The sequence below is a fragment of the Bos taurus genome, chromosome 19 (genome assembly GCF_002263795.3).
Source record: "Bos taurus isolate L1 Dominette 01449 registration number 42190680 breed Hereford chromosome 19, ARS-UCD2.0, whole genome shotgun sequence".
Taxonomy (NCBI): Eukaryota; Metazoa; Chordata; class Mammalia; order Artiodactyla; family Bovidae; genus Bos; species Bos taurus.
The window spans coordinates 41,620,551-41,690,140 of record NC_037346.1 but is presented as its reverse complement, the minus strand read 5'-3'; the positions used below and the strand labels follow the sequence as shown (position 1 = coordinate 41,690,140).

At 47.4% G+C, this 69,590-nt stretch overlaps 4 protein-coding genes across 4 annotated transcripts; all 4 read left to right on the top strand.

The window, feature by feature from the left end:
* Positions 1-7,366: 7,366 nt before the first annotated feature.
* KRT35 (keratin 35) lies at positions 7,367-11,663 on the top strand. The gene is made up of 7 exons (NM_001076073.1): positions 7,367-7,865; positions 8,669-8,751; positions 8,947-9,103; positions 9,371-9,532; positions 9,821-9,946; positions 10,364-10,584; positions 11,162-11,663. The coding sequence occupies exons 1-7, from the start codon at positions 7,395-7,397 to the stop codon at positions 11,307-11,309; spliced, it is 1,368 nt and encodes a 455-aa protein (NP_001069541.1). The 5' UTR covers positions 7,367-7,394; the 3' UTR covers positions 11,310-11,663.
* Positions 11,664-15,456: 3,793 nt separating this feature from the next.
* Positions 15,457-23,667, top strand: KRT32 (keratin 32). Its single transcript, NM_001101302.1, has 7 exons — positions 15,457-15,887; positions 16,449-16,531; positions 16,716-16,872; positions 18,391-18,552; positions 18,633-18,758; positions 20,343-20,563; positions 23,211-23,667. Exons 1-7 carry the CDS (start codon positions 15,549-15,551, stop codon positions 23,338-23,340), a joined length of 1,218 nt encoding a protein of 405 aa, NP_001094772.1. The 5' UTR covers positions 15,457-15,548; the 3' UTR covers positions 23,341-23,667.
* Positions 23,668-39,009: 15,342 nt separating this feature from the next.
* On the top strand, positions 39,010-43,420 carry KRT38 (keratin 38). The gene is given in 8 exon segments (XM_015458849.3): positions 39,010-39,509; positions 39,511-39,846; positions 40,044-40,126; positions 41,157-41,313; positions 41,678-41,839; positions 41,928-42,053; positions 42,522-42,721; positions 43,327-43,420. Coding segments are annotated over 8 exon segments (1,410 nt in total). The 5' UTR covers positions 39,010-39,257.
* An 11,845-nt stretch (positions 43,421-55,265) lies between these two features.
* Positions 55,266-62,557, top strand: KRT37 (keratin 37). The gene is made up of 7 exons (XM_002696020.5): positions 55,266-55,737; positions 57,929-58,011; positions 58,986-59,142; positions 59,456-59,617; positions 59,706-59,831; positions 60,518-60,738; positions 62,319-62,557. The coding sequence occupies exons 1-7, from the start codon at positions 55,309-55,311 to the stop codon at positions 62,437-62,439; spliced, it is 1,299 nt and encodes a 432-aa protein (XP_002696066.2). The 5' UTR covers positions 55,266-55,308; the 3' UTR covers positions 62,440-62,557.
* Positions 62,558-69,590: the final 7,033 nt, after the last annotated feature.

Genomic DNA, 69,590 nt, shown 5'->3' with positions numbered 1-69,590 from the left:
TGTCCCTGTGACTCCTTCTTCCTTTGAGAACATAAGCCCAGAGAAGGCAGTGACTTGCCCCAGGTCACACAGCAGTGAGTGGCAGGGACCAGGCCATTGCTTAGCTATTCTGAGTCTAATCAGGTGCTCCTCCCAGCCCACCAGTTGTCCGTCTCTGTCTCCTCCCTTCCTCACCCCCCACCTGACCTCCTTCCCTCTCTTCTCTGCCTCTGGGCTCTTGCTTGAACCCAAGATCCACAGGAAAAAACTGGTCCTGCTCTCTGTCACCAGGTGTGCGTAGCCTCTTAGTCGTGTCCGACTCTTTGTGACCGCATGGACTGTAGCCAACCAATCTCCCCTGTCCACGGGGATTCTCCACGCAAGAATACTGGAGTGGGTTGCCATGCCCTCCTCCAGGGGATCTTCCCCACCCAGATCAAACCCAGGTCTCCCTTGCAGGCAGATTCTTCACCATCTGAGCCACCAGGGAAGCCCATGTCGCCAGGCATTAGTTGCTAAACATCCATCTTTGACCTGCTGGACAAGCCACAGGTGCTTCAATTATCTCCTGGACTTTGGGTGAAGATGTTCTCAGGAGAACTGGAGCAGCTGGCACGGAGCCTGGTTGTGAGCCCTAGCCATGTCACGTGACCTCTCTGGTCCCGCATCTTTGTAAAGGAGCTGTGGGAGACTCCAATGTGTGGACAGCGCCTGGGAAGTGGTAGCTCCAAGTGCTGGTGTTAAACGAAGAGAGTTTCCCAGGCTGAGAGTTGGGGCTGGGAAACCCTACGGTGTGGGCTCAGGCTCTTTGCTTGATTACACGGTGGGACGTCGATGGGGCCAACACTGCCGGCCAGCAGCACCCTCAGAGCTGGACAGCGAACCCAATGGGCTCAGCTTCAGACCCCAACTCTGCCCAGGGCTCAGGTGATGAGAGGTGGGTAGCCGGGCATGCTCAGAGAGTGCACCACACCCTTGTGTGCTGCTTCATAGAAATAGCAGGAGATGGGAGTGGGCTGAACCTCCATTCCTGCCAGGGCTCCAGCTGCCTGGCTCCTGCATGGAAGCAGTAGACAGACTGTGCAGGCTTGTGACCTGATGAATAATCATGCTGTCAACTCCTCGAACCACACAGTGTGTGCCCTGTTTATGCAAACTCTGCAGTTTGTATTTTCACAGCCTCATCACATGCATTCAGATGGCCTGCATGTCAGGGGTGCTTTACTTATGTAGCTTTGTCTAACATTTTATCAAATTGTTCAGAGCATCTGTGTTGGTTAAGGAACCCCTGCTCTCAACCTCACATGCACACCCATTACTGAGTCCGGTGTACCTCTCCAGCCGTTCACACTAAAGTTCCATGCTGTTTGGAGTGGGTATTCACACAGCAAGTGGCAGACTCAGGATCCCTTCTCAAGTGTTTTCCATCAATGGAGAGATGACAGAAAGTCTTACATTTGACCAAATTTCTCAAGAGTGAATATAAAACTTCATTTCAAGGCATCTGATCTTGTTTGCACTTTCTAGCTATGACATCTGGCTGGCTTTCTCATTCACATGTACTCAGATCAATTAATCTATCGACAGATAAGTACTGAGCACCCTGTTCATGGAAGATGCTACTACAGGAGTTTATGTCAGGTAAGCTGGCGTGGGAGAAGCAGCTGGATCAAACAGTGGTTAATGGGCACTGTTTGCTAGTTACTAATGTTCTTGCTGTGAAGATACCACCCATGCACTGCCACACAGCTTCAGAGATGGCAGGTGTGGCTGAGGGGCTGGTTTTCAGGTTCTTAGGAGCAGAGAGGTCATTAAGAGCTGGGGAGTCCAGGGAAGTCTTTAGAAGAGATTCAGAATTGATAAGGAACCTTGAAGGATGGGCAGCAGTAGCAGGAAGGAGGGAAAAGGGCATTTGAGGACATGGCCAAATGTCTTCGTGGTATGTGCTGGGGACAGCACGGACTCCAGCTGAGCAGGGTGCAAAAGTCCTGTAGAGAAAGTTATTAGGGTACTTGCTAAAGAATCATTAGCTCTTGCTAATGAGGTTCTAAGTAATTATTTTGTTGTATTAAAAAGAATGCTAATAAAAATGGAAATAGATCAGAAAATTTCATAGCTTTAAAAATATTGCTGCTCAAAAGATACATGCACCCCAACGTTCATTGCCACACTATTTCCACAGCCAGGACATGGAAGCAGCCTAAATGTACATTGACGGAGGAATGAATAAAGAAGATGTGGTACATATATACAATGGAATACTACTCAGCCATAAAAAGGAATGAAGTTGGGCCATTTGCAAAGGTGTAGATGGACCTAGAGACAGTCATACAGGATAAAGTAAGTCAGAAAAAGAAATACAAATATTGTATATTCATGCATATATGCGAAATATAGAAAAACAGTACAGATGAACTTATCTGCAAAGCAGAAATAAAGTCATGGATGTAGAGGACAAGCATATGGATGTCAAAGAGGGAAGGGGAGATAGGATGGATTGGGAGATTGGGATTGGCATACATACACCACTATGTGAATAATAGATTAATGAGAACTGATGGAGAAGGAAATAGCAACCCACTCCAGTGCTCTTGCCTGGAGAGTCCCTTGGACAGAGGAGCCTGGTGGGCTACAGTCCATGGGGTCACAGAGTTGGACACGACTGAGCTACTGACACATACACAGTGAGAACTGATTGCATAGCACAGTGAACTCTACTCCATGGTGACCTAAAATGGCAACCCACTCCAGTATTCTTGCCTGGAGAATCCAATAGACAGAGGAGCCTGGCAGGCTGCAGTCCATGGGGTCGCAAAAGTTGCATATGACTTAGGGTCTAAACCACCAAATGGGAAAGAAATCCAAGGAAAAGGGGATGTATGTGTATGTGCGGCTGATTCACTTTGCTGTATGGCAGAAATTCACACAACCTAGTAAAGCAATTATACTCCAATCAAATCAAAACAAAACAAAAATATTGCAGCCCAAGACATCACATAACAAGATGGAAGAGAAGGGGTTGCTGGGTGAACAGTGTAAAAACACTTTTCCTTACACAAATATTACTGATATGTTTTATAAAATTATCTAAAAACACCGATCAAGAATTCTTAGCCACACCTTTGGCACCGGGTTGGCTTATGGGCCTGCCTCCCTCTGGCTTTTGGCCAAGAGAACACTTTGCTCTTTGCTGAAGGGCTGGTCACTCTGGGCAGGTGCAGCACCTCCACAGGAATGCTTGATCTCTCACCATCCTGAGCCTCAGTTTCCCCATCTGTCAGAGTAGGGATAGTAAGGGTGACTCTGGAAGTATCTTTCACTCCCTGTTCTCTACTCACTTTTTCTCTTCTTTCTTCTTCTTTCTCTCCCTTTCTGTGTTCCTTATCTGTCAAAAAAAAAAAAATTCTTTCTTTGCTTCCTTATTTAGCACAATTCACCAAACAGAAAGCACCCATCCATTCATTTGCTATGAAACATCTGGAAGCCCAGTGCTTGACACTGTGGAGGTTTCATGAGAAGTGCGAGGTCAGCCTTGGCCTCCAAGTGCTTATGGTCTCCCTAGGCAGAAAGGGTTGGGACATGAAACAACTAGAAGATATCAATGAAAGTGGAAACAGTGACAGGTTTTATTTTCTTGGGCTCCAAAATCACTTCAGACAGTGACTGAAGCCATAAAATTAAAAGACGTTTGCTCCTTGGAAGAAAAGCAACGACAAACCTAGACAGTGTATTAAAAAGCAGAGACATCACTGTGCTGACAAAGGTCTGTATAGTTAAAGCTATGGTTTTCCAGTAGTCATGTACCCGTGTGAGAGTCAGACCATAAAGAAGGCTGAGAGCTGAAAGTGGTTCTGGAGAGGACTCTTGAGAATCTCTTGGACAGCAAGGAGATCAAACCAGTCAATCCTAAAGGATATTAACCCTGGATATTCATTGGAAGGACTGATTCTGATTCTGAAACTGAAGCTCCAATACTTTGGCCCCCTGATGCGAAGAGCTGACTCATTGGGAAAGACCCTGATGCTGAGAAAGAGTGAGGGCAAGAGGAAAAGGGGGCAACAGAGGGTGAGATGGCTGGATGTCCTAAGTGACTCAATGGACATGAGTTTGAGCAAGCTCTGGGAGACAGTGAAGGATAGGGAAGGCTGGCATGCTGTAGTCCATGGGGTCACAAAGAGTTGGACATGACTTAGCGACTGAACAGCAACAAGTGAATGGAAGGCTAGTGGGTCAACCACTGGCCACTGCCTTGGGTGATCAGAGCCGGGAGGCACTGTGGGGCTGGGGTAAGGGGTGGGCTCTAGGGGGAAGGTCAGGCTGGGGCTGGGTCCCCAGTGGCAATGGGGTGGGCCTCCATCTGGAGCCAGAAGGCTTGGGCTTCAGTCTCCCTGGGAAGAAGACTGTATTAATGTTGGCAAGCAACCCCTGCCCTGGAAGTCAGTGTCTTCCTGTGTTTCAGGGTGTGTGGGGGGCTTAAAGGAAAGATGCCCCTGGAATGCCTGTACGAATGCTCACCAGCTGTGGGACCTCAGGTTGGCTCCTGGAACATTCCAAGCCTCAGTTTACTCCACTGCTAAAGGGGGATATTGGTGACGCCATCTCATGAGGCTGTTGAGAGGTTGAGCAAAGAGAGTTTGGTGAACAATGGCTGGTCCCTTTAGCCTCATTAATAACAGGGCTGGCTGGGCAAAGGAACCCTTTCCAGGCAGCACAGTTGTGGGGCCCTGCCTGGGAAGCCATGTGGCCCTTAAGCTGTGTAAACAGCCTGAGGCTTCCCAGGCCTTGGCGGCTGTAGCTTCTCTGGGTCCTGTGGCTCCAGGGTAGCCCTCGCTGAGCCAGATCACGTCCTCAGGAGGTTGGGGCTTAGGAGGGCTTGGGTGGGGCCTTATACCCCCATGGGTGGGAAAGGCAAACACCCAAGGAGGTGCAGCCAGGCTTCCAGCTCAGCTGTATCCTTTGCACTGGAGCATGGATTTCCAAGCAGGAGAGGCTGAGGCAGCCAATGGGATCCTGGGGTTGTGCCGGGCGGGTGCTGGTCACACCAGGCCCCTGGGTATGGGAAGGGCACAGTGACTCATGGGAGCTCTACACCTGAGGGCCCCAAACACACACACCTGGCCCATGGGATGGTGGCCTGTGTCCTCAGAACCTGTCCATACTCCCCCATGACATGAGCTTAGCATCACTGGTCTGGGGACAAGACTGCACCCACGTGGGGACTGGCAGTCATAGCAGCTGCTGTCACAGAACCTACTATGCGCAGGGACTGTTCTAGTTCTTTAAACTCATGTAGTCCTGACAGCAGCCCTAGGAAGTGGGTATATTATCCTCCTCCCATTTCACAGGGAAGGAAACAGAGAGGTGCAGAGAAGTGAAGGCACGCGATTGGGGACGTGGTGGGGCCGGGATCTGAACTCACAGGATTTACACATAACCTCAATGCTGTGCTGCTTCTCCTGGGACAACAGAGGCTGCTGACCATCCAATGAAGGCCACTCCTTTCTGTCCTTTCCATTCTGCATGAGCCCGACCATGTCCAATAGCTGGTTCTAGAGCAGAGGTGCAGGCGGGCAGTGTAGTGGAGAGGGCTCAGCTGGACTCAGATTGGCAGCTTGGCTTTGTAGCTGGAGGCCTTTGGGTGAGCTCTAATTAACTCTGGGTCTTGGTTTTCACAGCTTTGAGATGAAGATGATACACCAGGGCTCACAAGGCAATGTGAGGACTAATGCAGCACTTGGCTGATGGTCGCTCTCCTGAATTGAAGTGACGCAGCAGCAGCAGCAGCAGAAGAGTGAGTCGGCTTTTCACGTGGCTCAGTGGTAAAGAATCCACCTGGCAATACAAGAGATGCTGGTTTGATCCCTGGGTTGGGAAGATCCCCTGGAGAGGGTAACGGCAATTCACTCTAGTGTTCTTGCTTGGGAAATCCCCATGGACAGAGGAGCCTGGTGGACTATAGTAGGTGGGGTTGCAAAAAGAGTTGAACATGACTGAGTGACTAAACAATAATAAGAAGAGTGAGCAGGAACCAAGATGGCAGGGCCACCCAGAAGGCAAGTCCTACAGAGCTCTTCCTGATACTCCCAAACTGACTCAGTTCCTGGTCCCTCTTATGGGTCTCCCTTGCTTGCAGATCGGATCTGCTGAAAAGTAGCCCACTCTTGTCAAGCTGTCAGCATCAGTCCAGACTATGAAATGAAATGAAGTGCAAGTCGCTCAGTTGTGTCCGACCCTTTGCGACTCCATGGACTATACAGCTTATGGAATTCTCTAGGCCAGAATACTGGACTGAGTAGCCTTTCCCTTCCCCAGGGGATCGTCCCAACCCAGGGATTGAGCCCAGGTCTCCTGCATTGCAGGCAGATTCTTTACCAGCTGAGCCACCAGGTAAGCCCAAGAATACTAGAGTGGGTAGCCTACCCCTTCTCCAGGGGATCTTCTCAACCCAGGAATTGAACTGGGGTCTCCTGCATCACAGGCAGATTCTTTACCAACTGAGTTATCAGGGAAACAGACAACTATAGCAGAGATAAAGTCAAGCTCTATGCGCTTCTGAGGGGGCTGTGAACAGGACCGCTCCCCTGTCCCCAGGCAACCAGAAGAGAAGCCTTCTCCATTATTTACCCAGGGCCTGGAGAGGCATACCTTCCTACACATGGGAGGGGTCACCATGGGCAGGTGCTCAGTTAGCCGACCTTTAGTGGTTTGGGCTAGCGCTGAGGCTACACAACTGGAGGAGATTTCCTGACAAGAAAGGGAGCAGGGATGTGTTTCTCAAGGCTCTGCTGTATCTGGGGTGACCAAGTGTCCCATTTTCCCCAGGATTAAGGGGTTCCTGGGACATGGGACTTTATCACAGAAACCAGAACAATCCTGGAGAAACTGGGAGAGTTGGTCACCAGAGTCATATTTCTCAGCCCATTCTAGAGCCTTCTGTGTCTCCTTAGGCACCAGGTCCCCATCTTTCTACAACCATCAGGCTTGCTCGTCCATCTCCCAGGAGCCAGCCTGAGACCTCCTGTATGCCCTAGGGCTCATCAAAGGAGACGCTGCTGGAGAAAGTTGAGAGAGCGGCTGGACTCCCACACCTCTGGACGCTGATGACAGGCTTCTTTGAAGAACAGATGAAGACTTGGTCCTCCGGGGGACATGGGGAGCTGGAGATGAGTCTTGACATAGCCCCCAGTCCAACAGGGCTGGTTTTTTTTTATGAGGCCGGGAAATGTTCATGGGAAGCTAAACATGAGGTTAATGAGGGGTTCTGATGGAAAGTGGTATTAACTTTAACAAGGAGAAAACACTTTGTAAAGAACAACGCCCATTGGGGTGGAGATATAAACCCGGGCATAAGAAGCTGCTTCTCTGTGTCAGGGGGTTTCCGGGCTCGAAGCTCCATCACGTGTGCTGTCCAAGTCATGGCTTCCAAATGCCTCAAGGCCAGCTTCTCGTCGGGGTCTCTCAAGGTCCCGGGAGGGGCTGGTGGGGGCTCGGCTCGCGTGTCCACAATATTCTCCAGCAGCTCTTGCAAGCTCCCCAGCTTCTCCCGGGGGCCTCGGAGTTTCTCTGCCTGTTCAGTCGGGCTGGGCAAGAGCAGCTGCAGGGCCGCCAGCTGCCTGCCTGCTCTCTGCCTCCCCTCTGGAGGCTTTGCTACCAGCTACGGCATGGCCGGGGGCTGGTTTGGTGAGGGCATTCTTACAGGCAATGAGAAGGAGACCATGCAGTTCCTAAACGACCGGCTGGCCAGCTACCTGGAGAAGGTGCGGCAGCTGGAGCGGGAGAACGCGGAGCTGGAGAGCCGCATCCACGAGTGGTGTGAGCAACAGGTGCCCTACCTGTGCCCCGACTACCAGTCTTACTTCCAGACCATCGAGGAGCTCCAGAAGAAGGTGAGGGGGTCTGAGACAGAGTCTGGGGCCACCAGCACCAGCCTGGTACCTCTGTTCCCATGGGACACTTCAGAGGTCACAAAGCTTGGTCACAGCTGTGGCCTCCTTCGCTCCTTCCAAGGAGGTATCATTTGGCCATTTTACAGATGAGAACACTGAGGCTCAGGCTGGTTAACTGACTGATCCAGGGGGTGGTTAGTGGAGTCTGAGTCTGAGTACAAACTCTATGAACTAACTGATTGTGAGACCTTTAATGTCATACCACAAGCTCTGGGTTTGAATTTATTTTTTTCTTTCTTTTCTAAGGTAAGGGGATTGGGCTTGAAGTGTTTGGTGCAGACCAGGTTTCCTATAACTAACTCTGGGAGAGCCTTTCATAAGTTTCCTTCTTGCCCAGCCCGCATCCCCAGAAAGTCCTAGCCAACTCCTGGAAGGGAGCATTTGTGTCCAGGGAATCATAGAGTATGTTCTTGCTAATGACCTACTGAGAGACCCCTCCAGTCCTGGGAGACAGGAAGACAGGAAGAAGCCGCTGTGTCAGGTCTTCCCTGCAGCGTGTCCCTGTCTCTAACCCAGGTTACAGGTCTGAGATGCCCTGTGTTGCTAGGGACCTTAGGGTTTCCCGCTGTGATCCCTACAGCACGCCCATAAGTTTCATGGAGCCTCAGCTGCCAAGAGCCCAGGGATGGGTGACCCTCTCCCTCCAAAGACAGCCCATGCCAGCTGAGCAGGGCAGCAGAATGGGGAGCTCCTGCCAGCAGAATGCCTTTTCTTTCCCTGAAGTCACTTCTTTATTTCCCCAGACCCTGTGCACCAAGTCTGAGAACGCCAGGCTGGTGGTGCAGATTGACAATGCCAAGCTGGCTGCAGATGACTTCAGGACAAAGTGAGCTGTCCCATTTGCCCTTTGGTTGGGGTTGGTACAGCTGGACATGGGTGGCGTCCAGACTCAGGTTTTGGGTTGCCCTGAATCACTGAGACATAAGGCAGGACACACAGCACCAGGCCAGTCTGGGGTGGGATCCGACATAGATAATAGAAGGAAAAAACAGCTTCAGGCATCCTGTTATGTACCTACCAGGTACGAGACCGAGGTATCCATGCGGCAGCTGGTGGAGTCAGACATGAATGGCCTACGTAGGATCCTGGATGATCTGACCCTGTGCAAGGCCGACCTGGAGGCCCAGGTGGAGTCCCTGAAGGAGGAGCTGCTCTGCCTCAAGAAGAATCATGAGGAGGTGAGCATGGGGGCAGGTGAGCATGGGGAGCCAGGGTAGGCATGGGGAACAGGTGAAGCTGGGGGAGAAGGTGAGGCTGGGGGACAGGTAAGCATGGAGAACAGAAGAGCATGGGGGGCAGGTGAGCATGAGGAGCAGGTGAAACTGGGAGAGAAGGTGAGGTTGGGGGGTAGGTGAGCACGGGGAGCAAGTGAACATGGGGAGCAGGTAGGCATGGGGGAGGCATCCACCTGGGAAAGTTAGTGCTGACCCTGGTCTGTGCTACAGGAAGTGAACTCCCTGCGCTGCCAGCTGGGTGATCGACTCAACGTCGAGGTGGACGCTGCCCCACCCGTTGACCTGAACCGTGTTCTGAATGAGATGAGGTGCCAGTATGAGACCCTGGTGGAAAATAACCGCCGGGAGGCTGAGGACTGGTTTAACACCCAGGTGGGTACCTGGAAACTGTCAGTGCAATAGAGACCCATGGTAGGTCACAGAAGTGACCTTGAGGCTCTGAATCAAAAACCTGAGTTTGAGTCCCAGCCCTGTTTCAACTTCACTGTGCACCTTGGGCATATTGCTGTCCTGAAGGTGACAGTGATCTCAAGGGTGAGATGAATGGGGTGGACGGGGTGATCTGGACAGTCCTTGGCTCATGATTCTAAGTGGCTTCTGTCGACTTCTGAAGCCGAGTCCCCGGTATTTCTGACTGGGTCCCGTGTGTGTGTGTTTCAGACTGAGGAACTAAACCAGCAGGTGGTGTCCAGCTCGGAGCAGCTGCAGTCCTACCAGGCGGAGATCATTGAGCTGAGACGCACGGTCAATGCCCTGGAGATTGAGCTGCAGGCCCAGCACAGCATGGTGAGCCCGAGGCTGGCTTGGGGCAGTGGCTGGACCAAGCCTAGCAGTGCAGGGGCCTGCCCACCCCAGTCGCCATGCTCTGACCACGTGGGCAGGTTCCAGAGGGTCGAGTTATTGAGTGTCAGGGATTTTCTGTGCAGAGAAGAGGAAGGAGGGCCCAACTCCCGTTCACCAAGGTCCCAGGGGGTAAAAGACAGGTAACTAGTAGCACTCGGCCTGTCCTGGCAGCATCTCCTGTATTTGTGAGAACAGATTCATTCTGAGTAATTATCAGTGACTCAGAAATATTAACAGGGGAGCTCCTCTCTAGATCAGGAAGCTAAAGGGCTAACTGACTCATCTCAGATGAGATATCTGATTGTGGCTCATCCAGGCTTGAAGTGATTCTTCCTTCCTACACAATCCTTGCCCTCACAGAGAGATGCTTTGGAATCCACCCTGGCAGAGACAGAGGCCCGCTACAGCTCCCAGCTGGCCCAGATGCAGGGCCTGATCGGCAACGTGGAGTCGCAGCTGGCAGAGATCCGCTGTGACCTGGAGCGGCAGAACCAGGAGTACCAGGTGCTGCTGGACGTGCGGGCCCGGCTGGAGTGTGAGATCAACACGTACCGGGGGCTGCTGGACAGCGAGGACTGCAAGTGAGTACCCTGCATGCTCTCTGGTCTATGAAGCCCTGGAGACACAGCGTGGTGGCCTGGGAAGAGCTGGTATTTGAATTCAGTGGCCCTGGGTTTTGGTTTAGGTCTTATTATATAGTTATCCTTCGACCCAGGCAATTTCCTTTACTCTCTGGGCCTCTTCCTCACTGGTAAAATGAGGGGGCAGGATTAGAAGACTATTTTTCTTCTTCATTCATTAATTTGAAAAAAATTATTAAATTAATTCTTGAATATAATTTATTATTATGTATTTCATTTTTGTTAAATCAATATTTAGAGTTTTCATCATTATGACATCATTGTATTTTTCATAGCTGAACTACATGATGCATTCTAATTGCTTCTTTCTTTGACAAGTGTGATTGAATGCAAGTTCAAGGCAAAACATCAGAGTCAGGAGCAGAGAAAGGTTAATTGCAGGGCCATCAAGGAGAACAGGTGGCTCATGTGCAAAATCCCTGAGCCCCAGGACTTGAGGGATTTTTAAGGGGCTCCCAGTGATTGAAAAACAGCAGTTGGAAAATCATAGTGATATGACTTTCTTTTTTCCTCCTAGGCTCCCTTGTAACCCGTGTGCCCCGGACCACTCGCCCTCTAAGTCTTGCCTCCCCTGTCTTCCTGCGGCCTCCTGTGGGCCTGGCATGGCCCGTACCACCTGTAGCCCCCGCCCCATCTGTGTGCCCTGCCCGGGAAGCCGGTTCTGAGTGTGACTAGTCCAGAAAGCCAAGGCCATTGTATCCAGGGCTTGGACTTGGCCTCAATTCAACTGTAACCCTAAAGCCCAATCCCCTGTAACTTTGTGCCTAGCCTAGGCCCAGACAATTACATACTTTATCTTTCTCAAAGCCTGCCACTAGGGTCGGAAGCCTTAGTGGCAATAAGACCTCGAAGGCCTCAGCTCCTCATCATTTTGATGGGGGCCAGCGCCTCTGTTCTCAGGCTGCCTCCTGGGTCAGGTTTTCCTACTGGGTGCTATTTCAGTGGTATCTGAAATGCAGCAAAGGGCTTCTATTGTACAACAATAAAGCACGTTTGCTCTGGTTCTCTATGCCTAACCAGCTCTGGTCTGATATTGTTGGCTTGGGTCTCTGTTGGTTTGGGTGAAGAGGGGTGGCTCTTAGGCAGATGAGTGGGGGAGGTTGGCCATGTATGACCCTGGGGATGACAGGATCCCTATGTCCCTCTTTTGGGGTGTTAGCAGTCTACAGTGGGATGTTTAGCTCAGTTTTCCTGTTTAAGATTCTTCTCCAAGGGCTTCTCTGGTAGCTCAGTCGGAAAAGAGTCTGCCTGTAGTTCAGGAGACCTGGGTTTGATCCCTGGGTCAGGAAGATCCCCCAGAAAAGGAAATGGCAAAACACTCCAGTATTCTTGCCTGGAAAATCCCATGGATAGAGGAGCATGGTGGGCTGCAGTCCATGGGATCCCAAAGAGTCGGGCAGGACTGAGCGACTAACATTGTCTTTCCAAGGTTCTACTGTGGTGACATGTGTTACAAGCCCCTCCTACCCCCTTAGTATACATGGTCGACTTGGGGTTCCAGGGGAAGATGGTTAACACTGAGATCAGTATAATGTAAAGCATTTTAGGCCACTTCATTGGCCTCATGCCTGTGGCCATAAGAGCAGCAGTATGGAATCTCACACCAAAGTCCCATGCTTTTAGAAATGCGTTATCTTCAATCCCTCACACAACCCTTCCAGTTCAGCATCTCTTCTAAAACCCCACAGCCTAGGGACTTCCCTGGTGGTCCAGTGGCTAAGACTCTGTGCTTCCAATGCAGGGAGTCTGGGTTCGATCCCTGGTCAGGGATCTAGATCCCACATCCTGCATGCTGCAACAAAGATCAGAGATCCTGAGTGCCACAACTAATATCTGGAATAGCCAAATAAATCAATAAACAAAAAACCAAACCAAACCCCACAGCTCATCCAAATCAGGAGATGGGGGAGTGAGCCTGCCATTGTGCTTCCTCCCACAGTTCAGAGAGTCTTCTTCCTAAGAGACTCATCATGCTCTGGAGTTCTCTTGACCTCTGATGAGGTACATGATGCCTTTGGGTCCCAAGGAATTTCCACATGGAAGTGGGAGCTCTCAGTCTCTTGGACCAAAGACTCATTTGTGCCCAGAATGTCCTTCTTCAACAGACCAGGCAAATTGCAAGCTCTGCCAATCCCAGTTGGAAATGGAGAAGGAGGAAGGCTAAACTCCTTGAGACATAAAGGAAGAAAAGTTGTTCCCAGATAGCCACATACTCTTCAAAAGATGTGAAGAGCACCACTAAGGAACTTCAGTGATGTCAAGAGACATCACTTGTGACAGTGCCAGAGGTGGAGAACAGTTTGATGAAAGATGCTGACTGAGGTGATCCTGAGACTCCCCCAGCCCTTAAGAGTACCCAGTAGAGTTCACCTTGTGCTGTGTGTACCTGCTAAGTCGCTTTAGTTGTGTCCGACTCTGCGACCCGATGGACTCTAGCCCGCCAGGCTCCTCTGTCCATGGGATTCTCCAGGCAAGAATACAGGAGTGGGTTGCCATGTCCTCCTCCAGGGAATCTTCCCAACCCAGGGATCGAACCCACATCTCTTATGTCTTCTGCATTGGCAGGTGGGTTCTTTAGCGCCACTTGGGAAGCTCCAAACATGGTACCAGCAAGGACATTTCTGAAGTGAGCATTTTTGACACCTTTGCACTTCCCAAGCTAGATGTGGAATTTCATTACATTGTGAGTTGCGCCATTCACACCAGGGTAGTCAGGCATCATTTCTTGCGAAACCTGGAAGGACCAAGCACCTCCACTCCCATTTAGACCTGTGGAGCTAAGCTAAGCCCTAAAAGACTGAAGAAATACTGTTCTCTGAAAAAACAATAAAATGGAAATTATACTTTAAAAAATTAGAGATATTTATGTTCCAATCACTCAGTGGTTCTCAAAACCACCTGGAGGATTGTTAAACATGGATGACTGGGTCCCATTCTCAGAATTTCTGATTCAGCTGGTCTGGGATGAACTCAAGAAACTGCATCATTAACCTGTGACCTGTTGATTGCTGTGGTCTGAGACTAAACCTGCAATATCTTCAGGGTATATCTTATATTTTGAGAATGAGGACTTTTAAAAGGATTTTTTTGATGTGGACCATTTTTAAAGTCTCTATTGAATTTATTACAATATTGCTTCTGTTTTATGTTAGCATCTTTTACAAACTATATTTACAGTTTTTGGTTTTTTGGCTGCAAAGCATGTGGGATCTTAGCTCTCTGACCAGGGATTGAACCAGGATTGACCATGGATGTGTCTCCACATTGGAAGGTGAACTATTAACCAGTGGGCCACCACGGAAACCCTGGGGGTGAGGATCAGATGGACAATTTAATGCCAAACACCCAGCACAGTACCCGGTACTTGCACACATTCCATAAGCACTGGTGATGATTTTGAAGCCTGGTCTGATGTGTCTCATTCCATGTAGTTGGTATTTATATCACCCTTCCTTCTGTCTTCTTGACCTAGAATTTATGGTTGTTGCAAAAAATTAAACTGAGGGATGATTTAATCTAACCCTTTCAATTTTCTGGAGGGAACTGAAGCCCAGAGAGGTAGAGTGACTTTCCCAAGTCACACTGGGAGATACGTCTCTATCTTGACTTTTCTTAAGCAATATATTTCAGGGAATAGCGCTGGGTGGCATTTTCCCTTCCCTGCCCCTTCACCAACTCTTCTAGAAATACATGAAAAATAAGACAAATACTTTTACTTCAATATTATATTGAGAAGGTGCATGAATAAAAAGTGACTGCATAACACACACATTAAACACAGTGTGTGAGCCCACGAGTTTTGCACTCGGGCCTAAAAACCACTGGTCTCTCCTTAGGTTGCTTTCTTGGGAAGTGCTCAAGGACTTCTAGAATCAGAGACACCTGCTTCTGTTCTCCTGGCTCCACTCATCCCAGTGCTGCAGTGTCATTTCCTGAGAAAGCTGATTCATTCTGCCTCTGGTCTCTGAGGTCCCAAAGTAAACCACCCCACTGCCTGTCCAGCTTTTGCAGAAAGTGAGAGCAGAACCTGTTTCAGCCTCTTCAACAAACAGTAATCGACCTCTCTGTATGTGGAGCAGTGAGAAAGAAAGGGGAGGATCCAGAGAAGGTCTAAATTGAGCTTCTGCTCACAGAGGTACTCATGACATTGACCTCCTTTCCCAAGAGTACGGTTCTCACCTCTTTCTTCCTCAGTAGTGTCCAGCTGAAATGATGTCCCTGTGCTGAGTTTGTTCTCTCCTCTAATTTTTTTCTTCCCTTGGGAGGAAGATGATGCTCATGAATGAGACTCAGAGGCTGTTTTTCCTTCCTCCCTGGATTTATACCATTGCCAGGATCCATGCAGCTTCTGTCACCCACACATTTCCTCCTTAAGGGGCCAGGCTTCCTCTTCTCACAAAGGATGCTCTCATTAAAAGCCTCTGCCCCAGAACTGTGGCCTGTCTCTGGGCTGGAGAAGGCAGGGGCATAGGGGACAAGGTCATTGGCAGCCCAGGGTCAGGCCCGGCAGCCCTGGACTGGAAATGAGGGCCGGGGCCTGGAGTTGGTCCTTTGAAGATATATCCTGGAGCTCTCTCCCCTGATCAATGATAGAAGACCAGAGTCCCGCGTTAGCCAAATGACAAGCTTGGCCTCTTTTATGAGGAAAGGAACCCCTTATTGGAAACCAAATTACAAATTAATTAGTGGCTTCCTCTGGGATTGAGTCAAAACATCAACACCCCTCCACAATGATTTGGTAGCAAAAGGCCCCTTACTCCATGAGTATAAAAAGGCTCGAGCAGAATGCGGTTGGCAGACCACATTACAATTCAGGTAGCTGCAGCCTTTCTGACAAGCCATCTGACTGCTCCCCAGCCTCCATCAAGAGCTGACCCTGGTCCTTCTCTGTTGGCTCTAGCTGCATGAGCTGCCAGCCAGAGTGGTATCTGGGTTACATCTGCCAGCCTGGGATGTGTGTACCTTCTCTGTCTGTGTCCACCACCTACTACCCAACCAGCAGCATCTTCAGCTCCATGGGTTCCAACAGTTTGTTCTATGAAAGTGTCTTCAGTAGCAATGAGAGGGAGACCCTGCAGTTACTGAACAACCGCCTGGCTGCCTACCTGGAGAGGGTGAGGCAGCTGGAGCAGGAGAATGTGGAGCTGGAGAGACAACTCCAAGAGGCCTGTGAGTTTCAAGAGCCCACTGTGGGTCCTAACTACTTTCGTTATTTCCAGATCATTGAGGAGCTCCAGCAGAAGGTAAGGGCAAGTGGTGAACAGACTCGCTGGGAGGGCGACCCAAAGAGCTGAGATCCAGATTTGAATCTCATTCATTTCTTTAGCTATGTTCAAGGGAAAGAAACCTCCCTAGGGCGCAGCATTTTCTCATAGTTCGAGTGCTCAGCCAGAGTCCTTCATGTGGAAAGATGCTTGGGATCTAGTCTCAGTTCTGTCATTGCTTCATTACCTGACTCTAGGAGGTCCCTTCCCTGGGCCTCGGGTTCCTCATCTGGAAAATGGGAATAATAAGGGTCCTTATGTCTAGAAGATTCTATGGGCAAATACAGGTAAAGTGCTTAGCATAGCCCTTGATGTGTTGTGAATTTTCAGTAAACGTGAAGGCTTGTTAAGGACCCTTATGTCATGTCTAATAAAGTCTGTCCTTCCTTGTTGCTCATTGCCTGCAAAGCAAGGCATTTAGATTCCATGACTATCCCCCAGAGTCCCAGGGGTTTTGGCAGGGTTGGCTGCAGGACTCACTTGGGTTCTTTTTGCTTCTTCTTGTCCTGGATCGATCCCTTCTGTGTGCTGTGGCCCCAGATTCTGTACTCAAAGGCAGAGAATGCCAGGATAGTCGTGCAAATTGACAACACCAAGCTGGCTGCAGATGACTTTAGGAGCAAGTGAGTTTGGCCCAGGAGATGGGGTTGGGTGTGGGGTAGAGGGAGAGCCCTCTCTCCTGGCATGTGCTCGGGGACAGCATTCTGTTATTTTCACAGACAGCTGGAAAAGTGCCAGCGGCTCCAGGTCATCCCTGGGTCTGGTATTCAGTTTCAGCCCTCAGTGGCTGACCGTGTTCTTACACAGGTATGAGATGGAGCTGGGCTTGCGGCAGCTGGTGGAGGCTGACACCAACGGCCTGCGCCGGATCCTGGATGAGCTGACCCTGTGCAAGGCTGACCTGGAGATGCAGGTGGAGTCTCTGAAGGAGGAGCTGATGTGTCTCAAGAAGAACCATGAGGAGGTGAGGCCTGAAGTCCAACCAAGGTGGCCCTGGGGAGCCCAGTGGGGAGAACCTGGGGTTGGGGGTTGGCTAGACATGGGTTGAAATTCCCAGGCTGGCCACAGATTGTATCTGTGACTTTGCCCAATTTATTAAAACTTTCTGAGTGTCCTCATCTGTAAAATGGGGCTGGCTCTATCAACAAAGCTGCTGCGAGAATTCTGTGAGGTTACGGGTCTTAAGGGCTTCCCAGGTAGCGCTAGTGGTAAAGAACCAGCCTGCCAATGCAGGAGACCCAGGAGACGCAGGTTTGATCCCTGCGTCGGGAAGATCCCCTGGAGGAGTACTTGGCAAACCACTCCAGTATTCTTGCCTGGAGAGTTCTGTGGACAGAGAAGCCTGGTGCGCTACGTTCATAGCGTTGCAAAGAGTCGGACGTGATTGAAGTGACTTCGAATGCAAGCACAGGTTCTCAAGCGCCTGTCTCTTGGTTGGTGCTCAGAAATGCTAACAACCTTCCCTTCTGCATTTCTTGGACTTCTGTGATTGCCAAGTACTTGTGGTGGCTTTTCTCACGAGAACTACATACCGGCAGTAGAGTGGCCCAGTAGGGATGAGGAGGGGTTATTTTCCAGAACTGACATGAAATGGCTGTCTATCTCTGCTAGGCTGGACTGTGAGGTGGCCCCCGCCTCTTCTAAGGGAGAGGCAGTGGTTTTCTTCTGCTTTCTCTCCCCATCCTTGTTCTTCCTTTCATCTGTTTATACATAATATACTTCATCCAAAAGGCATGAGTCAACCCTCTGCTTTCTGACTCTTCCTCATCTACTGTAGGTCCTTGGTATGAAACCCCTCTGCCCTGGGCACCTGTGTGCTGCGAAGCTCACCTGAGCTCTGGTGTTTTCTTCCCTCGTTCCCTGGGTTGACACTCAACCTCTTGACTTGGGATGCGAAAGCACAAGTGTCTGAATCCTGGCTGGGTTTCCTAGGCTGAAGTGAAAAATAACCACCAGTTACCACATACTCACCGAATGCCTGAAGGCACCTGACTCATCCCATCTAAATCAGAGAACTGGGAGCTGCCCCAAGAGGCCGCTAATGAGGAGCTATCACCGAGTCTTGGCAGCCTCAGTGACAACTTTCTCTCCTTGGCTGCCAAGCCCGGGAGGCGCCTGCTGTAACTGGGGCCTTGAACCAAGTAAAGCCAGGCTCCCGCTGCTCTCCTTCCCAGACAAATGCAGGCTGGGATGGTGGCAGGGGAGACAGGGCCCAGCTGTCGCATTTTAGTCCAAATGGATCAGGCAAACCCTGATGCTGCTCTCAGCTTCTGCCAAAGCAACAGGAAGCCTCTCCCATCAAAGAGAGGTCCAGGTGGAGCTGAAAGACCCTTGGGATGCTTCAGAGTGGCCGCAGTCCTCACAGGGCCCCTCTAACATGGAGATTTTTAGCATCCTTTGCTTCATCTTCTCATATCTTCCTGGGTAGGTGTGCCAGGATCACGTAACTTCATATTTGCCCGGTGCTCTTGCATCTTTTCAGGAAGTTGGTGCTCTCCGATGCCAGCTTGGGGACCGCCTTAACATTGAGGTTGATGCTGTGTCCCCAGTGGACTTGAACAAGGTGCTGGAAGAGATGCGATGTCGGTATGAGGCTCTGGTGGAGACCAATCGCAGGGATGTGGAGGAATGGTTCAACAAGCAGGTGGGTCTCTCGCAGGGAGGCTGGCTTCCCCAGGGTCCCCGAGAGGCACTCCCAGACTTCTCCTGTCTCCCCCATTGCAGATGGAAGAGCTTAACCAGCAAGTGGTCACGAGCTCCGAGCAGCTTCAGAGCTACCAGTCAGATATCATTGATTTGAAACGAACGGTCAACACACTGGAGATCGAGCTGCAGACCCAGCACAGCCTGGTAAGTGTGCTGATGGGCTCCTCTCCCCCAGCTCTGGATGCCAGGCAGCATGGAGAGTGGGTGCAGGCTTCCAGGAAGGAGGAGGGGCAGCAGGAGGAGGAGGAGGGGAGGATGGGGAGGAAGTCCAGATTCAGCCGCCACTGCTGCTTGCCCAGCTGACCTCTCCTGGAGGAATGTTTCTCCCAAGACCCAGCTCAGAGATAAATGGGCCATGGTTCAAATCTGATGTGGGCTAAGTGACCACTGTCAACTACTCTCCCCAAGAAGGCTTGATCTCTGCTTAGCCTGCTCTTCCAAACCCATGCTTTTCACCCTTACCTGTAGAGCTTTAAAAGTGCTCCCTGCCCAAGTTCCTCCCCAGATAAATTTAATCAGAGTTTCTGGAGGTGGGGCCTGGGCCTGGGTGCTTTTTAGAGGCTCCCATGTGACTCTAACGTGCAGCCAGGGTTGAAGACCACTGATTTCAGTGATGCTTGTAGGGGAGGAGCCTGGTGAACCTCAGATCTAAGGCCTGAAGCCTAAGGTTGAAGAAGGAATATGGAATTTAGGGTCACATGAACGTGGGTTCAAATCCTGGTCTGTCTCTAGTTGTTTAACCTTGAACAAGTCCCTTGACCTTTCTGGGCTTCAGTTTTCTCAGTTCTGCAGAACATCCCTGCCTAGGTTCTCCCTGGCTCTCTCTCTTTTTTTTTTTTTTTAATTGAATGGAAGTTTCTTTAAATTCTATAGTGCTTTTCAATTTTCAATAGTTTCACACACATGATTTCATATAATCCTATAATAATCTTTTTTTCCCCTACCCTTGTATTGCCTCTCACTCTTTTCCTCTCCCCACTGGTAACCACTAGTTTGCTGTCTGTATCTGTGATTCCTCTTTGTTTTTGTTTTATTCACTAGCTTATTGTATTTTTCAGATTCCACATATAAGTGATATGGGCTTCCCAGGTGGCACTAGGGGTAAAGAACCTCCCCGCCAATGCAGGAGACATAAGAGATGTGGTTTGGATCCCTGGGTTGGGAAGATCCCCTAGAGGAGGGCTGGCAACCCACTCCAGTATTCTTGCCTGGAGAATCCCATGGACAGAGGAGCCTGCAGGGCTATAGCCCATGGGGTCACAAGGGGTCAGACAAGACTGAAGTGGCTTCGCATGTATGCATAAGTGATATCATACAGTATCTGACATACGACTTAGCCTAATGCTCTTCAGGTCCATCTATGGTGCTCCAGATGGCATTATTTTATTATCTTTTTATAGGTGAGTAGTATTCCATTGTGTGTATGGACCACATCTTTTCTATCCATTCATCTGTCGATGGACACTTAGGTTACTTCTGTGTCTCGGCTATTGTATGTAATTCTGCTGTAAACATTGGAGTCCATGTATCTTTCTGAATTAGTGTTTTTGTTTTCTTCAGATATATACCCAGGAGTGAAACTGCTGGGTCATATGGTAGTTCTGTTTTTAGTTTTGTGAGAAACTTCCATACTGTCTCTTTCACAGTGACTGCTTCTTGGTTCTTTCTGAGCCAGGCCATGGAAAATAGGCCCATTCTTATTAGTTATTTTCTTTCCCTTTGCCTTAGAGAGACTCCCTGGAGAATACCCTGACAGAGACAGAGGCCCGCTACGGCTCCCAGCTGGCCCAGATGCAGGGCCTGGTCACCAACGTAGAGTCCCAACTGGCTGAGATCCGCTGTGACCTGGAGCGGCAGAACCAGGAGTACCGGGTGCTGCTGGATGTGAGGGCCCGGCTGGAGGCGGAGATCAACACGTACCGGGGGCTGCTGGACAGCGAGGACTGCAAGTACGTGGCATGTGTGAGGTTTGGGAGAGATTATAGGAAGTAATTGCCCATAATATAGAGCCATGATTAAGAAGTGATTAGGAAGCTGGCATGATCCGAAGACATCAGGCAGGTATTCATGGTGCCATCCCACCCCTGGCCCATTGGGACCATTCTGCTCCAAGCTGACAAACTCCTTCCAAGTGTCCACATGTGCCAGGTGGCACAGGGGAACTGAGATGGATGATGACAGAGCATCTATTCTCAGGTCGTTTCCATCTCCAGGGAGACAGACGGGCCACTGGAGATCATACGGGTGTGTGTGGGGGGATGTCTTTGACACTTGGGAGGATGATGTAACTTCATGTGATAAGCTGTGGAGGGAGGGAGGACAGGAAAGGTCAATTGGGCCTCATTCAATGGAGAACCACTAAGGTCCATGCTGGGGAGGGAGGATTTTATTTAATAGACCATTGGGAGGCCTTACTTTTTTGAGGAGGAAATGATAAAATTTGCTTAACTGACTAACTCCCTTGAACTCAAAGACAAGAAAAAAAATACTTATTTTTTAATGCTTATTTTTATTTATTTTTGACTGTGCTGGGTCTTTGATGCTGTGGAGGCTTTTCTCTGTGGCGAGCGGGGCTGACTCTCTAGTTGCAGAGTGCGTGGCTTCTCATTGCAGTGGCTTCTCTTTTTGTGGTTCCCAGACTCTAGAGCACTCTAGGCTCAGTAGTTGTGGCTCACAGTTGTGGCTGCCCTGTGGCATGTGGGGTCTTCCCCAGTCATGGATGGAACCCATGTCTCCTGCATTGGCAGTGGATTCTTTACTATTGAGTCACCAGGGAAGCCCAAGAGAAGATATTTTCATTCCCTGTACCTGGTACTTGGTATAGTGAATGCTCAGAAAATGATCAAGCCAATGAGAGCTCAATGCTACTTTTCAAGAAGATGGCAGCAGAAAGGACTGAGTGGAGAGAAGGAGGAGGAGAAGGCGGGGAGCCATTCAGGAGGCCTTGGGTATGGTCTGCTGCTGCTAAGTCACTTCAGTAGTGTCTGACTCTGTGTCACCCTATAGACGGCAGCCCACCAGGCTCGTCCATCCCTGGGATTCTCCAGGCAAGAACACTGGAGTGGGTTGCCATTTCCTTCTCCAATGCATGAAAGTGAAAAGTGAAAGGGAAGTCGCTCAGTCGTGTCTGACTCTTTGAGACCCCATGGACTGCAGCCTACCAGGCTCCTCTGTCCATGGGATTTTTCAGGCAATAGTACTGGAGTGGGGTGCCATTGCCTTCTCCAATAAGAAATGGGGGGGAGGTAATAAGAAACGGGGAGTGTCTGAATCCAGGCAGTGGAGCCATCCACTCCCAGCTGTGGTACAGGTAGAACTGGGAGGGTTGGTGGCTGTCTGGATGCAGGATATCTCTGGGCCTTAGATACCAGGTGGGCTGATGACTGTAGGTAGACATTCAGCCCTGCTTTTCTATCATTTATAATCCTGTCCTCCAGAGCAAAGAGTTGCAGAGTCAAATCTTTTTCAAGGACTAGGCCAAGAACATACCAGAGTGATGTGGGTCACTGAGGGATGGTGGAGAACCAGGGAGCTCTATCCTGTCCAATGAGGATAGTGCTGCCCCCTCAGGGCCATTTCTACCACGTGAGATGAAGATTCAGTATTGTTGGATCTTCCCATTATTCAAGGGAAGCTGCTTCTCTTTTAAATGTTAAGTCCTCATGATTTTTAAATATTTTCAACAAATTAAAAAACAACCCAGTGCTTTCAAATTAAATTAAAAAAAAAATCCAGGCCAAATGGAACACACTTCATGCTGGATGTGGTCCTTAGGCTGCCTATCCAGTCTCTGGGCTATTTGCTTCCATCCTATATCCAGTGTGTTGTTGCTGGTTTTGAACCCACACCTGTCAGTCTCTGAGATCATCCTTTTGTATTCCTTCTCTAGCAATTGATGAATTCATCTTATTTTAAATATTCTTATCAAGTGCCAGCTCTAGGCCAGGTATGCAGGGTGGGCACAGGGACTGCTGATCTCTCTGGCTAGTGGGGAGACAGACCAGAGTAGAACAATGACAGAAATCTCCAGAAGGAGGGACATGGTGCCCTGGGGAGGTTTGTCAGAAATCAGGGGAGGCTTCAGGGAGGCTGTGGCAGTTGAGTTGAAGGAGGCTGCTCTTCCTCCTGGCACAAGGGGGAGCCACTAAGGTTTTGGACAGAGATCGTTGTGCAGTCGCTAAGACTTGTTTGATATCCCTTGAACTGAAACATGCCGGGTTTTCTTGTCCTCCACTGTCTCTCAGAGTTTGCTCAAACGCATGTCCACTGATTCAGTGATTCTATCTAACCATCTCAACCTCTGTCTCCCCACTCTCCTTGGTCAGGGGAGGGGCATGCTAGAAGATTACTCTGGCTAAGAAACTGAGGATGCTTGGATGGTTAGGAGGGGTGAGTGGGGGGTTGGGGAGACCAGTTAAGAAGCTGTTGGGTTCACATAGGTGAAGACAATGAAGTAAGATAGGGAAAACAGTGGAGATGGTGGCCACTGGGAGCCGTTGGAAGGCACAAAGGTGCGAGTGGGGGATGCAGAATTGACAGGACTTGTTGCCGAGCTGGGCTTCTTTCTAAACCTTCCCACATGCCTTTCTTCCTCAGGTTGCCGGGTAACCCATGCTCCACTCCCTCCCAGCCTCCTTGTGCGCCTGCCCCCAGTGTGCCCCGGACCCTCTGCGTGCCCCGCACTGTCTGTGTGCCTTGTGTGCCCTGCCACCCGAGCTGCCACTGAAATCCCTCAGCGATGCTGGATCCTGAGGGATGCCAACTGGGTGGCTGGTGCTTCCTGAGGCTGCGCCTGACTGCAGTTCAGCGGCCACCAAAAGAGCAGGGCCAACCCCTGGGGGCAAGGAAGGCCACTAGCAGTACCAGGAAGTGAGCCGTCAGCAACTGCACTCTGATACTGCAGGGGGCGCTCTAGCTCCCGCCTCTTAGAAATGGCTGCTCTTATTTCTATGGGTTAATGGCTCTCTTCATGGGTGTTTCTGGCGGTCCGTGCTGCACTTTGGAGCACTGTTCTTAGTTAACTAGTAAATAAAGCCTCACCCAGTGACCTGTACACCTGTCTCCCTCTCCTTGTCACGTATGCTGCTGTATCCACCAGCCAATTCTGCTCAGTTGGGCTCCAGAAGAATGTGGCCAATTTTTTTTTTTTTTAATTTTTATGCCCTTTCTGCTTCTACAGGTACTTGAGCAGCATTTACTAAAAAGACCTGCATGCCACAAACCAGTTAAAACCAGGCCATCCATCCAGAGCCAAGTAATAAAAGAATAAAGAGAAGGGGGTGGTGATGATGCCAGAATCCTATGCCAGACTACTGTTAATTGACTATCTGATAACCCCACCCCCAAATCTCATTATACCTGGTACAATGGGACAATTCATTCATTCATTCAAAAAACCTTTATGCAGGTTCCATATTAGGGGCTGACAAACCCACTGTGGTAGTCCTCCAGAACCTTGTTAATACTTCATTTAACCCTTGAAACAGTCTGTGAAAAATGTGCATTATTGAGGCCAGAGAGATTAAGAAACTTGCCCAAGGTCACACAGCTTGTAAGTTGTGCACCCAGGACTCAAATATAGACTTTCAGGTCCCAGAGATACTCAAGCAATTCATATTCTCTGTCCCCACTAATCACAAACACAGCTGAGAGCAGGGGATAAAAAAATGCAAGCAAAGCAATTTTCACAGTCCAGACACATATAATTAGAGAGAGCTTATCAGTGTGTGTAAGGCCACACTCCTTCCACAATGAACCAATAAAAAAAAAAAAATAACTATACTACCAGTTATTGAACACTTATATTGCCCCTGATGGGCTTCACTGGTGGCTCAGTTCAGTTGAATTCAGTTCAGTCACTCAGTCTGTCCGACTCTTTGTGACCCCAGGGACTGCAGCATGCCAGGCTTCCCTGTCCATCACCAACTCCTGGAGCTTACTCAAACTCATGTCCATTGAGTCGGTGATGCCATCCAACCCTCTCATCCTCTGTCGTCCCCTTCTCCTCCTGCCAGTGGTAAAGAATTCACCTGCCAACGCAGGAGTTGCAGGAGATGTGGGTTTGATCCCTGAGTCAGGAAGATCCCCTGGAGTAGGAAATGGCAACCCATTCTAATACTCTTGCCTGAAAAATCCCATGGACAGAGGAGCCTGGCTGGTTAGTCTGTGGGGTCACAAAGAGTTGGACGTGACTGAGCATGCACACATACATGCGTGCACGCACAGTGCACCTGGTATTGTGTTGAGTACCTTGCGTGAACTGATTTATGCAGTTTTCACAAACACTCTGTAAGGTAGGCGTCAGCCATCATGTTCATTTTACAGATGAAAAACTGAGGCTCAGAGAGTGGTTTAGTCAGTTGCCCCAGGTTATAGGCACGGACAAAGATTTGAACCCAGCTCCACTGCAGCCTTATTCTAGCCACTCTGCTACACCCCCAAATTCCCACCTAGAAAGACAAAGATTGGGAGAGGTACTAGCTTGAGGGAGAGCAGAAGAGCTTCATGTAGCCTGTGGTATTTGAGATGGGCCTGGAAAGTTGACTAGGATGTCTACAGAGCAAAGGACAGGAATAGGTATTTGGGGTCTGTAGGAAAACAGGAATTAGGCCCAGGAGGCTTTGAATGGACCTGTTGACTGAAGCAGCAGGCTCATGGGAAAGACTGGTGGGAATAAAGTTCAAATGGTAGGAAGGCATCAGCCCTTGGGAGGCCTCAGGTACCCTCCGAAGAGCCTGGACTCTATTCTGAAGGCAGTGGGAGGGCTGCAGGATTTGGGCCCCAGGATGACATGAATGGAGTGATATTTTAGAAAGTTCCACCAAGGAATATAATGAAGGTGGCTGAGAGGCAGAGAAAAGTGAGTGGAAGAAACTAACAGGGTCTTGACTAAGGAAAGGACAGTGGGAATGGAAAAATGAAGGGTCAATCTGAGCAACTCAGTGAAGGAGCCAAGTAGGCAACAGATTGGCCGTGGAAGAAGAGGAGAGAGCTGGAATCTTGAATACCTTTCTGAACCTCATCCTCCAAATACATAGTCCTTCTTTAATGAGCTGAGGTGATAGTTCTATTAAGGATCTGCCCTCAAGACTTGCCAAGAAGTGATGAGAAATGGATTGGATCCTGAAGCTGTCTGGGACTCTCTGGACATGATCCTGCATGCATGCCTGGCAGACTGGGTCATAAGCCTGGCAGGAGACAGAAACACACTGCTTAGCCAGCTGTGGTTACTGGTTGGAGTAACTTCAGTGAGCTGCAATGTCAAGGGACAGGGGCTTCTACCTAATTGGATGCTCCAATAACTGAGTGCAAACAAGACTTCCTTCTGACTTTCCATGTGTGCGTGCTGAATCGTTTCAGTCATGTCCGACTCTTTGCTACCCCACGGACTATAGCCTGCCGGTCTCCTCTGTCCATGGGATTCTCCAGGCAAGAATACTGGAGTGGGTTGCCATGCCCTCCTCCAGGGGCTCTTCCTGACCCAGGGATTGAACCCACATCTCTTACATCTCTTGCCTTGGCAAGTGGGTTCTTTACCATTGCTATCACCAGGGAGGCCCTTTTACTTTCTATTGCTGTACAAAATTTGTCTAGAATGTGCTTAGCTTGATAAACACAACAGACTGGACAGAACCAAATCTTCTTCAGTTCTAGAATCCTGGGCCTTTGCTGTCCAATACTGTAGCCACTACCTCCATGTGGCTATTTAAGTTTTAATGAAATAAAATGGAAAAATTCAATTCCTCAGTTGTACTAGCTACATTTCAAGTGCCCAATACCCATATGTGGCTGGTGGTACCACAGTGCAGAAAATAGAATATTTCTACTATTGTAGAAAGTTCTACTGGATGCCACAGTCCTGAACTGTCAGAATCACAAAGAGCCTTACAGATGAGCTGGTCCAATCTCTCCCATGTACAGACAGGGAGTCTAAGGCCTAGGGGAATGGAAAGATGTGCTCACAGATACACAACCAAAAGGCGGAAACTGGAGCCAAGGGTTTCGCCGCCAAGCCTAGCAGGTCTCTCTAAGCTCTGTATGCTTTCTCCAAGCGCTAAGTTTTTAAAATAAAAATAAAATAAAAACTAAAAAATTAGTTTTATTATTTTTTCAGGTTAATGAATATTTTCCCCTTTCTCCTGCTTTCACATCTCTAAGAATAGAGACTTATTTCCCCCCTGAGGTGCTGAAACTCTTTCCCGGGAATATAATTCTCCTTTCAAAAAGAGCTAGCAACTACCTGAGAATTCTCTTTCAGTCCAGTGGTTAGGACTCCACGCTTTCACTTATGAGGGCATGGGTTTGATCTTTGGTAGGGGAATTAAGATTCTGCAAGCCGCAAAGAGCAGCCAAAAATTAAAAACAAACAAAGAAACCACCAAACCCAGAATCTCCTCATCCTTTTTTAAAATGAATTTATTTTTTATTGAAGGATAATCGCTTTACAGACTTTGTTGTTTTCTGTCTCTCCTTATCCTTTTGACATCTGACTCAGTAGGTGCCTGGACCTTAGGCTGTAGCCAGTGCTGCAGCAGAAGTAATCATACAGGGAGTTGAGGACCAGGAGTCCAGGCCCCTAGACATTCTGGGGGCCTCTGTAGGTTCCTTGTCCCCCGTCACATATTGTTTAATCCAACCTGGTCATTGTTTCCACACCTGTGTGTCACTCTGACTTGCCAAGACCTGTCTGACCACTCAAATGCTCATTCAAGCTTTTTAATATGAAACCAAGGCCCACAGCCCAGGGCTGGGAGTGCTATCCCCTGCTGGTCACAGATGGCCACTATCTTTCGCGTTTGGATGGTCCTTCCAATGGGCTTGCCTGGTGACTCAGATGGTAAAAAATCTGCCTGTACTATGGGAGACCTGGGTTTGATCACTGGGTTGGGAAGATGCCTGGTGAAGGGCATGGCAACCCACTCCAGTATTCTTGCCTGGAGAATCCCGTGGACAGAGGCTACAGTCTATGGGGTCACATAGACATGACTGAGCAACTAACGCTTTGAATTTCCAAGTTAGAAACACCACAAGGGATCCTCCCACCCAACCCATCTCTCTTGTCTGATGGATGAGGAAGCCCCAGGCATAAACTCTGGAAAGGCTTTTTGCCCACCAGCACCAGGACCTCCTGGAGACTGGACCCAAGGCTACACATGTGGGGATTCTCAGAGGAACTCATATCAAAGCCTCTGGATTTAATTAACTCAGGTTTATAGAAGAACCTTGGCAGGGCCACAGCAAAGTAATAAAGCCTCTGGCATAATTGATGTTTGGGAGAAACTCCCACGGGTAGCAGGATACTCCCTGAGTGGGGATTAGGAAAGAAAGGACCTGTGTTTCAAAGATGCAACTTTCCCTGAGAATATTAAGGAGACTGGGCCTCACATCTGCCACCACTCATGGTCCTAGAACAAGGCCTCCTTATGGGGTGGGAGTGGGGGCCCACTGGGGCAAAGGAGCCATTCAAGAAGCCTGGCCAGAAGGTGATACTTGCAGAGAGAAGGGCCCAGGAGTCAGACACAGTGATGAAGAGGCTGGGTGATTTGTGGACTGAATTATGCTTAATGGTACCCTGCCTACTTTGTTAAGAAAGCTTTCACAATATGATCAAAACAGGATATGCCAGGTGAGAACTGGGAGAATCAGTCACAATGAAACATTTCTCTTTTTGGGTTTCATAAATTTTAGTCTATAAATGCAGTGATCTCAGTTTGGCAAAACAGGAAGTTCCTAAGATCGTTTGATGTCTATCTTCTTGAAAAATTGGTTGAGATAAGTGTGTTTCCAAATAGTCCTCTTCTTTAGCCATCAATAAGTAACCAGACAGACACACAAACTAGCATCTTGCCATAATGGAAATAATCAGTGACTGGCTTTAGAAAACCTGGGCTAGAGTTCAAATTCTATTACTAACGTGCTGTGTGATTTTGGCAGATAGCCTAACCTCTGTGCATCTCTGTCTCCTTCTCCCCTGTGGTAATGGGGATAATTCTACCTCCTTCACAGAGTTGTTGGGATAGAATGCATGTGAAAAGGCCTATCATGATGCCTACAGGGTAAGTGCTCGGTAAATGTTGCTTAAAGAAAATCTGCTTTGCCTTTATATAGAGAGTGGATAAACAACAAGGTCCTACTGTATAGCATAGAGAACCATATTAATATCCTATGATATGGCCTTCCCTGGTGGTCCAGTGATTAAGAATCTGCCTTGCAATGGAGGGGACGTAGGTTCGATCCCTGATCGGGGAACTTAGACCCCACATGCCAAAGAGCAGCTAAGCCTGTGCATTGTAACTACTACACCTGGGCGTCACAGCTGGAGAGTGTGTGCTGCAGTGAGAGATCCCTCATGACGCAACGAGGATCCCACGTGCTGCAACCAAGACCCCACACAGCCAAATACATAAATATTAAAAAATTATTCCTGTGGAATTAAAATAAAATACCCTATGATAAACCATAATGAAAAGAATATTAAAAATAATGTATATATATATGTATATGTATAACTGGATCTCTTTGCTAGATAGCAGAAATTAGCTGTCTGCTTGGCCCTGCTTGGCCCTGGTCACTAATCCGTAGCTGGGCTTTCTAGGACCATGGCTTCTAGTGCAGCAGGAACCCCTGCTCTTCAGGCTCTGTGAAAAGCTGTCTTTACTGCAGGGAGGCTGGGGCAGGTGTCTGCCCCAGAGAGGCTAAGATCCAGGGAGACCTTCAGCCTCCAGCATTGCATGGGACCTAACTGAGAAAGTAATCAGGCTAGTAGGAATCTTCCCAGAGCCTGCGGTTTATGGCCAGGTCTGCCTGGTCCTTCTAATGGTCACCCAGGGGTTGGTGGGGACTCTCCTGTCACTGCAGATGAGAGTAGGGTGGGAAGCAACTGAAGCCGATTTCGCAAGTGGCTCATCTCTGATGGGGGGCCGGGGGGATTCCCTGTGGCTTGGCTTGATTTTCAAGTTTTATTAGCGGAGCCACTTTCTTTCTGCAGCACACAGGGAGTTGCATCTCTCTCTTCTGGATCCTAGCTGATAAATGAAATGAATAATTTAGTGAGGTTGCATGTTGAATCTGAATCTACCGTTGTTGGGTTATTTCACTGAGTTACAGTGGGCACTTGTCCAGTGTTTTTTAAATGATGGCTGTGAGTCACTGGTGGTCTATGAAGTCATTTTACTGGATTTTAATCAGCTTGAGATACACACATACACACAGATTGAAATGAAACAATAGAAATTAGAAAAGAAGCATTTTTATGGGAAATTGAATCTTTATGTATATGTACTAGTCTTGGGTTGCAAAACATACAGTGTAATTCTTCCTTGATTTGTGCCCAGGAGTTCAAGTTCATGGTCTGTTCCAGAACTTGCCTTTTCAGATGAGAAACCAGGGACCAGAGAGAGCTCACTGACTAGTTTTGGGCCATCTGGCTAGTGAGTGCCCTTGCTGGGAGCAGACCCTGTACAGAGATGCCTCTTAAATGAGAACAAAACCCTAATCCCGCCCTGTCTGCCCTCGAAGGAGACTCTCCTCTGTGGGGAGATGTGGCCGAGTGGTTTGGTCGTGCCTGCCTGGGGGACTGTCACTAAGCATCCCATCCAGGACTTGGACAAAGGACCCCCACTGCTGGTGGAGGGTGGTGGTTGACAGGAGACTCAGGCCCATGCTGAGGATTAACAACGGGGATCTATGGATCCCAAGTCTAGATAAGCTGGCTTGCTGCTGTCTTGTCCTAGTCACTTGGTCCTTCCAGGAAACAAGCTTGTCTTAAGACCTACCTTCTTCTAGCTCCCATTTCCTTCTGCGGGCAGGAAGCAGTACCCAGCCCAAGATGCTCCCAGGAGCTCCATTACAGAAACAAGACTTCTGGGGGTCCAGAAATGCCTCTTCTGTTTCAGGGAATGACCCTTCTCTGCAGGTGAGGACGTGTCAGGTGGGCTCCCATGTGCCACAGGGGGTGGGTCTACAGTCACAGACTCATCCATACGTCGGATTCGACACTCCAGTCCCCTCGGAATGAGAGTCAGCTCCTCACAGAGTCCCAGTGTCTGTGCTCCCATGCTGAGCTCTTTCTCCCTCACCTTTGATGGGGCGGGAGAGACCTTGTAAAACATGACTAATTCCTCCTATGAAGGGTGTGGCTAGTGATACAAAGTGGGTTAAATAAACACCATATGAAGACAAGGGAGTTACGAGGAAACATCCAGTCTTCAGAATTTTTTAGATTTCGGAATTGCAGATAAGCTCTTTGTGGCTTTCTACTGTTTTAGGAAAAGTAGTGTTTGTATTTTAAAGATAATTAATTTTAATTTTATCCAATTAATACATTGCAAATAGTTTAAGACTTCAAATTTTGCTAAAATGCATATATCAAAATATAGCAGTTCACCTCTCCCATCAATTGGTCTTCCCAGAAGCAACTGTTTTCAGCCTTTAGCTCTTTCTTCTGGTGTGTATACATTTCTATAATGCTGAATAATATGTGAATATGGTTAACTTTAGAGTTTTCAAGTTTAGATGCAATCTAGTCTTCCTGTTATGGTAAATAAAGAATTCGCTCTCTCTACTATACCATTATTTTCTCTGCTTCCCCTGAATTCTGCTTTCTGGGATATGATTCTTCCCCAGTAACTCTCAGGACAGATTTTATAATCTTCATTTCCTACAACAGAAAATGAAAGCTCTGTGGCTTAAAGCCAGAACCTACACTTCTGCTTGATTTCAAAGTGCTGGTTTTCATTATATCACATTTCCATGGTCTCTTTTCTTGTTCTTCCAAGTCACTGCTTCTCAACCTTGGCTGCACACTGGAACCATCTGGAGAGCTTTAAAAAATACTGATGTCCCTGTCATGTCCAGGGATTCTGAAGTTATTGGTCTGGGTGTGGTCTGGGTATCAGAATCTTTATATGTTTCCTAGAAGATCTTACTGCGCAGTTAAGGTTAGAAGTTGTTCTTGATGGGATTTTAAGGGGGGAGAACTTGCTCCAGATGTTTCTAACTGCCACATTCAGGAGAGTTGCCCTTTCTTAGAGCAGTGGTTGCCAGACTTGAGCATCCTTCGGAATCCCCTGGAGGGCTTTTGAAACACAAATTGCTTGGCTCCAACCCCAGAGTTTTTGAATTCTGTGTATCTGGAGTTGGATCTGAAAATGTGTATCCTGACAAGTTCCCAGATGATCCTAATGCTGTTGGCCAGAGAATCAGACTTTGAGAATCACTGCCCTGGAGGCTGACAAAGCTAGGTTAGAAAATGTCCAGACCCTGGGTTTTTTTTTTTTAGCGCAGTGTGGAAACCAACATAGCTCTGGAGCTTTTCTTATCAAAAAGCACCTCTCTGTGCTGGTGCATCCCTGCCTTACCCTTGTCAAAGCCTCACTTGGTTTAGTACATTTCATGGGTCAGTGTCAAAATCTGAGAAATGCAGAAGACGGCCCTTGCATAGAGCACATGGCACTATCAGAGCAAGGCTGTTTCTTGAGACACGCAAACCAACCAGTGGATTCTACCCTTTCCAGGCCCAGCTGGGACCTTGGACTCTAAGGGAAGCATGGCACGTCAGTAGGTGATAAAATGATGAAACAGTTGTAGCCGGCCCCATGGCTACACTGCCTTCTGTTTTTCTAAGGGCAGATCTGTTGAATGTGCATTCAATGTGATCTACCTTTGACTTGACTTCTATGTAGGTTTATAAAATCAACGAATATGTAAGAAATATACTGCCGTCAATTTGGGTTGGGCAAGTGGCATTGAGTGGTACATGGAGTTGACTCCTATGGATTCTTCCCAGCTCCACATTCAGGGATATCATATGGGTACCTGATATTGGCTATTACGGAAGTATTTGCAGCACAGAAATTGGCGTACGCTAGAAATTGGGGCTTCCTACCCCTCCGGGAAAGCTAATTTACTGGTGCACCCCTGGTGGGTGTATACGCTTTTCCACGTTGTTTAAGAATCTCTGATTTTACTTCACTGGTTCAACATACAACTACCTTCGAGTGATCACAGGATGTTTCTCATTCTCTACTCACTTAAATGCACATCCATCGAGTACTTAGTCTCTCTATAGACTATGACCAGGCTCTGTGCTGGGTTCTAGGGATACAGAAATGAAGGAAGAGAAGCAACAAGATAGACTCCCTGACCTCAAAGAGTTCCCCACTCAGTAGTGGGGGGGCACGCCCATAATTTTCAGGGATGGAAGGAGTGTGCAGACAGGGGTGTGCTACCTGCCCGGGAGGCTCAGGAAGGCTTCACAGGGAGTGTGGTTGAGCCCACGAGCTCATTCATTCGTGATAGTCATTGCCCTCTAGGTGTTTCAGACTCAGGATATCTAGTAATAATGGATCTATAATAAGCAAAATAAAGCCATTTCCAGTACCTTTCTATTTCCCACCATCGAAATCTTTGATCTATGTCAAAAATCTATTTTTAGTCTAGCTGAAACACAATTCTGCGTTTCCTCCCTCCCTGGAGCATTGATTAATGGGGACACCACAACTCTACCAATCCACCTTCTGGAGACTTTTCTCCAATCATCTTGGCCAGGGCAAGGAGGACAGATCACCTGGAGGAGCAGAGGGTGGAATCAGAGGCTCACAGGCACCACCACTCCCTCTGCCTGTGAGCGGAGGTGCAAGCTCATGACTGCACCCGTTAACATCCCCATCTCCAGGATTCCATAAGACCTGTTTCCCACACTCTGACCAACATTGTGCACTATCCAATTAAATTAATCCTATAAGGAGAAAGTAGTTTCTCCTTACTATTTTAGTTTCTACTTCTTAATCATCAGTGAACATCCATTCATATATTAAGCCATTCTTATTTTTATTTTTCTGAAAACATGAAACATTTTTAAGGGGGTGATGGTGATGGTTGGAGATCCTGAAGAGGAAGGGAACTGACATTATTAAGTGCTTACTGTGTGCTAGGTATTATGCTAGAGGTCTGCCACTTGGTGTCCTTTATTCCTACCAGTAGCCCTGTGTATAAATATTACTGTAAATGTTCATAGGACAAAAGTGGAAAAGCTAGCTTAAAATGCAACATTTAAAAAACTAAGATCACGGCATCTGGTCCCATCACTTCCTGGCAAAAGATGGGGAAAAAGTGGAAACAGTGACAGATTTTTATGTTCTTGGGCTCCAAAATCACTTTGGATAGTGATTGCAGCTACAAAATTAAAAGATGCTTGCTCCTTGGAAGAAAAGCTATGACAAACCTAGAAAGCATATTAAAAACCAGAGACACTACTTTTCCTACAAAAGTCTATATAGCCAAAGCTATGATTTTTCCTCTAGTTATGTGTGGATGTGAGAGTTGAACCACAAAGAAGGCTCAGTGCCGAAGAATAGATGCTTTCGAAATGTGGTGCTGGAGAAGACTCTTGAGAGTCTCTTGGACAGCAAGGAGATAAAACCAGTCAATCCTAAAGGAAATCAACCCTGAATATTCAGTGGAAGGACTGATGCAGAAGCTGAAACTCCAATACTTTGGCCACCTGATGCGAAGAGCTGACTCACTGGAAAAGACCCTGATGCTGGGAAAGATTGAGGGCAGGAGGAGAAGCGGGTGACAGAGGATGAGTTGGTTGGATGGCATCACCGAGTCAATGGACATGAGTTTGAGCTAATTCCGGGAGATAGTGAAGGACAGGGAAGCCTGGCATGCTGCAGTCCATGGGGTTGCAAAGAGTCAGACGCAACTTAGCGACTGAACGACAACGTAGGACAAACTGGCTGCTTTTAAAGGTTAGGTAATGTGGTTGAGGTCAGGCAGCTCAGAAATGGAGGTTTTGGTATTTTCTATTTTTGTTGCTGTGAAGTAACAGGAAATATATATGTTGATCTCTGTCTCTGTTTTCTGGCAGAGAGCTCCTAAAGCTCTTGTGATTTTCCATGTGATAAGAACATCAGGAGCATCTTTTGTTCTACTATTTGATCTTCTACTCCAGTTACTGACTCAGAGCTCCTACATCTCTTGGAATTTCCTGGGTGATAGGAGTGTTCTTTGTTATAATGACGTGACTCTTGTCGGGTCCCTGCAAAACTTAGGATGATGGCTAGTCACCAGCAGGACCAACCCATGATTAGAAGCTTGGAACTTTCCACTTTATCCCCATGCTCTGGGAAAAGGAGAGGGACTGGAGATGGTTAATAATTGATCATGCCTACATGATGAACCCTCCATGAAAATCCCAAAAATGTGAAGTTTAGAGAACTTTCAGTTTGGTGAACATGCAGAGGTGATAGGAGAGTGGTGATCTGGAGAGGGATGGAGGCTTTGAACCCCTTCCTACCTTCCTTAGCCTCTGTACCTTTTCATCTGTATTCTTTATCATATCCTTTATAATATACTAGTAAAGGGAAGTGTTTCCCTGAGCTCTGTGAGCCATGTTAGCAATTTATTAAACACACAGAGGAGGCTGTGGGAACTCTGATTTCTAGTTGTTTGGTCAGAAGCACAGGTAACAATCTGGGACTTGGAATTAGTGTCTGGAGTGGGAGAAGTTTTGTGGGATTGAGCCCTTAATTTTCAGGATCTGACACTTAACTCCAGGTAGATAGTATCAGAATTGAATTGAATTATAAGGACATCTAGTTGGTGTTGCAGAGAATTGCCTAACATGTGGAAAACCCATACATCAGGAGCCAGAAATATTATAAGTGGACAAGTAAAGAAAAACCAGGCATATTTTCTCTAGACAGTTGCAAAGAAAGCTAGGTTCAGTCTTGATCTGCTCTTGGGCTACGAACAGAATAATGGGAAGAAAGACAATGACATGTCTAAAGACTTCAGAAGTGTGGCACCACCCCCATGGATCCAGGGTGGAGACTTGCTACTAATGTCTCCCCTTCAACTAAGGGACCATGGCTTTTGTTGATACACTCCTAGCGTCTAGGCTATTTCATGGTGGGTGGAAAAACAACATTGATAAATGACTAAACTTTGTGGATTATGGGGCTTGGACCTAAGACATCAGATGGCAAAGTTTTATCTAATTGGAAAAAGAAGCGCCTTTTCCATCATTGAAGTCTCAAGTGTCATATACTTAGAATAATAGTATGATATGCTATTATAATAGGCTGCTATGCTCAGCCTCTTCTCTTGAGTCTTCATGGCTTTCTTGACCTATGATTACCTTTGACACCATTTCCTAATACCTAGCAGACATGGCATGCAAAGCTCTCCATATAATAGTTGTCTTTTATCTTTACATCCATCACAATGTGTGATGGTGATGTCCCTATTCAGAGAACAACCCCCTGGATGCCCTCATGCATCTTCCTGCAGCAAAGGGCAGGCATAGAAAAGGTAGGTTTGTGGGTGAGGCACATTTCCAGGTTCTAGATGGCAACTCCACATCTTTCTCTCCCACTGGTTGAGATGCATCCCCATGTATCAACACTGTATCTGAAGATAGCACCCCAAAGACACAGCTCCTCACTTCTGTCTGCAGTAGACTTCCTGGCTGTGGATATCAGTATTCCTAAAGTTAGACTCAGTGCAGAGAACTTCGTGCACATAGGTGAAAGAAGGAGGGCCATACTCTCCTCTTTCATGCTCTGTGTTCACCACTTCTTGTTACGGAACCTGGTTCACATTTGATCACCAAGGGCCACAGGGACTCTTTTTAAAGAACTGGGAAGGAAGGCAGTCTTAGGTATGAGAGCTAGGATTCTCACCCATACTCATTTCCTTTGAGAAAAATGCAGATCAGTGGAACAAAGCAACTTTACAAGGGAACGTCAGTGTCATTATACAAGATAGTGTATCCAGTAGAAACCCATGTCAAGACCATGATCAAACTCTAGCAGGGAGGAGCATCATCCAGACATACAAATCTTCAGAAGTGATGTAATGCAGTAATAAGTGTGCTTTGAGATGAAAGATACTATGCATTTTAGCCAATGGAATGAATCCTGTCAGAGCATAAGGTCAAGATACCTTCTATTTAGCAAGTCAAATGAAATGACTTTAAAAGTCTAGTTCTCTGGTTTATAGGGAATCGAGTTGCTATGCAATGAAGTGGAGGAGAGTAACAAAGGAGTGTTTGAAGATGTAACCTATGCAGATTGCATCCAGAGACCTCTGAAGGATGGGATGGACTGGCCTGGTGATGCCTCCTATGGTGTCTGGAAAGGGCTATTCATTGATGAACTCTGAGTGACTCTTAGGCCAGAGCTGACTTTTCGGGGGAATGTAGATGGAATTTTTGAATTCTGTATTTCTTCTTGATAGAACGCAAAGTAGTAAAGAGGTTTCATTCTCATTTATTTTTTCCTGAATTTCCTTCCAAGTCACTTTAGTTAGTAAATTGCTTTTGAAGATGTTAAGGACTTTTAGAAGTGAATTCTTTCTTACCTACTAAGACACATTTCAGAATAGTCTGAAGCTCTGACATGTGAATACCTGACATTGTGAGTCTAATTAATAAAAACCTTACAGGAGATAGGTTTAAATTCATTTTGTTGTTGTTGTTTAGTCTGGCTCTTTTGTGACCCCATGGACTGCAACCTGCCAGACTCCTCTGTCCATGGAATTTTCCAGGCAAGAACACTGGAGTGGGTTGCCATTTCCCACTCCAGGGGATCTTCCTGGCCCAGGGATCAAACCCTCATTTTCCTGAATTGGCAGGTGGGTTCTTTACCACTGAGGCACCTGGCTCAGTGGTAAAGAACCCACCTGCCAATGCAGGAGACCTAAGAGACGAAAGAGATGCAGGTTCTATATCTGGGATGGGAAGATCTCCTGGAGGAGGTCATGGAAACCCATTCTTTCTTGGAGAATCCCATGGGCAGAGGAGCCTGGCAGGCTACAGCCCATGGAGTTGCAAAGAGTCGGACATGCCTGAAGTGAGTTAGCATGCACACATGCATCTGGAAAGCAGATATATATATATATATATATATATATATATATATATAGAGAGAGAGAGAGAGAGAGAGAGAGAGAGGGTTATCTAGTCCCTATAGATGTCTCTATATATCTAGTCTCTATTCTATGTATGTAGTCCCTATAGAGATGTCTGTTCAGTGCTTGTTTAATGCTCAGAGCCCTGCCTAATACTCATTTTCTCAAAGATCTAGTTACAACCACCTCGGGGGCCCATGTTAGATCTTTCTTAGTACCAGGGGCCTATAGTCTGCCAAAAATTTTGAGAAAATTTGAGACCTTAGCCATCAGCTGTTTTGGTTCCCTGGTACTAAGAGCTAGTGGTGTGTTTGATAGGTATAACTATTTTGGAGATGGAATGTTTCCCCTGGGCATTTTCCTGCATAGTCCTTGGAGAACCCCTACTGCTTTGGTACCCCAGCATTTGTATTTTCTGGGAGAAACAATATAGACCAAAAAAGAACAATATAGAATATCAGATTCTTGTTTTCTCTTTTAATTTCAACTTTTTGCTCAGTTTCTGAGCCTTTTAATCCTTCTTCATCTAGCAATGACCCAGTTGTTCTCCTGTTGGGGGCTAGGGTGGGGGATCAAGGGGAATAAGAAGAGGCTCTGGAGTGGAAAGAAACATACTGAGGAGAGCTTTGACACTTTATAATTGGCCTGATCAGAGAAAAACAACTTCACATCTCTGGTCCCCAAAGCCTTATTTATGGCAAAACCAATACAATATTGTAAAGTAAAAAAAAAAAAAAAAATTAAAAAGCCTTATTTATTTATTTTTGTAAAATTAAGATAAGAATACCCGCCTCACATAATGTAGGAAGGATATAGACAATATAATTGATAAATCCCCTAAGACACATGATAAGTGCTCCAAAACAGACTTTAGAATCAAGCAAGTAAGACTGGAAGAGAGACATCAGTGACTTTGACTCTTGCATTTCATGGTCAAGTTCATGTGATTCAAAAAGATTATTTGAATCTCTTATATGAGATTCAAAAAGATTATTATTATTATCAATAATCTTTGTTATTGTTTTTTTGTGCTCACTTTTCTTGGTCTAGATCAGGTTTTCAGAGTCACCCTTATACTAATGATTTCCCAGACACTATTGAAAACACCCATGGCTACCCAAGTTATAGTGCTTCTTGAAGGACAGAAATGATATCGTGCCTAACCAACTGTGTGTCAGGTATGAGCCTGGCACATAGGATGTATCAGGAGATGTGTGTTGAATGAATGGACTTTTCAGAGAAGTCTTACTGCCCCTTAGAGTGGAGCAGAAAGGCAAACAACTGAAGAAAGAAGAAATAGAAAACTTCTCGATAACCAATAAGCCCATAACATCTGCCAAAACCAGTTTCTTCCCTGGATAGGGAAGGCTGGTTGAGTCTTCGCCCAGGTCAGTGCCACTGTAGTTACAGAAGTTTGTCTCTCTTGTTGCTCTGATGACCTACAGGAATAGTCACGTGTTCAGTGTGGACATACCACTAAGGAGGCCAACCATCTGATGACTGAAAGGGCTTTTGTTCTTTTAAAAATAATGAAAAGCTTCTGACAGCCCACCAACAGCTCATCTGATATCAAAGAGCCAGGAGGCACCTCAGATTCATCAACATTCCTCTAATGAGGTGAGGAACTCTTAATGGTAAACTCAACAGCTGAGTAACAGGATGACGGTACAACAGTAGGTAGAGAATCAAGGTAGGGAGGTCAAAGCATGGAGCCCACACCCACTTGGGATGGGGTATAAAAGGGCCGGGAGGGAAGAGGGTTGTCAGATGCAGTGGCTCAGCCTTCTCAGTGGCTCTGAACCTCCTGTGTATCCTCAGTCCACCATGACTTCCTCCTGCATCAGCTCATGCCACTCTCTGGGCTGCACCAACATTCCTGGAGCAAGAAACATCTGCGTCTCCTCCATTGACACTGGAGACCAGCCTGGGGCAGAGATCAATGCTGCCCTTCTGGGACTCTCGGCCACCCTGGCACATGCCCAGCCGAGTCCGAGTGGGCACAACCCCTCTGGGTCAACCTAGCCTCTGTCTGCCCCACAGCTGCAACACCGCCTGTCCCTTGCCGGGGACCTGTGACATTCCTGGCAACATCGGAATCTGCGGAACCTTCAGTGAAGGCTTCTTCAACAGCCACGAGAAGGAGACCATGCAGTTCTTGAACGATCGGCTAGCCAGCTACCTGGAGAAGGTGCGCCGGCTGGAGAGGGACAACGCGGAGCTGGAGAGCCAGATCCGGGAGCTGAGCAAATGCCCTGAGTCCACCGTGTGTCCAGACTATCAGAGCCACTTCCGCATCATCGAGGAGCTGCAGCAGAAGGTGAGGTGTGGAGCAGCCTGGGTGGGGTGTGCTGGGACCAAGGGAGGTAGAAGGGCATGGAAGGCAAACACCCACCAAGAGCTGAAGGAGCTTTGGGTTCTTGGAGTCTCCTGAGCATGAACATAGACATCACACGTAGAGCAGGAACCTGGAGCGTGATGCTCTGTTATGTGAACTATCTTCCTGGCTTTGCTCAGATCCTGTGCAGCAAGGCTGAGAACACCAGGCTGATCATCCAAGTGGATAATGCCAAGCTGGCTGCCGATGACTTTAGAATCAAGTAAGTAAGGTTGGGGCTTTCCTGTTGGCTCAGTAGTAAAGAATCTGCCTGCAATGCAGGAGACCTGGGTTCAGTCCCTGGGTGGGGAAGATCCTCCAGAGAAGGAAATGGTAACCTGCTCCAGTATTCTTGCCTGGAGAATCCCATGGACAGAGGAGCCGGGCGGGCTATAGTCCATGGGGTCACAAAAAGTCAGACACGACTGAGTGACTAACAAGTAAGGTTGAAGGAGGGCTCAGAGTGACTCCTTCCTCCACTGTGAGTCCCAATGTCCAAATACTTGCTGGATGAGTGAATTACTGTCCTTTTTCTTCCTTATTAAATTTTTTTTTTTTTTTTGCTGGGGTTCTCTCACTTTTACAAACCAAACTAATAGAAGGTAGATTGAATTGAGTATCTATAGTTTGGTATTAGTCTGTCTTCATTTATGGTTCCTAAAATGGTTGTGATAAGGCAGTCTGACTTCATTAACCAGGAGCAAAATAAAGTGATTTCTAGAATAAACTGAGCCATTGACAGCCACTGAATTTCACATATAAGTTAAGGGAGCCTCTTAGAGATAAGCCAGGGTCCAGGTTTACCTATGGAGCAATCTATGGAGCTCTCAGGTGCCAGGTGTTTCCACTAAACAAAGATGAAAAATAGAGATGGAAAAATGTTCCAACATAAGGGATAAAGGAGCAAATCAATGACCAGGCAGTTGGCTATTGCTTATCCTAGTTAACTAAGAGCTCATACAATAGCATGAACCCTGTGTTGGGTCCTAAGGTACATGATCTTAGGCAGGTCAGTTAATCTTTCTGAACCAAAGTTGCGTCATTTCACAGTGGTGAAAATGATTAAGTGCTGTGAATGTCTCACTAGACGGTGAGCTGTTTGAGAGTGGGCACTGTGTCTAAGTCATCTCCAAGGCCAGTGCTGAGCCAAATGAGCAAACGAGGGTCCAAGCTGGTAAAGAGGGTGGGGGCAGGGCCAGCTGAGAGGGGCTCTCCTTGGCATCTCAGTTGACTTTCGCCTTCTGTGATGGAAGGCACGAGAGTGAGCGCTCCTTGCGCATGGTGGTGGAGGCGGACCTGTTCGGGCTGCACAAGATCCTGGACGACATGAGCCTGGCCAAGGCCGACCTGGAGGCCCAGCAGGAATCCCTGAAGGAGGAGCAGCTCTGCCTCAAGAGCAACCACGAGCAGGTCTGGTCCTACAGCTGCAGACATCATGGGGAGGGGAGGGTGCTGGGCAGAGAAGGGAGCGCCTCCCACCAAGGGTCTCCAGGGTTAGAGTCTAGGCTCAGGTGGCAGCAGGATAAAGGACTGATCTGGGCCTGAGAGTCAGACTGGCCCAACGGGATGTGGCAGAGTGGGGTTTCTTCTCTAAAGGTATGCCTTGTAAGATTAGGCAGGTCTCCAGGTGGGTCCTTCCCACTGGACCCAGGGCAAGACGTCTCACATCAGTGTGTGTGGTGTCGCATCTCATGCTGCTTGTTGGGGAGGGGGCTCAGGTGCTCTCTGCAATGCCCTTTTCTTACTGCAGGTCTTGGTCTCTCTGTCTCTGTAGGAAGTGAACACTCTGAAGTGTCAGCTGGGAGATAAGCTCAAGATTGAGCTGGATGTGGTGCCCACTGTGGACCTGGGCAGGGTGCTGGAGGAGATGCGGGGCCAGTACGAGGCCATGGTGGAGACCAGCCTCCGTGACGTGGAGCAGTGGTTCCAAACTCAGGTGAGGGAGGTGCTGCAGAGCAGGGAGGGATCCGGCTGCATCTGGCCAGGGAGGTGATCGATCACTTCTCTGTGTGCTCGTGCTACAGTCTGAAGGCATCAGCCTGCAGGCCATGTCCTGCTCAGAGGAGCTGCAGTGCTGCCAGTCGGAGATCCTGGAGCTTCGACGCACAGTGAACGCCCTGGAGGTGGAGCTGCAGGCTCAGCACAACCTGGTATGGTCCTCCTCACCCTCACCACGCTGTGAGGGCCCCAGGCCCGGGGCTCACAGCAGCATCCCTTAGATGTCTCACTAATCAGTTTCATTAACAGTTAAGTCAGAGCTCAGGATCTGAGTCCTCTGAAACTTGATGCCTTGTTCTCAAGGTTATTTTGACCCAGAGGATGCTTTCCATTAAAAGTCACTTCCTTCAGCATCAGGTGTGGTGGTTTAGGCACTCATTCTACATGATTTTACTGAATGTCTATGTCAGGCCTGGGGGATGCATGGGTAACCATGACACCATTCGAGTTAGGTTTTTTTTTTGGTGAAAAGTCTTGGCTGTATTGACAGTGGTTTATCCAGAGCTCAGGAGTGTCCTATGACTTCTTGGAATCTGTCCCATGTGGCTGAGCATGGCCAGGATTTTCACTGCATGATTTGGGGGCAGCTAGGTCTCTCACCCTGTTATTTCCCATTATAGAAGGACTGTCTGCAGAACTCACTGTGTGAATCTGAGGCCTGCTTCGGCACCGAGCTGGTCAACGTGGAGGAGCAGCTGTCCGAGATCCGGGCTGACCTGGAGCAGCAGAACCAGGAGTACCAGGTGCTGCTGGATGTCAAGGCCCGGCTGGAGTGTGAGATCAACACATACCAGAACCTTCTGGAGAGTGAAGACTGCAAGTATGTATGATCTAGGCCAGGGGTCCCCAAGCCCCAGGCCATCCTGGTTCTTGGTCCATAAGGAACCAGGCCATAGAGCAGGAGGTGAGCAGCAGATGAATGAAGCTTCATCTGCTGTTCCTCATCGCTCCCATTACCACCCAAGCCATCCCCTCTTCGCGAGTCCCAGTCCTTGGAAAAATTGTCTTCCACAAAACAAGTCCCTGGTGTCAAAAATGTTGGGGATCGCTGATCTAGGCAATTTCTGGCCATGCCATTCCACAGAGCACTCAAGAGCTTGTTCAAGATCTCGTTGTAAAGAACAAGCTTCCCTGTGCGTGCTCTCTCAGTGAAACATTCACCTCTCCTGGTGCGTGCAGACTGCAATGCTGATAGAATGTTTCAGGAATGATAGCAGGGTCCCTAAGCCACATTGACCAAGGGACTCCTGGATGTGGAGAGATACAGTGAGAGTGAAAGTGGGACTGCTCTGTAGATTCCACTGGGCTGTGTAATTTGTTGCTGGTGGACCTGTCCTTAAGACTTTTGGTCTTACCTTTCTGTCCATCACTGAGATACTTTTCACCTCCCAGGTCAAGCTCATTCTTCTCTCTCTCTCCCTGCAGACTCCCCTGTAATCCCTGCTCTACGCCTGCCTCTAGAACCCTTCATCCCAGCAGTGCTCTGCCTGCCTGCACTGGCACTAAGAGCCAGTTCTGAAGGTCTGTGCCCAGTGCAGAAGATCCAGGCTGCTGGTACCGGGGCTAGTATTGCCCTCACCAGCTTAGTCTTCCTTCCAAAAAGACCAAACCCACTGGAGGCATTTTCACTGAATCATAGGATAACAGATAACTTCTGAGCAGTGGTTTCCTGTTTGTTCCTTAAGCTGTATTTTTTCCCTTTGTTTCCATGTTGTAATGGTCTTTCACTAAAACTATTGTTTTTTCCCAGGGTCTCTTCTGGGATTTTGGTTCTACTCCAGTGCTTCAGAATCTCCTCAAATTTAATTGTGTTCCTGTATTCAGTGGTCAATAAACCTCCTTCCTGTATGACATGCTTCTGGTGTTTGGCAATGTATGTGATGTGATAAAGAGCCCTGGCTGTCAAGACCTTGGGTGGTCACCGGCCCTGGCATGTCGCTGCCAGGAATTCTCTGGGGCACTGGGGTCTTAGCCTCTGGATGGAGGCCCTTTGCTGACATTGGGATGTGTACATACCTTGCCCATCAATCTCAATTGACTGGTGAAGGGAAGCGGTGTTCGTTGCCAAACCCGAATTCCTTCAAAACAGCTCAGAACTAACATGTCCCTACTGTGCTTTTGGCATCTTCAGCCTCTTGGTATTTTGTCCAAGAGCAAAAATCACACAACTCAGAGTTCCAGTCTGGTCAGAGGGAGGTCGTGTTGAGAGCTGCCTTGGCCAAGTTGCCAAGTTTTTTCTTCTTGTTTGAATTGGTCCTTTTCATAGAGGCAGGCTTCCCTGGTGGCTCAGATGGTAAAGAATCTGCCTGCAATGTGGGAGACCCAGGTTCGATCTCTGGGTCAGGAAGATCTCCTGGATGAGGAAATGGCAGCCCACTCAAGTATTCTTGCCTGGAAAATCCCATGGGCAGAGGAGCCTGGTGGGCTACAGTCTGTGAAGTTGCTAAGAGTTCGACATGACTGAGCAGCTAACACTGCACTACTACACTTTCATGAAGGCATGGGATCCTCATCGATTCTCTTAGACATGGCAGCCCAGATTGGGTTCCGGGGACAGTTTTCTTGGTCCTGGCCCACCTCTTGTTTATATTTTTCTGTAGACAGATGCTGGCACTTTTGTATAGGCTTATCTCCTCTGCTGCTGCCTTCGAAGTACTAGAGTGAGGAATGCAGTTGGCATGAATGCTGTCTGCTTTTTGGACATGGCTCTGACCCTGGCCAAGATGGTTCTCAGCCAGACACAGTGAGAGAGCAGACAGGGAAAAGCACCCGAGAGGCTCTGTTCTCTCCTTGCGGAGCTAGTCAATTTAGCTTTTGGCATATTTATGCTGAGTGGGTCCAGAAGAATGAAACTCTCAGGTCTCAGCTTCCTCTTGAACCCTGGTCCAATGACCAGTGCAGAGTCGATTCTTCTTCATGGTAGTGAGACAAGCTGGGACCTGGGACCCTCGACTGCAATGCATGCATGTGTGCTAAGTCGCTTCAGTTGCGTCTGACTCTTTGCTATGCTATGGACTGTAGCCCACCTGGCTCCTCTGTCCATCAGACTCTCCAGGCAAGAATACTGGAGTGGGTTGCCATGCCCTCCTCCAGAGGATCTTCCTGACCAGGGACCGAACCTGCATTCTCCTGCATTGGCAGGCGGGTTCTCGGCCATTAGCACTATCTGGGAAGCCATGCACCTAGACAAATGTCTCCTCAGGCAACAGAATACAAAGAAACTATAAGGGACTAAAAATAACTGCGCGCATGCCCAGCTAAGGCAAAGCCTAGACAACAAGAAGCAAAAAGACCAAAAAGACCAATTGTTGCTTCTGAAGAGCTGGTGACAAAAACAGGGTGTCGGGAAAGCAGGGTACTGCAAATGCCCCTACACTCAACACCTCCAAAGGGGTGGGCCAACCATCTAAGCCACTCTGGTGTGGCCCCTGGACACACCCCTATTCTCACTGCATGTTAAGGAACCAGCTTGCCCCTCCTTGGGCAGTGAATAAGGGAACCTGTCAACTTGTTTTGCTCCCTCCCGTGGCTGCAGGAGTCCCATAATGCCTTACGTGAATTTCTTGTCTGGCCTCTTATCAATTTAATTTGATTGCAGGAGGCTACGAGCCCTGGTTGGTGACAGTACCATAGTGTGGGGGAGAAAGCATGTGCTCCAGAGTCAGACAGACCTGGGCTCCAGTCCGACCTCTGTGACACTAGCTGAGTGAAACTGGCCAGGTCACTACACACTCTTGAGACCTATTCCTCAGTGGTAAAATTAGAAACTTTGTACTTTCCTCTCGCTGTTGTTGAGGGATAATCCATATAGTGCTCCTGTCATACGGAAGGTGCTTGTGGCATATTTGTTTATGGGGTTCCCGGGAAAACTGCAGGGATAGTTTTTTCTTCTTAGAGGGACAGAGGAGCTAGAGAGGTGGTCACAGAACCCATTAGCAGCACGGGGGGCCATACATTCCCATGTGGGTGGACTGGAAGCTTGGCTGTATTCTTTGGCCACTTATAAACAATAATGAAATAAACTACTATCACTTCGGGAGCTCAGTTTTCCACTCCAAGTGGCCTAACCAAAATCAAAAAGCTTTCTATGGGCAGTCAGGGGACAATAATGTCCTGGGGGCTCTTGTGGGCTTTCTTCTAACAAGTAACTCAAATGTCAGAAGTTGTAAGGAGTGGCCATGAGCACCATGTGATTGGCCATGGAAGTCTGGCCTGTACCCCACTTGCCTGACCAGGCCACATCCTGAATGAACTCTAATTGTGGGACCCCAGGGCTATGAGGTGTGAAGGAAAAGGCTATTCAGATATAGGGGACTGCAGGCCGGGGAGGCTGGCAGGTGGTGACCATTCTGGCCCAAGACACCTGGACATTGTGCTTTCACTCACATCCATTCTTGCAACCAGAGGACTCAGGGCTCCCTTTGGTACCAAATCCCAAGCCCTCCTCTTCTTACAGGTGATTCTCCCACCTGCCCACTAGGTTCCTCTCTCTGGTCTCCCCGTATCACACTACCCTCATGGATTAGACTGATATGGGCCCTGAATTCAGTATCTGATTTTACTTGGGCCATGTGGATTGATTATTTTTTTCCCCTGAGATTTTTGCTCCTTTGGCTTGGGACCACATCCAGTTTTGAGCCACCTCGTAAGTAAGGCCATTAGTTTTCTGTTTATCAGCCCTGTATTACCAAGGTGCTCATCTGTAATATTTCTTTCCAAACTTCACGTAATAATACCAATTAAGTCTCTGCCGGCCCCTCCATTCATCACCTGTTTTTTGACTCCAAATGGCATTTACCCCAAATCCTAGCAAAGTGGAAGGGAGTAAGTGTGACTGCCTGCAGGTCCCTGTGGTGGATGCTGGCCCACGCAGAGAGCTCTGGGAAAGAACTCACACTTCTGCTCCCACCACTGTCTATGCTGGGAGGACAAGAAAACTGAGGTGGATTTCTAGACTTTCCATAATACGAGCATTTTTTCATTTGGACACCATTTTTTTGGATGGCCCTTGATATGCGACTCTAAGGCTCCACTTCGTCTTCCTCTCCTTTATAGAGTCCCTTGGACTGCAAGGAGATCAAACTAGTCAATCCTAAAGGAAATCCATCCTGAATATTCACTGGAAGGACTGGTGCTGAAGCTCCAGCACTTTGGCCACCTGATGTGAAGAACCAACTCATTGGAAAAGACCCTGTTGCTGGAAAAGATTGAGGGCAAGAGAAGAAGGGGGCAACAGAGGATGAGATTGTTGGGTGGCATCACTGACTCAGTGGACATGAGTTTGAGCAAACTCTGGGAGATGGTGAAGGACAGGGAAGCCTGGCGTGCTGCAGTCCATGGGGTCACAAAAAGTTGGCTACAACTTAGCCCCTGAACAACATCTTCCTAAGAACAAAATCAAATTTGCCTCTTCTGAAGCCCACTTACAATAATTTCCATGAGCTCATCTTGTTGAATCATTTTTCTGTCTTTTTCCTATCTAATTACATGTTTCTCAACCATGCCTTTTCAATTAATATATATGGGAAAAAACCCCACCTTTTTACTTAAAATTGTTTTAACTTTCAAAAATATAAATACAAACTAGTGACAGTTCAGTTATAATACAGATTGTGATTGGTTTCAAATGCCATGCCCTCTAAGCAAACTATCTTCCTGCCACCTGTTTTGGAGACTGCCACCCCTCCAGTCTTACCAAGGGGAGGAGGGACTCTCATTGACCATCACTGCTGGCTTGAATACGAGCCCCTGGGCTAAATCTAGCCATTGTACCTGCCTGCTAGGTGTAATAAATATCAGTATCTGCATCTTCAAAGAGTTTCCCTGTCCCTCCAAAGAATCCAGACTGATCTCTCCTGGCTCCAGGCTTTTATCTCTGACCCCCTGCCGGGCGGTGACCTTTCATTCACTGGCTCCAAACTTGAACTCAGCTTCTTCTTCTCAAGCCAGCTCTCTGCCTTGACTTCTCAGTTTCCTTTCACATTACCTTATTGTCCCAGGAACCCAGAGGTGACCTCAAGCACACTTTTGGGGGTCCTCCTTCCTCTGAGGAAGTCCTTCCTTTGACCCCCACCCCCATATAGAGTACATGGCCCAGACTTGGAGCATTCTTTTGTAATCTCTGTTCTCCATCCCTTTCTTTCTGATGGCACTGCAGGTGGCTGGATTTGGTCTCTATCACATGCTGTCTGGATTCTTTAAAAGCCTCTTCCTGCCTCATCCCTTCTCTGCCAAGTTCATCCTGCACACACTTCCAGCCCTTTACTCTTCCATTTAACATGTCTTAAGCATATATTATGTACCAGGCGCTGCATTGTGTACTAGAGAGCACACAAAATGGAGATTTAGTGTTCCTACCCCAGGGTGCGTACTAGTACTAGTTAAGTTTCCTGAACTGCTATTTTCATCATTGCTCCCTTTTGCTCAAAAACCACCGGAGAACTCTGTTCTGTCCCCTGCTGTATTTCCAGCTGCTTAGATGAGTGTGTGGTCCAGAGCAGGAAATTGGTACCTGTCTGTTGAATGATTAGAATGATCAGATGGGTCTGTTGGACATTCTGTGGCTGAGATCTAGTGGCTTTGACTTGGTGTTCAGAGACAAGGAACCTGGACTTGAGAGTCAGGCAGACTTGAGCTAATATTTCAAGGTTTGTGAGCTCAGGCAAGTTAACTAATTGCTCTGAGTTTTTCCTTATTCTACAATGGGACGCTTGAAACTACTCTGCAGTGTGATTATAATTAAGATATGGTTACCTAGAGAAGGAAATGGAAACCAGCTCCAGTATTCTTGCCTGGGAGAGTCCATGCACCCTCTGTAACCCTGGTGGGCTACGGTCCATAGGGTTGCAAAGAGTCAGACACGACTGAGCACATACACAAAAGAAACAACAGCAAGAAAGCAATAGTGGTAAAGGTTAATTAAAATAATGTATTTAGAAAAGAGAGATGGTTATATGTGAAGCACATGGTGTACCTTACTTGGAAGCACATAGGAGATAGTCAAATACGCTATATCAACTTTGAATATATAGGGGTATGTGTGTGTCAGAGAGAGAGAAAAGAAAGGCCATCCTGTATGTTAAGTGCCAGATGAGATTCCCAGCACATAATAGATGTAAATAAATGTTGCTTCTTGACGTTTGTCAAGGTGAACTGAACTGAACTGAAGGTGCAAACTTGACCTCTGTCTGTCCTCCACAAGCATTGTTTCATTTGCACCTGTTTCTTACCCACAAGGTTAACAAGCACTGTATGGGTTTCCCTTCTTGCCCCTCCTCTCTTCCATCTCAGATGTTCTCATGAGACAAACCTCGGTAAAGAAGAGAAAACTAGGAAAACAAACAGAACTTGCCTATTATATTGACAAAAACACAGGCTAACAGATTTTAAATGTGATCATTCAAACATTGGCTCCTCTTGCACTCAGAAACACCGTTTTGGTACAGTGGGCTTCATGTACACGGGATGATAGTCACAACAAAGCTCATCTATCTTCCTAAAGCAGCCCTTCTGTTCTCAAAGTGTTGGCCCCAGACCAGTGTCACCCAGGAATTTGTTAGAAATGCCAACTCTCAGGCCCGACCCCAGACCTATTGCATCAGAAACTCTGATGTGGGGCCTGGCAATCTACATTTTGTAAGCTCTCCAGGTGATTCTGATGTTGGTGAAAGTGTGAGAATCACCTGTGCAGATGTTACAAAAATAGGAGACCACATTTTTAGCCGTGAATTAGCCTGAGTTTGTTTAAATTGGCCTTAGAAATGCTCTGTGACTCTCTACGTGTGGGCTAAGTTACTTTAATTGTGTCCAACTTTTTGCGACCCTATGGAGTATAGCCTCTCAGGCTCCTCTGTCCATGGGATTCTCCAGGCAAGGATACTGGAGTGGATTTCCAGGCCCTCCTCCAGGGGATCTTCCTGATCTAGGGATCGAACTTGGGTCTCTTATTTCTCCTGCATTGGCAGGTGGGTTCATTACCACTAGCGCAACCTGTGAGTCTTCAGAGCTGTGTTTTCGTGTCATTCAGGGGCAGACCCCTGCTGGCTGCAATCTCACATTTCTGAGGTTGCACAGTGCTTCTCTTGAGCCCGTGTGCATAGCTCTGCTTCTGAGAGTGCCTGTGCTTGCCTCTTTTTTTCTTTGAAAATCCTCTTTGCCTGTCCAAATCTACTTATCTTTAAGGTTCCAGATCCAGTCTCTTTGATGTCCCTCTACCTTTCTATCTCTCCATGACCTCTCCTTCTCTGAGTTACATGACCTTTTCCTCTTTCTGCTCTGAGTTTTTTGAGAGGTGGGAGTTCTCTGCTTTGCCTCTGGTGCTTGGGAAGGGTTTTGCTGGGATAGGAGCTCATGAGTAATAGATCATTTGGAGAAGGTCACTGGGACAAGGCACCTCAGTGAATATTGCTTACATCTGTACATGGTGTAGTTATGGGGAAATGTCCCCAGGGGTCTCATTAACCGTATATAGAACCAGCTGGTGCCCAGGAGTATGGTGGTGACGTCAGCATAGTTCACATGAGAGGCTTGGACAAGAGGTTTTTCTGGGGAATCTGCTGGTTGCCTCTAAATCCAAATTCATCAGAAATTTCATTCTAGGGCCCCCACTGCAGAGTATAGGAACAACAGAGTGTATTCAGAGGAATAGCTTCAAACTGGTAAGGGGCTTTAGAACCTTGCTAAAGGAAGAATCAGGAATGGGAAATTGCAACCTTTTCATGAAGAGCTGAGGTCTGCCCATGTGGCAGAAGGACTGTACTTATCTTCTGTAAGCTCCCATGGGTAGACCTAGAAACTAAATTAACTAAAGGGCAAACTCTCTGACTTACTTGCTAATATATCACCAATATCCAGCACCCAAACCTGCCTGGCACAGCAGTGGTATTCAACAAATATTTGTTGAATGAATGAAAGAACAAATGAAAGCAATAGGCAGAAATATCATGGAAGGAGGTAGATTTGTTTCTGCATAAAGAACTTTCTAACAATCTCCTATATTGTTTAAAGCCCCTTTAAAGCAGAGCTAGCTGGTATTTATCTTTTTTTTTTTTTTCAAAAAAATGTTTGGATTTACAATGTTGTGCTAATTTCAGGTACACATCAAGTGATTCACTTATACATGCGTGCACGTGTGTTTAGTTGGTGCTTCAACTGTGTCTGACTCTCTGCGATCCTATGGACTGTAGCCCGCCAGGCTCCTCTGTCCATGGGATTCTCCAGGCAAGAATACTGGAGTGAGTTGCCATGTCCTCCTCCAGGGGATCTTCCCAACCCAGGGATCAAACCCAAGTCTCTTGTGTCTCCTGCTTTGGCAGGCGGGTTCTTTACCCCTAGCACCACTTGGGAAGCCCTCATATGTTCACATATATTCATTCTTTTTTAGATACTTTTCTCATATAAGTTACCACAGAATATTCAGTAGAGTTCCCTGTGCTATATGGTAAGTTGGTGAAAATCTGAAGGCATTCCCTCTGAGACCAGAGACAAGACAAGGATGTCCACTGGCACCACTTTTATTCAACATAATTTTGGAAGTCCTAGCCATGGCAATCAGAGAAGAAAAAGAAATAAAAGGCATCTAAATTGGAAAAGAAGAAATAAAACCATCACTGTTTGTAGATGACATGATACTATACATAGAAAATCCTAAAGATGCTACCAGAATACTAGTAGAACTCATCAATAAATTTGGTAAAGTTTCAGGTTACAAAAGTAACACACAGAAACTCTTGCCTTCCTATAGTGTATATACTAACAGTGAAAGACCAGAAAATTCTTTTTGGTAACCAAAAAAAGTAAAATATCTAGGAATAAACCTACCTAAGGAGACAAAAGACTTGTATTCTGAAAACTATAAGACTCTGATGAAAGAAATTGAAGATGATACAAACAGATGGAAAGATATTTATTTCTTGATTCCAGTGCCTTGCACAAAGCCTAGGAAACCATGAGCTATAGGAGTCAAGTGGCCAGTGACAGGATGGGCCATCTTTGAAAGTGGTAGGTGAGACAATGAATTGGAAGGTTATAAGGCAATGGCACCCCACTCCAGTACTCTTGCCTGGAAAATCCCATGGATGGAGGAGCCTGGTAGGCTATAGTCCATGGGGTCGCTAAGAGTCTGACACGACTGAGCGATTTCCCTTTCATTTTTCACTTTGATGCATTGGAGAAGGAAATGGGAACCCACTCCAGTGTTCTTGCCTGGAGAATCCCAGGGACGGCGGAGCCTGGTGGGCTGCCGTCTATGGGGTCGCACAGAGTCGGACACAACTGAAGCGACTTAGCAGCAGCAGCAGCAGCAGAATGCTAAAGGAGGAAAAGGAAATGGCAACCCACTCCAGTACTCTTGCCTGGAAACTTCCATGGATGGAGGAGCCTGGTAGGCTACAGTCCATGGTGTCACAAAGAGTGAGACACGACTGAGCGACTTCACTTTCTTTCTTTCTATAATTCCTTTTGGAGAAGGGAATGGCAACCCAGTCCAGTGTTCTTGCTTGGAGAATCCCATGGACAGAGGGGCCTGGTGGGCTGTGGTCTATGGGGTTGCAAAAAGTCGGACACGACTAAGCAACTAACACACATAAAAAACACACACACATACACACACAATGCTAAAGGCTCCTAGACTAGAGGACTTTGAGATCTCTTTGGGCTTGGAGAGTCCATGTTTTAAAGTTCCCTGGTGGCTCAGTGGTTAAAAACGTGCCTGCCAATGCAGGAGAGGTGGGTTGGGTCTCTGGGTTGGGAAGATCCCCTGGAAAAGGAAATGACAACTTATTCCAGTATTCTTGCCTGGGAAGTCCCACAGACAGAAAGAGCCTGATGGGCTACAGTCCACAGGGTTGCGCAAGAGTCAGACAAGATTGAGTGACTAAACAACAGCAAAATATGTACTGCTGCCTCAGGGGCCCTCGTGGTGAATTCATTCATCTTAGGAGTGGGGTCAAGGTAGCATCTTCGTTAGCATAGCCTGGAAGCTGGCTGGCTGCCCTTTTCCAGGGGTTATTGAACAACAGGACACTTTGTTTGAGGAATAGAAGAGGCCATAAAGCTTCTGATCCTCTGAGTGTGTCTGAAGATCAAGGACATTCAAATTTTGTTCTAGAGTCTCCTAGAGTCACAGACAACCAAGGTAAGTGACTTTCAAAGAAAATACAGGAAGTTTCAAAAGATGAAAGATCAAAGTTCTTGAATGTATATCTTCTTAAATAAGATGAGGAAGAAGTCAGTCAATGAGAGGACCAGTATCTAACAAGGGAAGATGCCAGAAAGCAGGGGGAGACATCTGAGAACAGACATCAAAAAATACTAACCATGCCCACCTTAATTAGCCTATGGACACCAATACACAGGAGCATAATTTAAGTTCTTGAGAATCTTGAATTACCTAGTTTCATTCATTAGTTTTTTCCCTCAATTCCAAAAATTATGCTTTACACTTGTGTAGGGAACGTCTAAATTGCCAAAATTAGTTGTATTTTCATTTTAATCTAGTTTAAAATACTTTAATTTCTCATTTGACTTTGGCGCATGGATTCTTAAAAAGTGTGTTATCAGGTCCTTGTTAGTTATTCATTTAAAATATAGCAGAGTGTACATGTCCATCCCGAACTCCCTAACTGTCCCTTCACCTGCTCTAGAGCACATGGAACTCTGCTCAATGTATGTGGCAGCCTGGGTGGGAGGGGAGTTTGGGGGAGAATGGGTACATGTACATGCATGGCTGAGTCCCTTCGTTGTTCACATGCGGCTATCACAACATTGTTTAATGGGCTATACCCCAATACAAAATAAAACTTTTTTTTTTTTTTTTTAAGTGTGTTATTCAGTTTTCAACCACCAAAATCAGCTTGGAATTTAGGTTTCTCTTTCATTGTCTGGCCTAGTGTTTTCCCCTCATATTTACATAGGAAACTTCCATCTCTTTTCTGTTACTTTCGTTCTAAAGGAACCCAGATATTTATTTTTCCTTAGATCTGAGGAGAATCAGCTTCCAGGCCAAGTGTCCTGTCTTTGACTCCCCTTAACTGAAGACTAAATATGAAATGGTCCTGGCATTCAAGGCTTCCAACAACCTGGACCAAACACAGCTTTCCAGTGTTGGCATATAGTCTTCACAGTAAGTGCCCACACAGGTAGACTATTTTCCATTTCTCAAACGTGTTTCATTCTGTTCATTCATTCTGTATGAGAAATGCTCTTCCCCCCAACCCTTTCTGGAAGCCATCATTCAAAGCACATTTATTTTTATTTTTTGATGTGGACCATTTTTAAAGTGTTTATTGAATTTGTGACAATATTTCTTCTGTTTTATGTTTGATTTTTTGGCCATGAGGCATGTGGGATCTCAGCTCCATGACCAGGGATTGAACCCCACACCTCCTGTGTTTGGAGGCAAAGTATTAACCACTGGACTAGCATGGAAGTCCCCAAAACACATTTTAAGTGTTCCTATTGGACTTCCCTGATGGCCCAGTGGTTAAGAATCTGCCTACCAATGCAGGGGACATGGGATCGATCCCTGGTCCAGGAAGACCCCCCGTGCTACAGGGCAACTACGCCTGTGCGCCACAACTATTAAACCTGTGTTCTTAGAGCCCGCACATCACAGCAAAGAGTAGCCCCTGTTCACCAAACAAAGAAAGCCCATATGCAGCAATGAAGACCCAGCACAGCCAAAAATACATAAATAGAAAAATAATTTAACTATTCCCTTTTCCATGAAGTCTTTCTGGTCTGTCCATGTGTTTTCTTCTACTTAAAATCATCATAGTTCTTTAAGAATTTTTTTAATTAAAAAATTATTTTCTAGCATTCTCTATTATTGCCTTTTTAATATCAAGATCACTAAATTTCTTATCCTTCTTATTAAAATAGAACTCCCTCCCTCCAGCAGTGTCCCACAATGCATAGTCCACACCAATCTGCTGAAATGAACTCCTGACTTTTTCCTTTCCTCAGTGTGCCCACTGGATTAATATTTTAAACTTGCCATGATGGGAACATTCAGTGGCAGGAAAAGAGTATGGAAGTGAGAGCAATTTTGAGGACATTGTTGGAGGCTCTGGTTCTCCGTGCCTTCACAGGGATCAGTGGACAGAGGGGTGAGAGACAAAAGCCGCAGGAGGTGGCAGCTCAAAGACGACCTCATTTTCCCTGTTTTCTAGGACCCTGCGGTCAGGCGAGGCTGTGTGGGTCATGGCCTCTTTCATGAGCTTATTAACTCTTTACAGGGGACAAGCTCAACTGAGTAATAGCGGTTGTTTAAGAATCCATATACATATTCATGAGGAAAACGCCAGTTTTCTTGTACCAGCGCCCACGATAGGCCTATATAAGGTCTAGGAAAGAGGGAGGTTTCAAACTCGAGCAAATCCAACCGTGGACAAAGCAAGAGTCTTGGCCATGACTTTCATCAGCTGCAGTTCTCTCCTCAGTGGGCCGCTCTCACAGGCCGGGGCCGCCCCCCTGGGCCTCTTGGCCACCCTGGCACACGCCAACCGAGTCCGAGTGGGCACAACCCCCCTCGGCCGACCCAGCCTCTGTCTGCGCCACAGCTGCAACGCTGCCTGCCCTCTGCCGGGCACCTGCGACATTCCAGGCAACAGCGGAATCTGCGGGACCTTCGGCGAAGGCTTCTTCAACAGCCATGAGAAGGAGACCATGCAGTTCTTGAATGACCGGCTGGCCAGCTACCTGGAGAGGGTGCGCCGGCTGGAGCGGGACAACGCGGAGCTGGAGAGCCAGATCCGAGAGCTGAGCAAATGCCCTGAGTCCACCGTGTGTCCGGACTATCAGAGCCACTTCCGCATCATCGAGGAGCTGCAGCAGAAGGTGAGGTTTGTGATGCTTCCCATCAGAGGTGGGCAACCAACAGTTCTTAGGCCAAAGTCAACCTCTTGCCTGACTTTGTAAATAAAGTTTTATTGGTACACAGCCATGCTCATTCACTGAGGTACTGTCTCTGGCTGCTTTTATGCTCCAATGGCAGAGTCCAGTAGTCGTGATAGAGATACATGGTCTGCAAAGCCTGAAGGATTAACTGTCTGGCTCTTTTACATGACTGACCTTTGCACTAAATGTTCAGGGCCTGGACTGATGGTGGGATTAGCTGTAGCTGATTTTTTTTTTTTAATTGAAGTGTAGTTGACTTACAATGCTCTGTTAATTTCTCCTGTACAGTAAAGTGATTCAGTTATACATATGTATATATACTTTTTAATATTCTTAAAAATTTTTTTTTGATGTGGATCATTTTTTAAAAGTATTGAAATGTTACAGTACTGTTTCTGTTGTTAATGTTTTGGTTTTTTGACTGCAAGGCATGTGGGATCTTAGCTTCCCCACCAGGGATTAAATCTGCACCTCTTGCAGAAATCTTAACCACAGGACCACCAGGGTAGTCCCTATATTATTTTAAATATTCTTTTCAATTATGGTTTATCCCAGGATATTGAGTATAGTTCCCTGAGCTGTACAGTTTATCCAGTCTTTGTATAATAGTTTGCACCTGCTAACCCCAGACTTGGGGGGAAGAGAGTCTCTTGAGTGAAGGTGAATGTGAATATGTAAAGGATAAGATCCAGCATTTGATTCTCTGGGATTCTGAGTTTATGATAACTTACAATTCTTCAATTGTAGTTGCAAAAACAGTGCAAGTTAAGTTCTGGTGCTGTTAAAGGGGTCAGGGATATATGTTCTATGTCCTTTAAGAGCCAGTGTATTCAGTAGCATTGATCTGTTATGTATATCTGCTCTCCCCTTCAATTATAAATAGAATGCTTCTGTAGAGCTTACTTAGTTTTGGAAACAGAAAGACAGAGAATGTCAGAATAAGGGCCATGGAGCTATGGCTAGATTCAGAGAAGAACTTTGAGGAGGTTGACCAACCAGTGGTAGAGACAACTTATTAAGACTGGATCCTACCTTAAGTGTAAGTTGGTATAGCCACTATGGAAAACAGTATGGAGGTTCCCAGAAAACTAATTCTAACAGAATAGAATTATGATAATAGAATTATCATATGATCCAGTAATTCCATTCCTGGAAATATACCCAGACAAAAATATAATTCAGGATCAGAAAGATACATGCACCCCCAGTGTTCATAGCGGCACTATTTATAATATCCAAATCAGGGAAACAATATAAATGGCTATCAACAGATGAATGGATAAAGAAGATGTACATATACAAAATGGAATATTACTTAGCCATAAAAGGAATGAAATAATGTCATTCCCAGCAACATGGTTGCAACTAGAGATTATCACACTAAGTGAAGTAAGTCAGAAAAAGACAAATTCCATATCATATCACTTATATGTGGAATCTAAAATATGGCAAAATGAACCTATCTACAAAACAGAAATAGGCTCACAGACATAGAGAGCAGAGTAGTGGTTGTCAAGGGAATGGCGGGAAGGGAGAGGGATGGACTAAAAGTTTGGGGCTAATGACAAACCATTACATCGAGAATGGATAAACAACAAGGTTCTAATATATAGCACAGGGAACTATATTCAATATCCTGTGATAAACCATAATGGAAAAGAATATAAAAAAGAATGTATATATATGTATAACTAAGTCACTTTGCTGTATAGCAGAGACTGGCACAACATTGTAAATCAACTATACTTCAAGGAAAAAAAAGTTAAAAAAGAATGGATCCCATCTTACCTGAAACTTTCATAACCAGCCCATTGTTCTGTGGCCTAGATTCTGGCTCTTCTTGTTTATATCAGATTAAGCCTCAGATCTGGCAAAATAATAAGTCTTAGCTATGTGTTCAGTTTACTACTATCTCCCACCTCTTGCTTCCTTTGGCTCTACACGTTCCCCTTTGCCATGCACCCTCTTGCGTGTGCCCCTTCCATGCCACAGCAGCATTGCTCACACGTTTGGGAGTTTGTGTTGTCAAGGTGATGTTGTAGATTGAACCCAGCCAATGGCTCTTCTTTTGACTGAGGCCATAGGTGACTCTGGGAATAAATGAATCCCTGAGTGTGCTTTCTTTCCTCAGATCCTGTGCGTCAAATCTGAGAACAACAAGCTGGTCGTGCAAATAGACAATGCCAAACTAGCTGCAGATGACTTCAGGACCAAGTGAGTTGGGGTAGCACGCTTGGGGGAGGATCCAGATGCCTACCTTGATGCCTCTCTGGTGATGCACCTGGCATCAGAGATGCAATCAACCAAGGGCCCAAACCAACAGTTACAGCTGACATAAACAGAGGGCATTAAGTTCAAGGTCTTGAGAAAACACCCCTGGCCTTCTGCAGTTGTTTAGCCATTATAGTTTACAGTGTGATTTGAAATGCTTCCTCCACTTGATTCTGTGTAAGAAGACCCCGGTGAGGCGGGCAGGGCAGTGCTGGTGTCTGCTTTCTGAAGACATGGGGCCCAGAGCCGCAAGGGAACTTGCCAACTGGAAGTCACATGGCTGTTGAGCAGTAGAACCAGAACTCGCCCCCTCATTTCCTATCCGAGGTCATTTTGTAGGAAATTCTGCTGCTTTGGTAAAAGATGTATCTCTGCAATGCAGCTCCACCAATTTGTGAGCTCTAGTAATTCATGATAGAAATCGGGAGCCTGGAGCCATGTGGAGGTCAGAGGGTTTACATTCCCTGAGAGGGTCCAGCGGGGCAGCAGGAAGGACGTTACAGTCTATTGTCTTTCTTCTGGGCACTGTGGACGCCTCACTCCCCCGGGGTGAAAGAAGCTTCTTCCCATCCTGGCGGTTTGGCTCCTAATCTGGGACAGAGTCCAAGGTCCATCTCAGTTGGGGGGCATGGAAGATGAGGGTCTACTCTGCCGCTTCCCCTTTGGCCATCTTCCCTCGAGGGCAGCAGTGTCCGCGGGCCATGCTGGTATCCTCAGGACCGGCCGCTCTGCCTGGTTGTCCTAGGTGCTTAGTGTTGAATGAGTGAGAATCACCCTGCAGTTTCTGTGAGCACACGACCCAGGCAATGCCAACTCACGACTGGACAGCAGAGAGAAGGCCAGCGAGTCACCCTGTGGGTTGTGTCCCATGGGCCCTCTTCTCTTTAACCCCAATCCCTGCGTCTGCCCTGGTGAAGGTTCCAGACGGAGCACTCCCTCTGCCAGCTGGTGGAAGCTGATGTCTGCGGGATGCACAGGGCGCTGGATGACCTCACACTTGCCAAAGCTGACTTGGAGGCCCAGCTGGAGTCCCGGAAGGAGGAGCTGCTCTGCCTCAAGAAGAACCATGAGCAGGTGCTGGGGCCCTTTGGGTGGCACATGGAGATGTCCTGGGGTGAATTCAGGCTTCTTCAGAGGAAGCAATGAGGCTCTTCCTCCTGCTCGGGGTAGATACTTGTGCTCTGTGGTTAAGCCTCAAAGGGCAGTTCTGGCTTTCACGGGGAGCCCACCCACTGAATGGCTTCAGAAACTACCACACTGATGCAGACAGTGCCTCGTCCTCAGAGGAGTGCAGGGAAATCACTGGAGCGAATGGGAAGTAGGAGGTGAGGCTCTGAGTGGAGGGCAGCAGGAGCCCCACCAACGGGATGTCCTCCTGTGTCCGTAGGAAGTCCACACTCTGAAGTGTCAGCTGGGAGATAAGCTCAAGATTGAGCTGGACGTGGAGCCCACTGTGGACCTGGGCAGGGTGTTGGAAGAGATGCGGGGCCAGTACGAGGCCATGGTGGAGACCAACCTCCGTGACGTGGAGCAGTGGTTCCAAACTCAGGTGAGGGAGGTGCTGCGGAGCAGGGAGGGATCCGGCTGCATCTGGCCAGGGAGGTGATCGATCACTTCTCTGTGTGTTTGTGCTACAGTCTGAAGGCATCAGCCTGCAGGCCATGTCCTGCTCAGAGGAGCTGCAGTGCTGCCAGTCGGAGATCCTGGAGCTTCGACGCACAGTGAACGCCCTGGAGGTGGAGCTGCAGGCTCAGCACACGCTGGTGAGTTCCTCTGGGAGCGTGGAAGACTCAGGTGGGCTCCCGCTTCTCATGGGCAGTCCCCAGGTTCAGTACATGCCTCACTTAGATATCGTCCAAGGACCCAGCTTTAACCTTGACTTCTTTGCCTTTGGGCTTCCCTGATGGCTCAGTTGGTAAAGAATCCGCCTGCAATGCAGGAGACCCCAGTTTGATTCCTGGGTCGGGAAGATCCACTGGAGAAGAGAATTGGCTACCCATTCCAGTATTCTTGGGCTTCCCTTGTGGCTCAGCTGGTAAAGAATCTGCCCGCAATGTGGGAGACCTGGGTTCGATCCCTGGGAAGATCCCCTGGAGAAGGGAAAGGCTACCCACTCCAGTATTCTGGCCTGCAGAACTCCATGGACTGAATAGTCCATGGGGGTCGCAAAGAGTTGGACACAACTGAGTGACTTTCACTTTCACTTTCTTTGCCTTTGCAAGAACTCTCTAGTGTGTGTGGATGCTGAGGAAGTGAACATTCATGCAGTGAGGGAGGTTCTGCAAACATCTTCTAGGGTCTATGATGAAGAGCCACAGCGTGTTGTTAGTTGTTGCTGCTGAGGACTTGCTCTCTGAGCCTAATGACGGCTTGGGGTGTCATGGTCTGAAGGGGTTGAGGACAGGGTCCGTGACTTTTAATCTCTTCCCCTCTTTCTTTGGTATCACAGAAGGACTGTCTGCAGAACTCACTGGGTGAATCTGAGGCCCACTTCGGCACTGAGCTGGCCCAGATGCAGAGCCTCATCAGCAACATAGAGGAGCAGCTGTCTGAGATCCGGGCTGACCTGGAGCGGCAGAACCAGGAGTACCAGGTGCTGCTGGATGTCAAGGCCCAGTTGGAGTGTGAGATTGCCACATACCGGAACCTTCTGGAAAACGAGGACTGCAAGTACGTAGCCTGATGTTGTTTATATCAATATCATGTGTAAAAGCAGAGACCTCTTAGTGGGAATGAACTAAAAGGAGGGAGTGGCATTGCAGATTCTACCTCTGAGGACAGACTTGCTCCCCAGGAAGCCTGGTGCTGCTTGGACATGGAGGAAGGTGTGTAAGAATTCTGAAACTCACGCCATCCATGTTACGTTTCCAGGTGCTAGTCACTCCCACCGGGGCTAACATACTCAGGCTTCAGTACATTTAGGTTTTGCTAAATTCCTTCTGGAATATCCCAGGAGCGTCACTTTCAGCATTTAAAAATATTGCGTGGAGCACTGGTACCTATTCTCTCGTTTTTAGTCTCTCAGTAGGACTGTGACATATGTGGACAGATGGTGTACCCCTCCGAGCAGTCAGGAACAGGGTCGGGGCTGTGTTTATAAATGCTTTGCTGTTGTTTCATCATTCAGTTGTGTCCGACTTTCTTTGACCCCATGGACTGTAGCCCACCAGGCTCCTGGGGTTCTGGGTTCTGGGGTTCTCTAGGCAAGAATCCTGGAGTGGGTAGCCATTTCCTTCTCCAGGGGATCTTCCTGACCCAGGAATTGAACCCGAATCTTCTGGGCCTCCTGTGCCTGCAGGTGGATTCTTTACCGCTGAGCCACCTGGGAAGCCCCCAGTGGCTGTGTTGAAATTGAGAGGGTGGCTGGCCTTGGCCTGTTCCTGCTCCACCTGCTTTCTGCCTTTATCTCCGCTGTGTTCCTTTCCTCGTAGGAGAGAACACTGGCTTTGCACAAGGCGCTCTAAGCTCTGGCTGTAGCCTCACTGAGAACTCGGAACAGTCCCTCCCCTTTCTAGGCTTAGAGGGACCTGTATGGCCTAAGCTCCGCTTTGCTCTTCCAATTCTTTTTAAATTTATTTGGCTGCACCAGGTCTTAGCTGCAGCACATAGGATTTTCAGTCTTTGTTGTGGCATGCAGGATCTCAAACTGTGGCATGTGGGATCTGTCATTGTGGCATGAGGACTCTTAGTTGAGGCATGTGGGATCCAGTTCCCTGACCGGGGCTTCAACCCAGGCCCCCTGCACTGGGAGCATGGAGTCTCAGCTACTGAACCACAAGAGAAATCCCCTGCTCTTCCAGTTCTAAAGTGCCTATTTATTTTGGACTTTCATGCACTTCTCATTCATTCTTGTTGTTCAGTCTCTCAGTTGTGTCCAACTCTTTGTGACCCCATGGACTGTAGCACACCAGGCCTCTCTGTCCCTCACCATCTCCTAAAGTTTGCCCAAGTTCATGTCCATTGCATGCGTGTTGCCATCCAGCCATCTCATCCCCTGATCCCCTCTTCTCCTTCTATCCTCAATCTTTCCCAGCAGCAGGGACTTCTCCAATGGTCAGCTGTTTGCATCAGGTGACCAAAATACTGGAGTTTCAGATTCAGCATCAGTCCTTCCAATGAGTATTCAGGGTTGATTTCCCTTAAGATTGACTGGTTTGATCTCCTTGCTGTCCAAGGGACTCTCAGGAGTCTTCCCCAGCACCACAATTCATGCCAATGTTTAAACACTTTTTTTTTTTCTCTCTCTACAGGCTCCCCTGCAACCCGTGTGCAACCCCAGTCTCCAGCACCTGTGTGGGTTCTTCAGCCTGTACCTCCTGCTATCCCTGCCTTTCTGGGCCTGCTGGGTCCTGCTCATCACCTCGATGCTGAATTACTCCTCACCTGGAGGAGCCAGAAAATGGCAAACGCCTGTAGTGCCTTGGCTCCATCCCCCAGGCCTGCCACCCCAGGCCTTTCTGCCCCAGTCAGCCTATGGGGAGACTGAAGGCAGGAAGAACTTCTCTACTGATGGGCTTTCTGGTCCAGCCACTCAGCCCTGGCCCTTGGATTTGTCCTTCCTCCTTTCAGAGTGTCCTGACTGCTCTACTTTCTCTCTTCTGCTGCCTCCTGGTCTTTCAGACCTTGCTTTTAATTTTCTAATAAACTTCATTTCTGCAGCATAAAGAGCCCAGTGCCTGCGGGTCTGTTCCTTCATCCCATGCTGAGTGATGCTGAGAGTGATGCTGTGGAGCTCCCTGAGCCAGGCATTCGTGTAGAAGCAGAGATTGTGGTTTACTCACAGGGTGGTTCTGGGAGAGGGCAAAGCCAGTGAGGACTGTGGCTAAAATATGAAAGTTCAGCAAAATGGCACAGGGGAGAAATACCTAGCTCTTGACCTGATCAAGCCTGATCACAGAGCCAAACTGCAGAGCTAAATACAAACATACAGACTAAATAACACCCCCCACGCCCCCACCTTTTTATCTGGATGAAGCCAGCTGGTCCTTGAGCAAAGGAAAAACTCAGATCAGAACTTCTGCTGGCCCCTCCAGAATACTTTCCTTTAAGTAAGTTTTCGTGATCACATGCTCATTATGAGCAAGGCATCGTCTTGGGGCTTTATAAACACTGGGACACAGGGTCCCACAAAAACCCTGCAAAGAGGGAGTGGCTATTACCATTTTTAGCGGGGGTGCTGAATCAAGGCTTGAAGCCCAGTTTCTTTGAATTATATCCAAAGTCCATACTTTGGAAGCTTTGAAGAGGCAAAAATTAAACATGAGAAAATTTAGGACAGTAGTTCTAAAATTGTGGTCCTCCAACCAGTAATACCAGCATCATTTGAGAACTTGGTGGAAATGCATCTTCTTGGGCCCCACCCCCAGGCTTTCTGAGTAAGCAGTCTGTTTCATTGAGCCTTCCAGGTAATTCTATGCATAATCAAGTTTAAGAACCACTGTTAGGGGGTTTATTTGGGAAGTGAGATCACTGCAGAAGGGATGGGCCTTACTCCCCTGATCTCATGGATGAGGAACTCTTGATCCCATTGAGTTAGTGGTGAACATGTTGAGCAATGGTAATTGCTGAGCTGATCGCTATATCAATCTGCTGCTGCTGCTAAGTCACTTCAGTTGTGTCCGACTCTGTGTGACCCCATAGACGGCAGCCCACCAGGCTCCCCCGTCCCTGGGATTCTCCAGAACTGTCTTCTGGTTCCAAGACACATGAACCAGAAGCTCCATATTTTGGCAGTGATGGCTAAAAAGAGCATGTCTCCAGAAAGCAGCATCAGAACTGGCCAAGTAGTAAGTAGTGAGTTCCCCATAACTGGAAGCATTCAAAGAGGGCTTTTATAACCACATGGTGAAGACACTGAGGAAGTCATTCAGGTGTCTGATGGAGCTGGATAAGATGGTTGTAGAGGGTCTTCTAGCCCCTCAAATTGATGACTTTCTGCTTTCTAGGTCTTATTAATCAGTGAAACTACAAGCAGAGCCAAAACACTGAATCCAGCAGCTGGTTCTTGTCTTCCCTCTCTACCCCTTGAACTCTCTGAATCAGAGTAGCTTGCTGAGAAATTTGCAAAGTCTAGCCCATCCTCTGCAGGAGTGACCACAGTCCCAAGTCTCAGGGATCTCCATGGTTTTAAGTCAGAACCTGGCTGCTGTGCCTCCAACTGCTCTCAAGCCTGGAAACCTACCTATTGGCCACTGTCTCTGCAAACAGGACTGATTTGCTTGGGAGCCATCAGGACTTGCTTCGTAGGAAGCTCTGGAAGGTCAGAGGCTGTTCACCCTTCCCTCCCCTCCCCTCCCCTCCCCTGTGCCTCTGCTCTTTTCCCAAGTGTAGAGCTGTGTGGGCACAGGCGATGCATCCCTGAGACACATATCCAAGAGTGGGTCCCAATAAGAAAGAGCAATCTCAATCAGTCTTAATTTAGCTCCCCAGCCCAAACACCTTTGCTTCTCCTTTGTACTTATATAGCTCCTTTCATCCAACAAGTTCAAAGCCATTTAACAAAATAAAGCCACTTACTCTTGCACCATGAGAGAGGAGGGAAGCATTGTTCTTCCCATGTAAGGAGATGGAGAGGAGGTGAGTCATTCAGTGGTGGAAGGATTCTTCTGGTGACATGAAATGAGTCAGTGGGGCCTCAAGGTGACTGACCTGTGTTTCTTAAGTTCATATACAATGCCTTGTCATCTATAATTAAAATATTAGCTTTGATGAGACATTGTGTGTCTGTGTGTGTGTCTGTGTGTGAATGTGTGAAGTGGTTTGGGAAGAAATGCTGGGTAAAGGAGATAATTATGCTTGGGAAGGTGTGAAGAGCTTCCCTGGAAACCAAACAATCCTTTATTACCATCATCACTACCATCACCACCACCACAATTATCTTTTTCATCATCACCATCACCATCATCACCATCGCTACCATCATCATCGTCATTATGTATCTTCATCATTATCATCATCACTGATGCTTACACTCTCTGAGCTCTTACTAATTAGCCAGGCACTAATTTAAGTTAGGGATAAGTTTACATACATACACTCATTTAACCCTATAGCAATCCTATGAAGCCAATATTATTGTTATCCCCATTTTGCAGATGAGGAACCAAAGCTCAGAAAGGCTAAATAACAGCTGAAAGCCTAAATAACAGAAAGGCTAAAGGCCCAAGGACACACAGCTACTCAGTGGGGAAGCCAGGGTTCAGACCCAGGTAGTCTTCCTGCAGCAACTGTTCTTCCAACCATTGTGCTGTACAGAGGCCAAGTCTCAGTTTGTGTCAGCAGAACAACAGAACCATAATCGCACCAATGTTTTGATTTGTTTTCCTTGAAGGGAATAAGACAGTGTTTATGCTTGAGCATCCTTTCATATCTGAGAACTTATGCCATAAAATGAAAATAGCATGAGGAGCCTGGCAATTGTGATGGTGGGAAATCATCAAAGAAGGCTAGTCACTCTCCGCCATTACTAGGACCACTTTGTCCATTGAGGTAGAGAAGGAGAAGAGAAATAGAACCCTGTATGTATGTTCATCATTTTACCATTTACAAAGTGCTTTCACATCTGTTATCCAACTGGAGCCCCCACCCCCAAACCCTGAGAGAGACAGAACAGGTTCCGCAATCTGCATTTTGCAGCAGAAGAAGTTCAAAGTTAGGGATGCACTCAAGCCCAAGTCTTCTCCTTCCTGGCGCATTACCCTGAACCAAACTGCCAAGCATTTTACTGAGGTACCTCTGGATAAAACTTTAGATTTAGACTCTCTCCGAGGCTGGGGGGATGGTTAGATGGTTGGATGGCATCACTGGCTCAATGGACTTGAGTTTGAGCAAGCTCCAGGAGATGGTGAAGGACAGGGAAGCCTGGTGTGCTGCAGTCCATGGGGTCACAAAGAGTCGGATATGACTGAGGGACTGAACAACAGCAATAAGTCTGGGGGGAGCTGGCTGAGATGGATTTTGCAGGGCCTGGGAATCCCCCAAAGGATAATCTTCCCAGTGCATCCTCTCACCCTGCAATGTCCTCCCTGCCCACCACATTGCAGGCTGAGTCTCCTGGCCTCCTTCAGCTGAGGCTCCCCTTTAGGCTAGTTTTTGTACCCACACTTCTCTTGCCTCCCTTCCCCTTTCCTCCCCCAGCTTGTCAGACATCCTAAACATGTGGTTTGTTCATTCACATTAGCTTCAAGGCCCTCTGCCAAGAGGCCTCCACCACCAGTATCTCTCTCTGATTCTGAGGGTGGCCACTGTGTCCACCTACCAGCAGGGTCACCCATCACCTCTATTTCTCCCTGCTAATATTGTTCCCTTTTCTAGAAAGAGGAAGCTCTTACACTTGCTTGACTCAGCATTGCCTCTTTTCTATCTTCTGTCCCATGCCCCATCCCTTGAAGCCTCCTTCACCTGCTTTGAAACTCATCTCAATGACCACAGATTCTACAGGGATGCTTCAGAACCACCAAGAAATGAGAACTGATATTAAAATAAAATAACTCATTACCAGGCCTGGTTGAAGAAAAGATTCTTAAAGGGATTAGGGATTAGTGAGATCAGTTGTTTGAAACCAACCTCTGAGTCACCTAGAGAGTAGAGTCACCAATAAATTTCCTTTAGGGGACAAGGAGATAATCTGAAATGGCTGCATCCGTCACCTCTTGGCTGAGAATCATGAACTGGGTTGAAATGGCCTGACTGGAGTTTGGGGCAGGAACAAGTGTGGGAAAAGAGGGAGGGGGAAGGAAGGAATTGTTTTTTTTTTGGAGAGGAGGTGAAGGGCTCAATTATATTACCGTACATTAGAGTTAGTTATAGGCTTGACTGCCTGCTCAGCGGGACTGAGACCACATCATTTGCTTGTCCCCCACAAGTATCCCCTCTCCACCCACCCTGGCCCTCAACCCCCAATCCCGCAGTCCTGGGACTATGCCAGGCACTTGGTAGAAGTTCAAAAAGTGATTACTGTCTTTAACATCATATATACAGTCTTCTAAATCCATTAAATACAAATAAATTTCCAAATGTCCGTATACCTTTAAAATATCTCCTCTCCTCATCTTCTTGTCATTTCTCATATATTTGGGGAACCCATGTTAGTTTGAGTTTTTCATAAAATGATAATTTGCTACAGGAACTGTGATTATTCCATTTCAGTTTCATCCCATGCCCAGCATGGAGAAGCTGCTCTTTAAACGTGCTTTGAAAAAACTTAACTAAGTAAAATTGTGGGTTTGATAGTCCTGGACTGCTCAGTTTCTCTCTGAGTGAATAAACTCTGCAAGTACTTCAATTAGGAGATCAAGAGAGTACATGAAGTCTACTCCTAATCTGTGTGAGGCCATGGAGACCTTATAATCTTGGAATCCCATGAAATTGTTAGTTTCTCAGTCATATCCAACTCTTTGCAACCTCATGGACTGTAGCCCATCAGGCTGTCCACGGAATTCTCCAGGAAAAAATACTGAAGTGGGTAGCAATTCCCTTCTCCAGGGTATCTTCCTAGTCCAGGGATCAAACCCAGGTCTCCTGCATTGCAGGCAGATTCTTTACTGTCTGATCTACCAGGGAAGCCCCTGGAGTCCCATCTTTCCCACTAATTCAAGAAGTAAATTCACATAAGCCTATTGATATTTTGAAAGCATTGCAAGAAAGAAGCTAGATTTAAAAGGTATGGTAGCATTATTGTTTACTTACCAGCTCCTCAGTCCACTGTCTCTCTCCTGAATTCTTGTGCCATTTCACCTTCTGCAGGGAAAAAAGGAATCTCCAGGAGAAGCCAGCAGGTAACAGGTGTAACCTGTTCTTTGCTGCATCTTTGTGGTTGCTGATTGACTGTGCCTTGAAGATGTACAGGTGTGACTACCCCAGCTCCTTTCTTCCTTTCTCTTCTACACACTCCTATCATTCAGGAACAGGTAGCAGGGCCCCTTTTGACATTTTGCAGCCTGGATGTAGACAACAGTGAATTTCTTAGCCACAAACAAATCTCAGACTGGATCATGGAGTTGAGGCTCTGGTCTGGACACCTTGGAACAATGTCACTTCTGTCTGAGGCCTCAGAAACTATGGTCCCATGTCTGTAGATCTCTTCTGAGTCTCCATTTACATCTCTCAGGATACTCATCAGGGTGGACCACTCTTCTGTACCTTCATTTAGGTTGTCTTGGTTACTTCTCATCTTTCCATCCTCCAGGTTCCCTCACTTGAAGATGGGCTAGCTTCGTCTGATCAACATTACCCGTTGTGGTTCAGAGGATTCCTTCCAGGTTCCCTCCTTGCCTCTTCTTTGCATTCTTATCTTTCTTATTAAACACATCTCTCCCTGCTTCCCTCTTTTCCCATTTCTTGGCTCTTTCTGAATTGTATGCAAGATATGTCTGCTTTTTTTTGTCCCAATCCTTGAATCTTCTCATACTTAGAACCTAAGCATTCCCCTTTGTGTAAAGCCTCCATGATGCTACGCTGGCCAATCAGTAGATAAGACCAAAGATCATGAAGGATGCTGCTGGCATTTAGTCTGAGCTCCCCAGGTGGGGAAGAAGGCAGGATTGTGGTGCCTTGCTGGAAAGCCAGTGCTTTAAAGCAGGCTGACAAGAGTTGGGAAGCAGGCTTGTGCTGTTCCCTAGGAGCAAATGCCCATCAGTCTGATTCACAGGGCTTTCCATTTGTCCCAAGCCTGGATGAGTGAGACAGGAGCTCCTGGCCTTGAGTCTTTCCTCTGGGAAGTCTCAGTGATGCTTGCCTTAGGACCCACCTATTTCTCCCCTTTTAATTGCCTTGGAGGAAAACAAAGAGATTTTGATTTTATTATAAGTCTGGAGCTTTTGGTCAATGGCGTTATAGTAAGTGGCGATAATGGCCTTGGAGAGGGTAGATGAAGGACCTTTCATCTGAGACAAAGCGGAGTGCTGCGTGAATACCATCATGAAAGCTTGCTGGGGGGAAGGACTTCAATAAGCTGTCAATAAAACTGCCTCTGGAGGGCAGCCAAAACCACAGCAGAGGCTGGGGTGCTGCTCCCCAAGGGGCAGGTGGTACCTGGTGGTACAATATTTATATGTTCAGAACTTTGGTCACCCCTTCCTCAGACCTTCTAGTGCCTTCAGTGACTCCAAGATTGTCTTGCAAAATCCCCTTTAGCCGTGTTTCCTCATTTTCTCTCCTGGGCACTGAGGTCCTTGGATTCAATGACATGACCATGGAGCCCCCTCCCTTGGCATCTTTCAACCTTTGATTCTTAAACCAGGTAGCAGGTAACCCAGTAAGGCTGATGGTGGGAGCCTGGGACAGGGTACGATGCATCTTCCTGGTGTGACAATTATACTTGGAGAATTGGGCAAAATGTTAGAAATTCTAACTGGAAATTTAAAAACATTTTCTGTTAAACCCAACATGCAATTTTCATGCTTGAGGGGGCTCCTTTGGACTATCTCCTAGACTTACCACTCACTCTATTCTAACACGATGGCTAGATACCTCACTGGAAAAGTTTTGCAAGCCTAGCAGTATTCCTTTCTCACACCCGCTTC

Coding starts and splice junctions, on each gene's coding strand:
- KRT35 (NM_001076073.1), top strand. CDS start 7,395: ATGGCTTCCAAATGCCTCAAGGCCAGCTTCTCGTCGGGGTCTCTCAAG. Junction 7,866..8,668: donor TCGAGGAGCTCCAGAAGAAG/GTGAGGGGGTCT, acceptor TTATTTCCCCAG/ACCCTGTGCACCAAGTCTGA. Junction 9,104..9,370: donor TCAAGAAGAATCATGAGGAG/GTGAGCATGGGG, acceptor TCTGTGCTACAG/GAAGTGAACTCCCTGCGCTG.
- KRT32 (NM_001101302.1), top strand. CDS start 15,549: ATGAGCTGCCAGCCAGAGTGGTATCTGGGTTACATCTGCCAGCCTGGG. Junction 18,553..18,632: donor AGGAATGGTTCAACAAGCAG/GTGGGTCTCTCG, acceptor CCCCCATTGCAG/ATGGAAGAGCTTAACCAGCA. Junction 18,759..20,342: donor TGCAGACCCAGCACAGCCTG/GTAAGTGTGCTG, acceptor CCTTTGCCTTAG/AGAGACTCCCTGGAGAATAC.
- KRT37 (XM_002696020.5), top strand. CDS start 55,309: ATGACTTTCATCAGCTGCAGTTCTCTCCTCAGTGGGCCGCTCTCACAG. Junction 59,618..59,705: donor AGCAGTGGTTCCAAACTCAG/GTGAGGGAGGTG, acceptor TTTGTGCTACAG/TCTGAAGGCATCAGCCTGCA. Junction 60,739..62,318: donor CTGGAAAACGAGGACTGCAA/GTACGTAGCCTG, acceptor CTCTCTCTACAG/GCTCCCCTGCAACCCGTGTG.